Source organism: Cupressus sempervirens, chromosome 10 (genome assembly GCF_028749045.1).
Source record: "Cupressus sempervirens isolate cs-2001-9-10 chromosome 10, ASM2874904v1, whole genome shotgun sequence".
Lineage (NCBI taxonomy): Eukaryota > Viridiplantae > Streptophyta > Pinopsida > Cupressales > Cupressaceae > Cupressus > Cupressus sempervirens.
In genome coordinates, this window is record NC_143127.1 from 431,657,793 (window position 1) to 431,729,881 (window position 72,089).

The 72,089-nt window shown below is 36.1% G+C and overlaps 1 protein-coding gene across 1 annotated transcript; it reads left to right on the forward strand.

Annotated features, from left to right (window-relative positions):
- Positions 1–9,368: 9,368 nt before the first annotated feature.
- Positions 9,369–47,557, forward strand: LOC149534573 (transcription termination factor). The gene is made up of 2 exons (XM_089805621.1): positions 9,369–9,755; positions 47,172–47,557. Exons 1-2 carry the CDS (start codon positions 9,615–9,617, stop codon positions 47,322–47,324), a joined length of 294 nt encoding a protein of 97 aa, XP_089661747.1. The 5' UTR covers positions 9,369–9,614; the 3' UTR covers positions 47,325–47,557.
- The last annotated feature ends 24,532 nt before the right edge of the window (positions 47,558–72,089 follow it).

The following is a 72,089-nucleotide window of genomic DNA, read 5'->3' on the forward strand; positions in this document are numbered from 1 at the left end:
ACATATATGTATATGTGTGTATATATATATATACATATATACATATATACATATATACATATGTATATATATATATATACACATATGTATATATGTATATATGTATATATGTATATATATATATACACACATATACATATATGTATATATATATATATACATATGTACATATATATGTATATGTATGTATACATATACATATGTATATATATGTATACATATACATATATGTATATATATTTACTATATATATGTATATATATATACATATATACATATATATGTACATATATATGTATATATGTATATATATATATATGTACATATGTAGATATATATGTACATATATATATACATATGTACATATATATATACATATGTACATATATATGTATATATATATATATATATATATATATATATATACATACATATGTACATATATATATATATATACATGTAGATATATATATATATATATATGTGTGTGTGTGTGTGTGTGTGTGTGTGTGTGTGTGTGTGTGTGTGTGTGTGTGTGTAAAAGTTGCAAGAGCATTCTTTCAGCATTTAAGTGTTGGTTGAACCCTAAGAACAGAATGGTAGACATTTTATGTGTTTATAGTTGCAAGAGTATTCTTTCTGCAATACTATGATTGATTGTATCATAAGGAGAAAATGAACACATGGGATATGTTTTGATTTTTAGTCTTGAAACAACCTGTGTTCAAACCTCTTGTTGTAATCAACATATAAATGTGTAATTTCCTTCATGGCTGGGTGCAATGTAGCAATTTTGGGAAAAATAGAATGGATACCTCATGCTTAGTTTCTTCTATCTGTCAATTCTATAGAATGGATACATGTTGTTCTTGTTCCTTCTACCATTAAATTTGGCTTTATAAGTGCTTGGCCAAGCCACTTGATTTCCTAGATAATGCATATGTGTGTATGTGGCTATGCTTATTTGGTTTTACTACATATGTTTAGATGTGTAGTTTTATTTTTATTCCCTGCCACATTCCATGATTAGGCTACTAGGCACATGGTTGCATGTAGTGTGTTTCATAGCTACATCAGATCCATCTTGTTCTGAGAAGCTAGGCTTCTTGTGCTGGGGTTGGGGTATTCTTCATGTCAGAAAGAATCCCAGGGGAGTAATCACTCTGTGGTTGGCAAGGTAAAAGCGCCTAGGTCACACTCCTATCTCAGATAGTAGATGGAAGATGTCCTACGGCTTTGGAGATAGGATACACTAAAGAACACAACAGGAAAGGTTAACTCAATTTTGATTGTATTTGTTCATCATCGACATGTACTGATCTATGTGATTGTAATTTGAGAGCTATGCAAAAGCTAGAAACTAATGTAAATTAATGCATTATAAGTGGTGTATGTTGGATCAACAACCTGGTTTATATGTTATCGACAAAACATGAGATGTGTTAAGTGATTAGATATCACCATTATTAATGTAATTCTGAACTTCATTTTTAAACATGTTAAAGATGTGATATTGTAGATCAACATCTTGGTGTTTATGCTATGCTAATAAACAAATTGTTAATGGTTAATCAATTTGACTTTTCCATAATGTTTTGATTGGTTCTCTTCTACATTTTCTGCAATTTTATGATGTGGAAAAATTCAAATAGGACATGGTTCTTACAAAGGATCCCACAATCCTCTGCATAAAAAAATGATATCATTAAGGTGGTGGTTAGCACCCCGTCCACCTATGAGCATTGTTCATTTTTCATTGCCTGGCATTGATCACTCTGACTTCAATGTTTTGTCAAAGGAAGAGTCTATGTGTATTGAAGAATAGATTTAGCCTGATGAGGTTATTATGATCTTCATTCCTGCCACTGCCTGCATCTTTTCATGAGTTCCATAGGATAGTTATTTTGAAATAGAAGTTTGAGTTGGGGTTCTCAAAAAGTACTAGTTAGGACTAGGGTAAAATTTTTGGGGCAAAATCCAAATCCCAATTCAAATTTCTTAACCTTAACTTGTTTGAAAGTTGTGGTTTGGGGAGAGAGAATGAACGTTGTTTGAGAGTTATGGTTTAAGATTTTAAAATTTTGTGATCTAGGTGGAGTAAATACTAGGGCAACACACCCTTAATGCATTCTTTAGCAGGGATTGTGAACAATGTGCTCTAGCATTAGAGTCTTTTTGGGTGAAGAAATTACTTCTCCAAGCTTGAGACGTCTGTTATAGTCTATTTTCCTCTCAAATGCCATGGACCTCCTTCAATCTAACACTGAACTTTTGGTTCTTGCTAGTAAAGTCCTTAGAGATGGTTTACTTTCTGAAAATGTGCTAACTACTGCTATGGAGGGATATTATTTATGGCCTACTTTAGCCCTGGTTGGAGGGGGAATTCTTATTGACAAATTAGGGATTGGTCTACCAAATGACCCATTGTTTGCTACTATCAAATGTACCTTGGTAATGTTAAGACTTTAGGTTTTTGAACATGGTTATTTGCAAATATGGAGATGAGCTAGGGAGTTTCAAGTTACCAAAACGAAGGTTAATGCATTGTTCTCCCCATGGAACACAACCATGATGTCAGGGTTGCTCCTCCTATGGGTTGTGCTTGCCACTCTCGCCATTGTTGTCATGCCTCTTCCTCTCGGGTGCATGAACATGCTTCTACCAATGCGCTGTGAGATGACATGGATGAGTAAGTGGAGGTGGCCATCATGATTCCTCCTTTTTGGTTTATGGAAATGGTTATACTGACTTATTGTTGTTTCCAAATTTTTGGTGTGAAGATTGTTGTTCTACCATGTGTGACTGTTTATTGATTTTGTATTGATGATGGGGATCACTGTCAAATTCCAATTTTTGTATGGATATTCAATCATGTGGATAGTTTATCAGTTTGCTTAGGTGCTTGGTATTGACCTGTGTATATATTGTCGTACCATTTTCTTCTTATGTTTCTCATAGATCTTCTTCACTCTATTCCTGTAGCTAGGTTGTTTTTATATTTCCAACATGAAGTACATGGGTATTACGCCATTTTTTGGAAAAAGGGGTAAAAATTTATTCAATCATCAAATCTAGATTACAAAGCAAAGGCCAGAGGCAGACAACAACACCTACATATTCCTATCTTCCAATACCAGCTGGTCAACAATCTCATAATATTCCCAAGGTAACTCATCCCTTCCATTAATATCCCAACTATCCACATTCTTTGAAGCCCACTTTGCCAAACAATCTGCAACTCTATTCCATTTGCGAGGGATATGGTGAAAGGAGACTGAATCCAAGGAACTGCATAAACTTAGAATTTATCTAGCCAAAGAGGCTAATCTCCAATTAACGTTCTCCAAGCTCTGGTTATTTAGCATATCAACAACAATCTGAGTTAGACTCACATATGATCTTTTTCCAGCCTAAGGAGCATTCTCTCTCCACAACAATCTTAATAGCAAGGGCCTCCATCAGATTATTAGAGTGTTGACCCTTGTAAATAGAAAACATAAAAACTGCACCACCATCATTACCTCTACCTATAGCTCCAATACCAACATGACCAGGATTTCCTTAAGAAGACTCATTTGTATTAATCTTTAAGATCTCAGCTAGGGAGGGGTCCATCGCCCATCCCTACAAACACGTTGCTTGCCATGGCACGACTGTTTCCCAAGAGTGCATCCTTGATTATTGCCATCCAGGTTCAAATTCCTCACAATAGTTTGTTCCCCAGGATCTATACTTTCGGACATGTCACACTTAGCAAAAATAGTCTCCTGCAACCTACTAAGAATCTTCCTCCACAACTGAAGGTTATCTAACTCAGACTCACAAAAAATCCTGTGATTCCTCTCCAACCAAAGGTTCCAGAGAATAAAAATTGGCCCAACCATCCAGGCACTTTGCAAGAAAGAAGTCTTCACTGGAGGTCTACCCAAACTTTCCCAAAAGTTAATGAGAGAAGTGGCATGAATACAACCATGAATCCAAGCCTCCCACCATCTATGCCATATTTCCTTCGAAAAGGGGCAAAGAAAAAACAAGTGAGGGATATACTCCTCATTATGTGAACATAAGAAATAAACAGAAGGTCACTGAAAGCCTCTTTTGCGAAGATTCTCCGATGTAAGACATTTCTTTTGGGCCAGCAACCATAAGAAGAAATTACATTTGGTCCAAGAAAAGTTATTGCAAACCTTCTTCCACTAGTGCACTTCAGCTGGACCATGTAGGTTCCTGTCCAGCACAACATAGCCTTGAGCCACAAAGAATTTGCCTTTTGGACTAGGATTCCAATCTAGGACATCCCTCCCCTTGAGAGAGCTACAAAACCTATTCTCCAACACATGAGCAAGAAGAGCGCGAACCTCATCAGAGCCACCAACAAGCCACTCTTGAGAATCCTTCCAGTAAGTCACCTCCACCTATCCAAAATGCTTGACAGTCTTAAAATGCTCCACCCTAAACCAACCAACACTAGTGAAAGTGTGGCAGAGAGGCTGAAGTTGGGGAAAGCTAAAGATCATGGGCGGATGGCCATCCCAAGAGTCCTGCCAAAGCAGAGCATCTGAGCCTTCATTACAAATCCAAAAGAGGCCTTCCTTAATCAGTTGAGCGCCCTTCTTAAGGGTATTCCAAACACAAGAACCTTTACCCAACAAAGCAAGGCATGACACATCTGAACTATCAACACCAGGAAAATACTTGTGAGTAAGAATCTTGGCCCAATCTGAGTGTTGATTGTTGCACCACCTCCAATGCAACTTAGCAGCCAGAGCCACGACAACAAGTGCCATAGACCTAAGACCCAGGCCCCCAGCATACTTTGGCCTGTAGACACACTCCCACTTAACTAAACTCCTCTTCAATGAGAGAAGGGTACCAGACCAAAGAAATTTCCAAGAAAAGAGTATCAAAATCCCTTGCAAAGGTGGAAGGGAGAACTTGCACACAACACCTGTAAATAGGGAGAGACTGAACTACAGTCTTAAGAAGAATCACTCTGCCAGCAAAAGAAAGCCACCTATAAGTCCAATGACTGACTTTACTCTGAAATTTATCCCAAATGCTTGACAGTCTTAAAATGCTCCACCCTAAACCAGCCAACATTAATGAAAGTGTGGCAGAGAGGCTGAAGTTGGGGAAAGCTAGAGATCATGGGCAGATGGCCATCCCAAGAGTCCTGCCAAAGCAGAGCATCTAAGCCTTTGTTACAAATCCAAAAGAGGCCTTCCTTAATCAGTTGAGCACCCTTCTTAAGGGTATTCCAAACACAAGAACCTTTACCCAACAAAGCAAGGCACAACACATATGAACTATCAACACCAGGAAAATACTTGTGAGTGAGAATCTTGGCCCAATCCGAGTGTTGATAGTTGCACCACCTCCAACATAGCTTAGCAACTAGAGCTGTGACAACAAGTGCCATAGACCTAAGACCTAGGCCCCCAACATACTTTGGCCTGTAGACATACTCCCACTTAACTAAACTCCACTTTGATGAGAGAAGAGTACCAGGCCAAAGAAATTTCCAAGAAAGAGCATCAAAATCCCTTACAAAAGTGGAAGGGGGAACCTGTTCATAACACTTGTAAATAGGGAGAGACTGCACCACAATCTTAAGAAGAATCACTCTACTAGCAGAAGAAAGCCACCTATAAGTCCAATGACTGACTTTACTCTGGAATTTATCCAAAATCCTTTGCCAATACACTCTATACTAAGAACCCAAAACCAAGGGGACTCTAAGGTATAACAGGGGAAGAGAACCAATCTGAAATTTAAGAATCCTAGCAATCCTGTTTTGAATAGGCCGAGGGGTATTGAAGAAGAAAATGGAAGATTTGTAATCATTAATACACTGACCTAAAGCCTTCAAATAAATGTCTAAGGTTCTTTTGAAATTTATAGCTTTACTAACTCTGGCCATGCCCATCAATGCAATATCATCCACAAACTAATGGTGAGAATAGGAAGGAAGAGAGTCATTCCAACTCCAACCTTGAATAAGACCCCGCCCCATTTGAGATTTAATAAATCTTCCAAGAACCTCAGCCATGATAATGAATAAATAAGGAGATAAAGGATCCCCTTGCCGAAGTTCTCGAGAAGCACTAAACAAATTTGATGGTTCCCCATTTATAATGACAGAAAAGGAAGAGATCACACAACTCAGAATCTAATTAACCCATTCCTTAGCAAAGCCAAACACCAAGAGAACTTTTTGTAAGAATTCCCAACTCACCTGATCATAAGCTTAAGCCATGTCAAGCTTCATGAACATAGCCCTCTCCTTAGAATTAGCCATAGAATGAATAGCTTCAATTGCAACCACAACACCATCCAAAAATTTTCTTCCCTTAACAAAACCCCCTGCTCTGGAGAGATCAAAGTGTTGAGGAGTGACTTAAGTCTCTTCGAAATCAGCTTGGTGATGATCATATAGACAACATTACAAAGTGCAATAAGTTTAAAATGAGCCAACTGATTAGCCCCCTCCTGCTTAGGTATGAGAACCAAAAAAGTAGAATTCATGGACTTGAGCATTTGCTTATTCCTATGAGACTCTTGTACCACCTCAAGGAGATCTAACTTAATTATTTCCTAGAATTCTTGAAAAAACTCAATTAAAAATCCATCAGGGCCGAGAGCCTTACCTTTTTTCATGTTAAACACCACTTTCTCCAATTCAGATAGCAGAATAGGACGTAAGAGGGCCTCATTCATCTCCATAGAGACCAGGTGAGGAATGCAATCCAAGATTGCCCTCTCCTCAACCCTAGCATCAAGATCCTCCTTAGAAAAGAGATTTGAAAAATAGTTGACCACTGCCCTGGAAATATCAACATTGGAACAGAGATGAATCCCTTTAGGTGAGATCAAAGAGGATAAAGAATTCCCTTGTCTTCGAGCCTTGACCGAGTTAAGAATGCAGTGTTCTTGTCCCCCTCCTGAAGCCAGTCAATACGAGATTTTTGCTTCCAAAAGATCTCCTCCCGAAGCTCCCACTATTCTAATCCTTTAAGATCCAAGAACTCAACTTCACTTAGATCAAAGGTCCTCCCTTGATCCTGAATCAACTGAGTGATGTTGTCTAACTTAGCCTGAGTAGCTACCTTTTGAGCCTGTAGGTTTCCAAAACATTGTTTATTCCACTTCTTAAGCCTGTACTTAAAATGTTGAAGCCTCTTACAGAAAGTAAACATTGTCGTCCCATGGGCAGGCATCCCCTCATACCACCAATCCATCATAAGATCCTGCAAAGACTGATCTCTTAACCATATTAACTAAAATTTAAAAGAAGGGTCCTTGGTGACTCCATAAGCAACAATTGAGAGCTTGATAGGCCAATGATCAGAGCCTCTCCAATCAAGAATTTTTGAATTGGTGATCAACCTATTGTTCATCCAATAATAGGAAACCAAAAATCTATCGAGCCTTTTTGAGATAGCCTCAACATCGCACCTCCTATTATTCTATGTAAAGACACCATTAGTTGGCTTCACATCAATGAGATTCAAGGAATCTATCATATCCCTGAAAAGATTTGCAGAGGGGTCCAACCTAGCAACTCCTCCACGTTTTTCATCTAAGCTAGCATTAGAGTTAAAATCACTAGCCAAGATCCATGGGAGAAATGGGTCCAGGGCTCAAATGCAGCCAATATGAGCCCAAAGATTTGACTTGCCTGAGATATCAGTAGGAGCATAAATATTGGATAGAAGGCACCTTTCCCCAGCAACCAAACAGGATGCAACCAAAGAGATAGAGGATCGACTAGAAATCCACCATAAGGGAAGAACTTTTCTTGAGTTCCAGAAGTAAGCAACCCCTCCTGAACTATTTTGAGCTCCCACCCCTTGCCAATTGCCCTGGGGCCAGATACATGAAGCACAACTGGCCAAACCATCCACTCTAAGCTTAGTTTTCTGAATAAAAACCATAGGGTAATTGAGAATCAATTAATCTATGAACAACCTTTTGTTTAGGGATGTTGTTCAACCCTTGAACATTCCATGATAAAACAATCATTTATGGGGATGAGAGAAATGGGAATCAATGGGGTTCGCAGATCCAAACTCAACCAAAGTATCTCCCATAATCTTGACCTTCTCTTGATCAATCTTTCTGCCAATCCTTGACAGTTTCTCCAGAGATCCCTTTTTAAAGGATTTCTGTTGTAATCCTAAAGTAGGATGGGCTTTGTCGCCCTTGACCAAATCCGAGGCCCCCTTAGGAGCAGGGGGATCTGGAACCACCACAATTGAACTCATCAAAACGTGTGATCCCTAGGGCTCCTTGGTATTCTAAACCTAAGAAGGTAGATCCATATTAATCTGTACACTCAGAGGATCCTCTGGCGATAGTAACTGATCCTCCCCCTTTGCCTCTTCTTCTTGAACTTCATGCATACCCTTATCCCTAGAAGAAAGCTCAACCAGAATACCTTATTCCTGTACTAGGTCTTCAAGAACCTCAAATCTGTTAAAAGTACCATCATTGTGTCTCTCTAGCCAGGTTCTCTTCTTACCCTTGCCTTTGTTCTAGGTTTTAACCTGAGTAAAGCCCTCATTATCTGCAGGTTCAGTAGATGCAGGAGTCTTCCCCTTGTCCCCCTTAAGAGGTCCGAAGGCATCCAAGGTAGCAGGCTTAAATCTAGGGCATTTGCGAAGCAAGTGACCATATTCATGACAAATTCAACATCTAAAAGGGAGAGTCTCATAATCTAGCTATTGGATCCAGAAAGAGGATCCCAAGCGTATTTCCATAAAATCTGGTAATGGAATAGTTAAATCAACCTCAACACAAATACGAGCATAAGAAATTACCTTACGATCCTGAGTTTGTGTAGCCACTCCCATAGGTTTTCCAAGAAGTAATGAGATTGAATGAAGAATATCATCCCTCCAAAACTCCAATGGAAGTCTTGATAAACGAACCCACAAAAGGACTTGCGATGGAATCTCTTCGGTTGAATTGAAGCCCATGTGCCAAGGCTTGATGAAAAGCTCCACTTGGTTAAAGAAGTAAGGGCCTCCTTCAAATGCTCTATTCCTATTCGCCATGCAAGAGAAGATAACTAAGAATAATTATTCGCTGTCAAAATGATCTCCATATCAGCCCAGGAATGTACTCATAAGTGAACGAAATGTATCCCCTTAATCTAAAAAAACCAAGTCATATAAAGTCATACTAACACCCCTTAACACATGATTTAATGTACAACTACTAATCTAGCTTTTAAGAGGATCTTTTAGACTTCAATACTAATATTGTATCATATTATAGATAATGTAGCTCTAAAACTTCATTTAAAAAATTTGACAAAAATGATTTAAAATTGTGATATAAGATATTGAGAAACGCTCGAGTCTTCCCTCCTACCTTCTCATAAGAAAATGAACCATCTCATAGGCCTACCCTTTGAGGAGGAAATCCCATGACAAATATTTTCCCTCATTTGTTTGAATGAAAACTCATTCTTGGACAAGCAATATCTGGCGCTCAAGCCGTCATATTTCTATTTCTACTTGTAGACAGTGGAGAAAAAATATATTTCCATTTTTCGAGGTCCGGTGAAGGAGAGCTTGAAGAAGAGCGCGAGGTTTGACTCAAGCGTAAGCATGTTGCAGCTTCACACGTTTATTCAACAACAGCCCTCAACCATATTGGCGTCCTCTTCAGTGCTCCATCTCTCTGAATGGCCTTCCCCACACAACGATGATGCTTTTCTTGCCATGGAAGAGGCTGAACACGAAGAAAAGGTCACCCTCTCTTCCTCTCCGTCCTCACCTTTATTCTCTTTTGAATTTGTCAAATTAGATTTGAGCCCTTTAAACTAGCTATTGAAAAGGGATACTAATTTGTTCTACATCACTTGCATTTCATTTTCCATCTTTCGGTATTTCTAAGAACATCTCATTTTAGTATCCGATCAAAGCATATTCAGCTTTATTCATTACCCTATCTGATATGTAAAAAAAACGTGCAATGTAAGAGTCTGTGCTACCCTTAATCTAAGGGGTTCGTATCACAGTTGTGCTTGTGTTCGCTCTAGTGTCCTGTGGGTGGCATATGCAGAGTTTTATACTGTAATCAATCCCTTTTAACACTTAAGACGTGTTCCGGAGATTTTAATTTAGGTCTCTGCTGTTGGCGAATTCACACTGATGCTCGTCTTATTCGAGATAACCTCATATGAGAATTACCATGCGAAAATAAAATGGAATGTGGTGTCTGGTGAAAAAGAATGGCCGAATGCTTATTAACGAATGGGTATTCTTCGAATCCTGAAATTAATTTAATTCTTAATCGTTAAGCACCATCAGTTTCTAGTTTTTTATGGTCTGAGTGAGTTGGGGCGGGCGCACACTTTGTCTCTCCCGAAAAAGAGGGTTTCAACTTGGAGTTTAGGATGTGGCAGATTTTGCCATTCTTCGGGAATGAGTTCAAATTCCTAACCATTGTTCTGCCAAAAAAAAATACAACAAGGGCCTGTGGTTAAGGTGACTGTTCTTGAAAATAGGCTTTTCATGCTGTTGGTTGCGTAGAGGAGCTAGAAACTCAAAAACGGTTTTTTTCTTCCATTTTGAGGGTATATTGAAAAATTCATCTGGGACACTGCTATGGCGGTGGGCTAAATATATGTCCTCTAAATTGTTGAGGGACATATCTTATCTGCTACTTGTCAATAACGGGCTTACATTTGCGTTCCCTTAATCTGGATTCTATGCATAGTTGAACCGTTGTAAATATTCTATATGCATAGTTGAACTGTTGTGAATTACTATTATGTATATTAAGTTGTCAGTTTACTGAAATCTTAGTTTTGCGTTGGTTATTGGTTCTAGATGGATTGCGAAGGTGTGATTCACTTCCAAGCGAGGTCATGATTTTTGAAGCATGCCGGTACAAAATCTAAATAATATGCATATCAATTGGAAAAAAGCCTCTTAATGGCGCTCTACAAGGGAGAGCATATGTGCCAACTAGAAATTTGGCTTGCCTATGGCTTCCTTATTGGCAGAAAATTAAACAGTTTTCTTTAATTACTGCTGTTCGTGAATATGATCGTGCTGTTTTTTGACCTTTCTGGTGGCATTCTGTGGATAGCTGGCCCAATTGACTTTAACTGTTTTATGTCATCTATTGCAACGAGTTACAACCACAATAGTTGTAGGTGCCCATTACAATAGTAATGTTATAAAAATACCTAATGTTTGTTAAACTTCGCAGTATTCGTGAGTCAAAACAGAAGATGAGGAAATGGTCCATTAACTTGACTGGCTGAGTTTAAATGAGTTAATGAAATCAATTATTTTTATAATTTGTTGAGTATTGCCGAATTTGAACCAAGTTCTTTTCCATGTCATTTAGTCCGAGTGAAAATTATCTCTGCTGAGCTTTGCCGAGTCACAATTCTTTGAACAGTGAGAAAGACTACATAACATACACAAAGAAGCTGCATTCATCTCTGTCATCACTTCATGTACTGCTGTGCTATAGTGTTGATAACTTGATATGTATCATCTGTAACTTACTATATTAAATTGACATCAGCAACATTTACTTTTGTTTACAGGAAAATGCCATTTGGGCAGTGGGGGTGAATTTTGATCATCTGCTTATGATTTTAGAATTTGAAAAAAATTCATATGAGAAGGAAGTCGTTTTCAGCTCCCGTGAATTAGAAAAGCTTGAATCCAAAACCCCAAATACATGGAGCTAAATCCATAGGGTGGGTAATTGGGCAAGTTGATTTTAGAATAGGCACAAAAGTAAAGAAGGTTGATTTTAGGACAACAACAGCCTGTAACAGAAAGGAATGGTTGGAAGTCTTAGGGTAGATAGAATACAACTAGAAAGGATCCCATGAAGTAGGTAAATAGGCTGGAAGGGTACGTTTTAATTTCTTTTGAGTCTGGATGGAATTCCACAGCCTGAAATGATGCTTCAACACTGGCATTAGCTGGTAGACAGCTGGCAACAGTTAATGTATTTGGCTTTACTGTTCCAACTAGAGTTGCTTAAAATTTTGAAGGTTTGATTGTCAACCTCAGTTTGTGGTTGTCTAGATCACAATCCATTGATGCAATTTTTCAGAGGGGTTTGAAGCCTTGATGGAAATGCTATTACAAGTAAGCACTTGGGAGATCGCATATGATTCTGGAGAAGGTTTTAATATTTTAGTTACAGTTCAAATTTATTTGTATGCATCCCCTACGATTTTAGGCCTGTTTTTTATAGATCTATGTACCTTGGGGAGGCATCACTTATGGTTTTAGGCCCATTGGAGATGTGGGGGATCGGTTAGGAAGAAATATTTCCAAAATGCCTACATTCTTATCCATATATGATAGCAGACATGCTAAACACTGTCCAATCAACATAAAATGGAATTTGAGAAATAAAAACAGAAGCTGAAAAGGAAAGAGGGTGGGGGAGCTCAGAAGGACTCCCCCGCCTTTACACCAATTCTAAACCTAAAAAGGTCCACAAAGTGATGAACAAAGATTTTTGGCATTTTCCATATTGTGAAGAGTAAGACAAAGAAGGAGAGAAGTGGTGAGAAGAGAAGAGAAAATAAATTAGAGGCAGCAAGAGCACATAAAAAATACATCATCAGCGTATAACTTCATGGAGTCAATCAAGATGAATAAGCTTGCCTCTCATCAATTGGAGAAGTTGATGTTTGCGCATGGTGCCTTATGACTTCAAGGTTGGTTGACTAGCCAAATGTGGGGATATTGATCTTGAAAATGCCACACATGTTAACAAGGAGAGGACATAATTTGGGTTGGTTGGGGTTTTGTTGGATGAAGTAGTCTCTGCTTGTGAGAGTGACTCAAATTAGATTTGGACTTTGATGCACAGCAGATTGCGATTAGGAACAGTGGCATTTTTCTATTTTTTGCCATTTTGTAGTTGAAACTCGTAGCCTTTGAGCATGTTGTTTTGATTTTTTGTATAATATGTATTTGCAATGAAGATTTGTAATTTGCTTGCTAACTCTTAAATATAAAAATTTCCTAGCTTAATGTTATTTTTTTGCTTTGATCATGATGGGTCTAGCTTTTGCTATTGCATGGAAAATATTGGTTTCCACACGGGGATGATGGAAGTGGTATAAATAAGATTTTGTGCCCTCCAAAGATCTTTAGCAGATCATGTTTTGTGTTGAGTCTGTGTATCTCGTAATGGGTGATGCCAGTAGGTTTTGATGAGAAACATTTCACTTGTTGGGATGGAAGCAAACATGTTCATGCAAATCTACTACGAGATTATGAAATAGTAGATGGTTTGTTCTTGGCGAATGATGAATCGAAGTATGTGATCAGGCACAACCTGGTTGTGAATAGCAATACTAATTTTGTTGGCCACAACTATGTCTTCTACTAGTGAACAATTGTCTTGAGAAGTGGATACTCATTTCTCTCTGGTGCAATATCTATCTAGATATATTTTGTGGAGACCATCGATCATAGTGATGCAAACAAATAGTACTTAGCAATAAAGAAAGAGCATTTAACGCCACATCACCAAACTTAGGAATATTTGTGGAGCTTAAACCCTTTGAAGCCTGTATGAGTCGCTGGGTATAATATAATATGTATTTGAAGATGCCTAAGTTCCTTGAGATACATACCACACCTTGTTATATTTCAGATTATTGAAGACACATCTACATGGATGGTGGTATTTTGAAGAATATTGATAAATAAACCATTAGTTTTGACTATCTCATGTTCACATTGATTTTGGCTAATATTTGCAGGATTATATTCATGCTCCAATATTGCCGAGTGTCACGACTAATAAATAACATAGTAAGTGTTATTTGTGGACATATACATGAGTAGCCATGTTCATATCCTAAAATTCACAGTCAACCTCTTCCAAATCAAACAAACATTGAAGGTTTTGATTTTTTGACATTGTCAACAGTTATTTACCAAAATGATGTAAAGCTTCACGTCTTGTAGATATGGAAATGACCCGCTACAAAAGTCTACATAATCATACCATGAAGTTGTATGAAGACAAAGCAGTCTAAGGGATGTTGTGCCACATAGTTTAAGGGATGTTGTGTTGTATAAGAGTAGAAAGTTAGATGAATATTACCTAAGCAAAAGCACCATGTCATACTCAAAGTACATAGTCAACAAAGGCAGTTTTGAAAGCTATCAAGATATATTCGAAAAGAAGCAACAATGAACAAATACAATCTTATGTGGTAGTAATAGGGTTTTGTAAATTTTGAAAGCAAGTGTTAAGGCACAACAATAATAATTTCTAATATATGGTGGGTGTTGACATGTTACGATAGAGTGCTATGACAGATTTGGAGACGTGACTTGTTGAAAAGTCACATCTTCCCTTACTAATAAGATATATAAGATAAATAAATAATTTTAAAACTACCTCACACAATAATTTGCGATAATGTTTGGACATATGCCAATCTAAGTGCTATTGTAACCTCTATATTTTGTCAATCTTTAGACAACATAGATGTAAAAAATGAGTCATCTTACTTATTGGCACCACTTCAAAATTTCATTATGAAATTGAATTGGTATGTTAAGTGCATTGTGTTTAGGACCAAGATGATGTAACTTGAGTCCATTATCAATATTTGATATCTCAAGAAGAATCATGGCAATGTACTTATAGTGAGTTATCAGATCGCAATGGTGCTAGAAAATGCTGCAATGTTGCTCTCTATTGAACATCTAAAGGATTGAGTATCATCTAAAATGGTCTCAAAAGATGAATTTATAATTCTTTTTGAAGAGACTTTAATGCCACATCACCAAATTTAGGAATATTTGTGGAGCTTAAACCCTTTGAAGCCTGTATGAGTTGCTGGGTATAATATAATATGTATTTGGAGATGCCTAAGTTCCTTGAGATACATACCACACCTTGTTATATTTCAAATTATTGAAGACACATCTAGATGGATGGTGGTATTTTGAAGAATATTGATAAATAAACCATTAGTTTTGACTATCTCATGTTCACATTGATTTTGGCTAATATTTGCATGATTATATTCATGCTCCAATATTGCCAAGTGTCACGACTAATAAATAACATAGTAAGTGTTATTTGTGGACATATACATGAGTAGCCATGTTCATATCCTAAAATTCACAGTCAACCTCTTCCAAATCAAACAAACATTGAAGGTTTTGATTTTTTGACATTTTCAACAGGTATTTACCAAAATGATGTAAAGCTTCACGTCTTGTAGATATGGAAATGACCTGCTACAAAAGTCTACATAATTAGACCATGAAGTTGTATGAAGACAAAGCAGTCTAGAGACGTGTTTTGCCACATAGTTTAAGGGATGTCGTGTTGTATAAGAGTAGAAAGTTAGATGAATATTACCTAAGCAAAAGCACCATGTCATACTCAAAGTACATAGTCAACAAAGGCAGTTTTGAAAGCTATCAAGATATATTCGAAAAGAAGCGACAATGAACAAATACAATCTTATGTGGCAGTAATGGGGTTTTGTAAATTTTGAAAGCAAGTGTTAAGGCACAATGATAATAATTTGTAATATATGGTGGGTGTTGACATGTTACGATAGAGTGCTATGATAGATTTGGAGACGTGACTTGTTGAAAAGTCACTTCTTCCCTTACTAATAAGATATATAAGATAAATAAGTAATTTTAAAACTACCTCACACAATGATTTGCAATAATGTTTGGACATATGCCAATCTAAGTGCTATTGTAACCTCTACATTTCGTCAATCTGTAGACAACATAGATGTAAAAAATGAGTCATCTTACTCATTGGCACCACTTCAAAATTTCGTTATGAAATTGAATTGGTATGTGAAGTGCATTGTGTTTAGGACCAAGATGATGTAACTTGAGTCCATTATCAATATTTGATATCTCAAGAAAAATCATGGCAATGTACTTATAGCGAGTTATTAGATCACAATGGTGCTAGAAAATGCTGCAATGTTGCTCTCTATTGAACATCTAAAGGATTGAGTATCATCTAAAGTGGTCTCAAAAGATGTATTTGTAATTCTTTTTGAAGAGACTGAGCTAAGGTCAAAATCCTAAAGAATTTGTGAAAACATTTGAATTTGATTGTTATACTTTTCTTGAAGAAGCTTGTCTTCAAACCATGTGAGATCTATCCTTGAGATTTTGAAGCAAGGTGACACATTTAACAAAGGGTAGAAATACCAAGTGGTGCTTCAAACAAGGAGTACTTGGATTGCTTGGACAAAGAAGAAGATTGCATTAGGAAGGATATTAATAATCATCTTGAGGGATAATTCTTTGCAAAGAGGAAGGATATAAAGTTGTTTGACGATATAAGAGTGGGAATTTTACATTGTGGGGGAATAATAACCAATGTTCCATTCCCATTTTCAGATTTAATGCATATGGACTTTAATTGGAGTAACTTGTATCGAGGATGTTGATGTGCAAATAAGTGTTTTTCATCCTTAAGTATTACATTTGTCTACTCACTGTAATCACTCTCTTACTTATATTTTTATATGTACCATAAGAGTTATTTGCCTTTACCTTTTCCCTTATCTCTGAGGATGTTCTTGTAGAAAAAATGGTCCATTAGGCATGCTAACTAATATGAGTACCCTTCTATAACAAGAGGGAGTTTGGTGCATCTATCAGAGAGGGAGTAGATAGATGATATGTTTTAGTTTGCTTCCAAGAATCGTGGTCATATTGGTTCAAAAGGAGTAGACTATGCTGAGATGGTTTCTCTACTAATCAAAAAATTATAGCAGTTAAAGGGACTATGATTCATGGGATGATGTTCCATGTGAACCAAGTATGTCTAGACTATAGTATTCATAGATAAATGGATACTTGTTGAACCAGGGAACATGACAGTTCATTAGAGGCAACTTTGGACAAAGAGAGGGAGCAATTAGAGGATATGTTTCAGATTCGGAGGGAATCTTGACACCTTATTGGAAATAACCTTGACAAGGAGGTCAAAAGGTTAGTGTTTCTTCATGAAGAAGAAGTAGCAAGTGAAATCCCTCATAATACATTCTTCTCTATGTGAGATAAGTTTGAGGCGAAAACCTTATTCTTTGATATGTTTTATGGTGGATGTCATGACAACACCACATGACAACATCCATGGTGACTTCATGTGAACTTTTGATGTCATGCATGTATGAGCCTGCCCCCTATGTACATCATGACGAAGTGACGACCTCCAAATGATTATCACTTGTATTTGCAAAAGTTATTGGAAGATGACGATCTTACAATAACTTAAATCATGATATACGATTTATGTGAATATTGAAATAGATCATGAAAGGCTTTATCTTGTAGATCAACAACTAAGAATTAGATGTCATTAATTAACGGTCTATAAGTTGTTTGTATAGATATTTGATAGTTATTTGGTGAATATCTTGCCTTGATATTCTGATAGGTCATTATCGTATTGAGTACTTGGTGGATATCAATTATTGATGTTTTGATAGGCCATTACTTAGTCATTGGTGAATATCATGCGTTGATATTCTGATAGGCCAATACCCATGTTACTTAATATGATATAAAAATAGTATTTGGTGAATATCATGTGTTGATATTTTGATAGGCTAATACTCATGATATCATATAATGGTAGTTTTTTGATCAAAGTTTTCCTCGATGTGTCATTCCTAAATATTGCCAATGGTGTAATATTTGCTTGTATGTTTATCCTTCCAAACTAAGAGGGAGTGTTAATGTTAGTAGTTTCAATCAGATAAAATGCATCGAAGATATTTAATATATATGCAAATATATTAAATACTTTGTATGTATATGAAATGTATACTTAATTCATTTAATTTATACATATATTATATACTTGATACATCCATACATACGTACATATATAAGTCAATATCTTACTCTTTATCGTGACAATAAGCAAATGTTATTAATAACTAATGAGAGTTAAAGAGGCATGTCTCTACGGAGACATGCCTCTTAAAATCATATGCATATGCTTTGAGAAGGTAACTTGAAACCACATAAAATCTATCAGTGCTATTACAAGTTACAATGGTGATAAATCTATGAAATTTTAAAACGTATCTTTCAATGCCTTAAACAAGACATTTGTTTATTGTGAAATCCTGGTTGAATAAATTTTAGGTTGTCAACCTCTCTTTCTTAATTGAAACCAATAGATTTTTCCTCACTTGTTCCCTTACTTGCCCTTTAGACCTATAGATTTTTCCTCCTCTTGTTGTCTTAATTGCCCTTGACACTATTGAATTGCTTAATTTTTTCTTTTTTTCTTTTTTGGTTGTCTACAATGCAAACATCCTTGTGTTACACTATCATTTAGTGAAGTCTATCTACTAAGAATCTTGAAGAAACCAATTACTATGAGTTTGTCCATATTGTCTACACAAGTGCCAAACTACAATACTGAAAGTATCATATGACATGAGGAGAGGAGATGAAGCATGGGGCCATAGAATCAACCAATTACATTAACTGGAACTTAAAGTTATACGAAAATAATGAAAATAAATATTCATTACTAACAATCTTGATGATAACAATGTTCCATTGCACAAAATACTCTCATCACAACATGAGCATGCATTCACTTTGTCATATATCGTAATGCATGAGAATATACAAAGATTGTCATAATTTCAAGGTTATGTTAGCATATCATTGGAACTGACCAACTCTTTTACTTTGGTCCCCAACGACGGTTGGCCAGGCCACACGACCTAGAGGAACCCTTAGGCCCTCTCTCGGTGTGCTCTTAAGATGACCATATGACCCAAACACATTTACAACCAAGCATGTTATAAGGCTACTCACACACACAACACACCAATATATAATGAATTGCAAGGGATGCACAATATAGTCTGTAATGTCCCCTTTCCAGCATTCATAGCATGATGTTGTCGTTAGCCTATTTCCCCACAGTCCCGTAGGCTAACTAGGACATTAAAGGGGCTTAGAGGCCATTTGGCCTAGACAGTTTCAGTTGCAGGTCTTTTTGAGGGGTTCTGAGGCAACTTTGGGCATACTTACTATTTATAGTAAGTCATCTTGGACATGGCCGGACATTCAGTCACAGTGGTATGTCGATGGTAATTGTTTAAAATCGACAGGAAGACTTATTTATCATTGATAAGATTTGTTATGCATTGATAAAGCCATTTTATAAAGTTAAATTTAAATATTTAACTTTATTAATGCATAGACTATAGTTTGTGGGAAATATTTAAATTAAAAGAGTTCCCTTTATTTTTATAACACATTGGAGACATAAGGTACATAAAGGGAGTTATGTTTTATCCCACATTGAGAAAACGAATGATTGAGCTCTTGTGAGAACACTATAAAAGAAATGGAAGAGCTTTTTTTTTGTATGCTTGGATGAAGATTAATGTTATGTTGCTGGATATTTGATTATCGGGCTTGGAAGACGGAATCCCTCTTTGCTAGCATTCTCTTCGCTGTTGGAAGACACAGTTAGGAGGATCAAGGGTGTTTTCACTTCAGGAAACACACTGGGTTTCATTTGGGGCGTTTGCATAAAGAAATTTACAAGGGTTTGAGGTGCAGATCTGAAGTTAGTTTTTGCTACAGTCGGCATGAACAGTATTTTGCTACAGTACGGCGTGAACAGTGCTGGTATCAAGTTTACTTGTTTTTCCGGCTGATTAGAAGTTTGGAGGGCTGGCCGACTACATCTACAAAATACTACGGCCACTAATTTCAGGTTTCTTCTGTCAAATTTTGATATTTTGCATAATAATTGTTGAATACAAGTCTGAATAGTTGTTGCAGCCTTTAAGGCAGCTGTAAGTGCACATCTACATTTAAAAACCACCCTTTATTAGCAGATTGAAAGAGTTTCCAGATTTTTCATATACTATTGAATGTGTACCAAGTGTTTGTGAAAATGTTATGATGTGTATTATGCATTTTAATGTCACTTCATAGTTGTTCGTAAATCTACTCATTGGAAAGCAATTTATTGAGGAAATCAGCTTTATGAGTTTGCATACAAAGTGTTTGACAATATTTCTTAAGTTAAATTTCTGCAAGTCAAAGTTCAAATCAGGGGAGGATATTACAGTGGTATCAGAGCTATAAGTCCTGCCATCCTGTGGAGGTCTTATAGGAAATTTGGAACTGGCAAATAGAGGGGAAAGTGTTTGATGAAATGTCAAAACACTAAAATCAGAGCATTTATGTTTGAGCATGCGACAGGGGCCTTATAATTTCCGCAATACCAGAGCAAGACAAAGTAGGAGTTCAGACCTGCAAAGCAAACAGTCTAGTTCATCCGTACAGGGGGGTATAGAATCCAGTCATACAGACACAGCGAAGGTATTCTTTGATCAAGACAGCAATATGGGTGACCGAGATGACAGGAATACAAGATTAGGTAGAGGCGGGAATGCCTGTCCAGAGCCTGGAGAGGAAAGATTCTTACAGTTATTAGAGACCTTGGTACAGGGTCAGCGAGTAGCAGAACAAAGGGAATAGGAACAGAATCAGAGATTGGATCTTATGATGCAGATGATGGCTCGTCAAATGGGGTTGAATGCTAACATGGGTGGAGGAAATAATCAGAATGGTAACAATCAGAATGGAAATGATCAGGATGGGACACATAATGGAGATGAACAAGTTGGGAACAATTTTGGTCATGCACCCCAGCGAGCTAGGACAGTGAGTTCAAGGCCCATGATTCCTACATTTCCTCCTAGAGCTCCAGAGCAGCTCGTACCAGAGCCCCAGATTACTGATATACAGGACCAGTTGAGGAGAGATTGGGAAGCCGGAGGGCCAGATTTTACTGCTGCAATTACCTTTAGGGAGTATATGGATGTGCGGATGAAACATATGCCACGTGGACATGACAGGAACTAGAGCTATGAGCTACGGAAGAAAGTAGGGAGACTTGAGTTACCATATTATGATGGCTCAGGAAAGTCTACAGCAAGAGCTTGGGTTCAAAAGCTTGACACATACTTTCAATTGAACCCTATGCCCGAGGAAGAAGCTATTAAGTATGCAGCAATTCATCTGGATGGGTTAGCACACGAGTGGTGGCATCATGGTATGGTCACTATGGGACATGCACACATTACCTCATATGTGGAGTTTACAGAGAGGCTGATTGAACGTTTTGATAGGAAGGATCCAGGACTCCATTTCAAGGAGTTAGCTCAGCTTAAACAGTGGGGATCATTGGAAACATACATTTCAGAGTTTCAGAAACTTGCAGTGTTAGTAACAGATGTATCTGAACGGAGGATACTAGTTCTATTTATGGATGGGTTAGCTGATCCGTTGAGAGGGTGGATTAAAGCTCTCAACCCTCCCACTTTGCAGGAAGCCATTAAGAAAGCTCGTGACATGGATTCCTCTTCATCTTCAAAAAATAAATTCCAGGCAAAGAGTTTCCCTTCAAGGAAAGATAAGGACAGGAAACCTTTTCATAAAGAGGTTTAGCCAACTAAGGAGGAAAGTAAGAGGTTGGACAATGAGACACTTAATGATCTCAGGAAGAAGAAGCTTTGTTTTCATTGCAGGGAGCCTTGGGATTTGTCACATAAGTGTCCATTGAAAGCAAAAGCTAAGCAGATGGAGTACTTTTCAGCCGAAGAGTCAGTAGATGGAGATTCAAAGCAGTCATCCGAATCAGATGGAGATGATGATAGTTCTTCACAGGAGGAAGCACGCGGTGATAGCACGATAGCTCAGTTGTCAAGTATACAGGAGGCCGTCACTTTCAGAGTTAGGGGAACCTTGGATGGACAGAGAGTTGTGGCACTCATTGATACAGGGGCGACACATAACTTCATTGATGAGAAGTTTGTGACACGCAGAGGGCTACATACAGAGGAGCATAGGGGATTTAAGGTGATGGTTGCCGATGGCTTCAAAATTGAATGTACCAAGAAAATCTCCAACTTGCAGCTTCGTTTGGGAGATTATGACATGACAGGAGATTTCTTTGTGGTCAACATTGGTGATCAGGATATGGTGCTTGGGATGAACTGGATGAAGTCTCTGGTAGAGTTTACATTTAACCTTGAGAAAATGGAAATGAGGTTTGAGGCAAATGGTAAGAAGATAGTGCTCAGAGGTTTGTCAGATGGGAGACTTCGAGTGGTGTCACTCAAGCGGATGCAGAGTTTCTTTAGACATGATCAGGTGCAGTGGGCAGCAGAGTTTAGAGTAATGCCTGAGATGACAGAGCAACATAAACTAGAGTATCCACCTGATGTACAAAAAATAATAACCAAACATACTAAGGTGTTTGGTGAGATACCTCCAGGGAGACCCCCGGATAGGGGAATCGAGCATGTTATTGAATTAGAGGAAGGGGCTAAGCCAGTTATCATCACACCTTACCGCCATCCGAAGAGATATAAGGATGAAATAGAAAAGGCAATTAAGGAGTTGATTGACATGGGGCACATACGGCCAAGCAAAAGTCCTTTCACTTCTTCAGTAGTATTGGTTAAGAAGAAGGATGGTACAATGAGGATGTGCATTGATTATAGGGAGCTAAACAAGAAGACAATCAAGAACCGATACCCTATCCCGCGCATCGACGAGCTTATTGATGAATTGCATGGTGCATGCTACTTCTCCAAGATTGATTTGAGATCCGGCTACCATCAGATACGGGTTAGAGAGGTGGATGTGGAGAAGACAGCTTTTAGATGCCACTATGGACATTTTGAGTTCTTAGTCATGCCCTTTGGGTTGACAAATGCCCCTGCCACTTTCCAGTCCTGTATGAATAGAGTGTTCAGAGATCAGTTGAGGAAGTTTGTGTTGATATTTTTTGATGATATACTGATATACAGCCGTACTTGGGAGGAACATTTGAAGCATATTGATACAGTGCTCAGTATTCTAGAGAGGCAGTCATTATATGCCAAGATGAGTAAATGTGAGTTTGGGATGACAAAGTTGCTCTATCTAGGGCATATTATTAGTGCAGGAAGTGTTCGGGTTGACCCAGACAAGATCAGGGCCATTTTGGATTGGCCACCACCGAGGAACACTTCATAACTCAAGGGATTTCTCGGGCTTTGTGGGTTCTACCACAGATTTGTGAAGGGATTTTCACAGATAGCAGCACCACTTACAGATTTGACACGGAAAGATAGTTTCAAGTGGTCAGAGAGGGCTCAGGATTGTTTTGACAGGTTTAAGGAGCTGATGAGTACATGTCTTGTTTTAGCCATTCCAGATTTCACCAGGCCTTTTGAGCTGCAGTGTGATGCCTCGGGAGAGGGCATAGGAGCTGTTCTCATGCAAGACAAACATCCCATCGCATATGAGAGTAGAAAATTACGAGGTGTGGAGAGAACCTACAACATCTACGACAAAGAGATGCTAGCAATCATGCACGCGCTAGCTAAGTTCAGGCAGTACTTAGTGGGAAGCCGATTCACAGTAAAAACAGATCATAATAGCTTGAAACATTTCCTTGGACAGAAGGACCTTAATGACAGGCAACAAAAACGGGTGAGTAAATTACAGGCCTATGATTTCGACATAGCCTATGTCAAAGGAAAGAAAAATATTGTTGCAGATGCTTTATCTAGAAGGCCTCATTTGCTTGCTGTTGGGATAGTCATGGATGATTGGAGAGAGATGATCTTGGCAGAATATGCTAAGGATAGTTGGGCATCTAGCATTATTGAGGGAGCTATTCAAGATAGTCGATACACTGTCATAAATGATCTGATCATCTACAAGGAAAGGATTTATTTAGTACCCGGGTCTGCTATGAAGCAGAAGATTTTGAGGGCATTTCATGATTCACCAATGGCAGGACATCTCAGATTCTTTAAGACATATCGGCAGGTGAGAGAGTGCTTCATTGGAAAGGACTCAAATCAGAGGTGCTTCAGTTTTTTAGGGAATGCCCTGTGTGTCAGCAGAACAAACAGGAACATTCTTTTCCGGGTGGTTTACTACAGCCCCTACCCATACCAGAGAAGAAGTGGGATAGCATTTCCATGGATTTTATCACAGGCCTCCCCAAGGCACAGGGTCGGGATTGTATCTTTGTTGTGGTAGACAGATTGACGAAATTTGCATATTTCTTTGCAATTTCGTCTACATATTCAGCTGCACAAACAGCAGAACTATTTTTTCAAGAAGTATTCAGACTACATGGGATACCACGGAGCATAGTCAGTGACAGAGACAGCAGATTTATGAGCCACTTTTGGCAGGAGTTGTTTAGGTTATGTGGAACAGAGCTCACTCCGAGTACCAGCTACCACCCCCAAACTGATGGGCAGACAGAGATAGTGAACAAATGGGTTGAGGGGTACCTTCGAAACTACATTGCAGGAGAGCAGAAGGCTTGGGTGAAGTGGCTACATTTAGGGGAGTACTGCTATAATACCTCTTTCCATATGTCTATTCAAATGTCCCCTTTTATGGCACTGTACGGGTATGATGCTCCTAATTTTTTGGATTTGTTATTTGGGGACAGTAGGGTGCCTAAGGCCAAGGATACTTTGCAGGAGTGTCAGTACATTATGCGATCCTTGAAGGAAAATTTGCAAAAGGCACAAAATCAGCAGAAGCAATATGTTGATCAGCATAGGGTTGGGAGGTCTTTTGAGTTGGGAGATTGGTGTACCTCATGTTATAGCCGTATAGACAGTCCTCTCTCAAGAAGAGTGGAGCAGAGAAATTGAAACCACGCTACTATGGACCGTTCAAAGTAATCAGGAGAGTGGGCAAAGTAGCTTATGAGTTGGAGTTCCCTGCAGACAGTAAAGTGCATAATGTGTTCCATGTGTCACGCCTTAAGAAGGCATTGGGTCACAATGTGGTGCCTTCAGTAGTATTGCCACCTCTTGATGATGAGGGAAAGCTTATCTTGGTTCCCGAGGCCATACTTGACTCCAGGGAGAGGGTGCTTCGCAGGAGGACTATCGGGGAGTATCTAGTGAAGTGGAGGAACCTACCTATCGAGGATGCTACTTGGGAAAATGAGCAGATATTGCAGCATCCAGAGCTGAAATTGCTTGAGGACAAGCAATTTTGGGAAGGGCGGACTGTAATGTCCCCTTTCCAGCATTCATAGCATGATGTTGTCGTTAGCCTATTTCCCCACAGTCCCGTAGGCTAACTAGGACATTAAAGGGGCTTAGAGGCCATTTGGCCTAGACAGTTTCAGTTGCAGGTCTTTCTGAGGGGTTCTGAGGCAACTTTGGGCATACTTACTATTTATAGTAAGTCATCTTGGACATGGCCGGACATTCAGTCACAGTGGTATGTCGATGGTAATTGTTTAAAATCGACAGGAAGACTTATTTATCATTGATAAGATTTGTTATGCATTGATAAAGCCATTTTATAAAGTTAAATTTAAATATTTAACTTTATTAATGCATAGACTATAGTTTGTGGGAAATATTTAAATTAAAAGAGTTCTCTTTATTTTTATAACACATTGGAGACATAAGGTACATAAAGGGAGTTATGTTTTATCCCACATTGAGAAAACGAATGATTGAGCTCTTGTGAGAACACTATAAAAGAAATGGAAGAGCTTTTTTTTGTATGCTTGGATGAAGATTAATGTTATGTTGCTGGATATTTGATTATCGGGCTTGGAGGACGGAATCCCTCTTTGCTAGCATTCTCTTCGCTGTTGGAAGACACAGTTAGGAGGATCAAGGGTGTTTTCACTTCAGGAAACACACTGGGTTTCATTTGGGGCGTTTGCATAAAGAAATTTACAAGGGTTTGAGGTGCAGATCTGAAGTTAGTTTTTGCTACAGTTGGCATGAACAGTATTTTGCTACAGTACGGCGTGTACAGTGTTGGTATCAAGTTTACTTGTTTTTCCGGCTGATTAGAAGTTTGGAGGGCTGGCCGACTACATCTACAAAATACTACGGCCACTAATTCCAGGTTTCTTCTGTCAAATTTTGATATTTTGCATAATAATTGTTGAATACAAGTCTGAATAGTTGTTGCAGCCTTTAAGGCAGCTGTAAGTGCACATCTACATTTAAAAATCACCCTTTATTAGCAGATTGAAAGAGTTTCCAGGTTTTTTATATACTATTGAATGTGTACCAAGTGTTTGTGAAAATGTTATGATGTGTATTATGCATTTTAATGTCACTTCATAGTTGTTCGTAAATCTACTCATTGGAAAGCAATTTATTGAGGAAATCAGCTTTATGAGTTTGCATACAAAGTGTTTGACAATATTCCTTAAGTTAAATTTCTGCAAGTCAAAGTTCAAATCAGGGGAGGATATTACATAGTCAAGAGCTATCCACAAGGAGACAACAAGGCACATTATAACATGCTCAACATCGCATTAACATCCATATTACAAGGCACATTGACAACACTACTCACGACATACACTCCATTGGCCTACAAAACCAAGGATGTGGATTCATTTGTATTCTTCATAATTCTCATGTGCCATCTTAGGATTATTACAAGGGCACCAATGATACACATAACACGATACATATACACGGTACACACACCTATTAAATTATACAATACAATTGCATATCCAAGACCATACCACGTTATACACCTTTTGGAAATTGCTTCTGGCATGATTACCATTGCAACCAAAACAAGAGCAAGAATATCAAGGAGACCACGAAACATCCCATTGTCATACCAACTATATAATCACATAAGTTACATCAAAACGTCCATAATTTTTCATACAAGATTTACAACAACACATTCTAATTTACGAATGGATGCATATCAGAACCATTTGCATCCAAGCCACAAAGCAAAAACCATGTCATGATCCCAAACAACTCAAATGGAAATACCCAAGAAGAATGATTAACAAAGTCCATAAGGGCTCGTTTGGTTGCTGGAATATGATGGGAATGGTCATTGAGAATTATAATATATTTTTGAATTCTTTGTTTGGTGCGTGGAATGGGAATGGGGAATAGGAATACGTATTCCCATTTTAGCCCAAAATGAGCATAAGTCCATTCCCAAAAATATCAGTTATTGGAATGGAGAATAGGATTACTTATTTTTTGGCTAGAGGATTCTTCATCACTTTCAGAAACACAAAATGGATGGAACAAAAAAATAAGAATAAGAATAATGACATGATTTGCGAGAGGTTGACCCTGATACTCTGCAATGAGAACCGATTTTTGTTAAGGCCCATTATTCGTTGACAGAACAGTTTGAGGGCAATACGCTCTGAGTCTATCTTGTCTTCGATGAAATCTCCCAACATATTCAGACAGTAGTTAGAATTCTGTTTGGCTTTAAGAAATTCTTCGACAACATATGTACTTCCACATTTAGCAGCTTCATGCAGCGGCGTGTTTCCATCCTCATTTTGAGCTTTAGCCAAAGAGGGTTTCTCAATGAGAATCCATTGAACAAGCTGTAGATGGCCTTTCCTTGCAACGACATGCAGAGGAGTATCTCCTTGGAAAGTATGACCAAGCAGAACATCATCCAAATTAGAGGGATTCGGATGGCCTCTCGTTATAGCAAGATCCACAGCAGAATCAACAGGGATAGTAACACTTTGCAGATCATGCTTGTTCTGGCCGTGTACTAATCTTTGAATTGCAACAACATCACTAGCTTCGGAAGCGAGAAAGAGATCCCTATTCATCCTCTTTCTGGGTAAAGTTCGCCAAGATAATGATAAACAACAAAGCAAAGTTCACCGCAGGATTGATGGGTCTGACTCAATTATTCTAGAGGAAAGAAACTCGTACAAATAACAAGTGGGCAGTTGAAAACGAGAGGCAGAAATATTTCGGGACAGCCCTCCCCAGGGCACACTTTACCGGGTATCGCTGTACACTCTACAATGGGAATCCTCTTCCTCCTTCACCAACATCCTTAGCTCTCCTTTGCCCTTCCCCACTCTCTCCCTCCTCCCGCAACATCCCCTCTTCTCCTTTGCTCTCGGGGGATCAAACTCGTATAGGGAAATCTGTCTGAACATTCATCTCGTTCCCACATAAACAGGCCCTTGCAATCCATCCAGAGCCCTCATGTTCACATTGAAAAATACAATGTTATGGTTGGCATAAATTTGATGGATTTTATACATGCGTGAAAGAATTAGTAAAGCCCTTTAAAATTTGAAACAAATTTCATACAAGTACAATTTTTTTAGAAAAGCCCTAAAAATATTGATTGCAAGAAGTGGTAAAGAGAAGCCATAGATCTAGAGGAGCTGTTGCTCATTGATTTGTTGAGTAGGAAAGAAGAAATTTGTGTAACATTGCAGCAAAGAGAAGTCAAAGAAGCCATTGCTTGCCTGACAGATTTACAGAATAAACAGAAGGATTGTCAAACAAATTCTCAAATAGATTTTAGGTGAACCAAACAGGAATGGGATTATCATTTTCCATTCCCATTCCCTACTTTGACTCCCATTCCTATTTCCTATTCTAATTTTCTATTCCTATGCTTGTCACCAAACAGGCCCTAAAGGGTCTCATGATGCGGATTGCAACACGAATCTAATTTCTATATTCTCACGAGATCAAATTAAGTTGAAACAAGAATGGATGCATAGAGCTAACCAAGCCAAAATCACTAAAATTTTAAACTCATCCAACTAAAAATATGTATGCACAAGCCCATTTGTTCTTACACTTTTCACATCAGAAATATGTAATCAAAACTTCAAAGTACTTAACCAATCAAAGTTTGTTCTCACACTTCTTACATCACAAATATTCAATCAAAACATCAAAATACTTAACCAATTGAATCTGGCAGCATAAGAACATAAAAAACCTCATTTCTCCTAAACGAGAAGGAAAACATCAAATCTTCGTTAAAATCCATCAAACTAATTTGCAATGGAATGGAGTTCACAATTTCATGCATATTCAACCAAATTCCAACCCATTAAATTGAAAACCAAACAAGGTTTGGAAAGAAATTAGGAAAGTCAACTCATTTTGAAGAAAACTAAGAAATATCAATAAGTGAAGAAACTCCTCACCAAATGCCACAAAAACTTGAGGGAAGGGATCTTTCAACACGAGGAATCCATAGGAAAAATGATCTTCCCTTTGAAATTCTCCATGAGCAACATTCAAATTTCACGAGGGTTCTCTCAACAATTCCCCATAATTGAAAGAGAATGCAAGGCATAAAAACATAAAAGAGAAAGGCTTTTTTCTCCTATTGTAAAGGCTCTTTTCAAAGACTATAAGATAAATAAAGTCCAACAATAAACTTCTAAAATTAAAACTAAAGCTCATAATAACATATTTGAATAATATAATTCCATAATAGTTGCTAACAATTAAAAATATAATAACATAATAAGCGGTGACACCATCCCACATGCAACTACACATTAAATAATTCATACACTGACCGACAACCAACACGGACAGCACAAAATAAACTGCACAGCCAAAACACATATCTCAGCATACTAAACAAGGCAGCTGGTTGTTACCACCCTGTAATCGGGTAGACAAAATAAGCAATATGGCAATTGCTGATTGTTGCCCAATCCTGGAACGACAATTGTGGCCAGGGGAATCAGTTGGCCTTATGATTAATTCTGTATTTTAACCATTGTCAGGGATAATTATATATTTGGGCACACTCATCCCTGGCAAATTAGGGGAAGTCTATGCCCTGTATATGCCCACTTTAATTCATTAGCTGAAGCACATGTGCATTTATAATATCAAATGTCAAAGTTGATTGATATATCGTGTAGGGCTTATTTTGCAGACTACTTTAGGAGCACAAAATAGTCCCTTTGGTGCTACGAGCTTAGAGAAATCAAAATTTTGAAGTCATGATATCTGAAATTTTTTGAGAACACATTCTGAAGACATGGTCTGCAAATCGGTACAATCAGATTGTTATGACATTAAAACATGATTAAATCGACATATTTAGACTTTAAAATTCATGTATCAGACCTCTTCATTAATTCATAAACTCTGATTATTCTGAGGACAGTCCTGCAACATGTCCAAAAACATGGAAATCAATACGCTACTTGACTAAATATTACACCAAACATGCATTGTGAGGCCTGATAACAGGGAACGCGTCTTAGGATCAGACTGGTTTTTTAGACAAATTTTGAGAACAAGTCTGGACATCCCTCCATTCTTAGAACTAGTGACTTCAGCAAATGATCCCATTAAATGACTAGAGCTCATTGCAATTAAGGTTTTAAGGATTAGAAATGAAATAACAAACCATCTAACAAAAAGATGTAAATCTGATTTCTGAAGACAAGTCTGAAACTTACCCCTCTTTAAGTTTGATGATTTTTGCACAAGGACAACACCTTGACACTCAGCAGTAGTCCTTGAAGTGATTGGGCAAGTTAGGAATTTATTGTTATTTATTCAAAAATTGCCCCTGTTCAGGTAGTTTTCAGATTTAGTCTGAGGACAAATGCCTTATCTGCCCCCTGATGATCTTGTAACTTGGACTTAACCTCGAAAAAGGTCTGCAAATAATGTAGATCAGATTTGATGATCATAAACAACCTGGGAATTTTTCAATAAAAATTGAGCTTTTGTCAAAAAAATTCTTTCAGCCCTTTGGATACCTCAACTTGATCTTTAAATTATAGTTTTGCTTCCCAAAGAACCTGCAACTATACCTGGATGTATTTAATTGACTTTTCTATGATTTTACAAAAAAAATTGTGCCGTATAGGGTATTTTCAATTTTCAGGCTTTGCTCTGCAGAACTCTTACCTACAACCCTTTCTTGCCTCCAAATTGGTCAGCAACAATCTGAATTTGCCTCTCATATAGCCTGCAATCAGCCTTGAACAATTTGGTGGTTGAGAAAATTTGTACTTTGGTCTGCAGAACTATTACCTACAACCCTTTCTTGACTCCAAATTGGTCACTGACAATCAGAATTTGCCTCTTGTATAGCCTGCAATCAGCCTTGAACAGATTTGGTGGTTGAAGAAATTTGTAAAACTTCTTCTCAAAATTGACCTCCTTTGGGAAAAACTCAGATTTAAATCAGAACATGCTTGGATTTCTATCTTACCTCAGGGATTCCATCTTTGGAAGGTAAAAAAAGACTACAGCAGCAACCACACCATATCTGATTTTTGGTCAAGGTTGGTATTCAACTTCCAAGGTTTGATTTTCAGCCCTGTTGGCTTTGGGCGATTTCTTTACCAGCTCTTTGGCTTTTCTCCTTAGCTCCTGTTGGTCTTCAAAGCCAATCCTTCATTGTTTTTGCATTCTCATATTGCTGCTAAGTTTTAGACTGGAGTTTCACTCACCCAACCAATGTGGAATTAAAAACCCACCTTGAAAATTGTGCAACATATATTTAATTTATTTCCCTTTTTATTTATTAATTTTCACCAACTTCTATAAGGATTATAATCAAGTTGCATTCTTTTTTGAGTCCATTTATTACCAAAAGGGGAATCTTAATATTTGTTTGGATCCTGTTGATGTGAGTTTTGTTCCACTACAACATTCAGAATCGGATGCTTATTGTTTTGAGGAGAAACATCAAATAACCAATCCTCTCTTGATAGAAGGTCATCTCTCATGCTAAGCTTGCAAATTAATATCATGAAATGACTTCAAGGTTCCTTCTTAATCATGGACTTCTCTTCGTTTTATGATGTGATATGTTGCTTATCTCAAAGGGACTTACACTATTCATTCAATGGATTTCAACTCTTTTTCTTATAGATTTGGCTTTACAACGTGCAATGAAAATATAGTTTTGATCTTCAAACCTTTCCACTTCAGCCCAAACTTAAATAGGCTAACTTCTATTCCTAACTGCAAATGCAAGGAATCATATAGACTCTACTAGATGTAATCTTGCTGGTGACTCCACTTGCCTAGTGCAAGCTTTTAAGGAACACTCGAATGGTTTTCAAATCAATATCACCTCTCTAATACCATCAAATGGATGCAAACTAAATATTCAACATCAGTTGAAGTTAAGTGCATTCAATCATTGGCTTACCATACAAGGCACTACTGCCATCAACAAGAGGCTAGTGGCCCGGATTTATTTGAGTCAAGCAAATTAACATCTATAATAACTTCCATTCATCTAAGCTACTCCAACATGAAAAGGAATCTACTCCAAGTGAAAGATTGAGGAAACCATGCAATAGTACAAAGCAATATTAAGTAATCCACCATGAAAAACCAACAATGAATTATCAATTTCTCTAACAAGCATTATGACAACAACTTCATCAAGTCTCTCCCTTAGCTAGAGTACTCTAATCTCCTAGTTCTCTACTTATATCATGAAGGTACCAATTTATGGGTCAATGAGAATATTACAATGAATATTCCAACCAATGAGAAAATAATACACTTGGCATGATTTGATTGACTATGTTTGGAAATGGAATTTTCTTATTGGAGGAGACAAACAATGGCCACATCATCATCTTTATCCCGTGCTTGGAGCATTAGCTTGTAGGTGTTTGTTAAAAATGCAAAAGTATCTCTTAACATCTGAGATGTTGTCCATCCTTTGAATTTTCCTCATTGAATTGGCTTGAATCACTTGCATCTTCGTGAACCAATGAACTTGATCTTGCTTGATTCTCCTTGAACATGTTCTCATGTAGTTGGATCTTCTATGCTTTCCTAGATTTCCTCTTGATTCCAATTTGAATTTGTGAGTTGATAGCTTGAACATGAATCTTTCCTTCTCACTCGAGTCCTTGAGCTTGAGCCATCTCCTTGTAGTATCCGCTTGAAGTTTTGAGGCCTTGATCATCACCTTGCCCTCTAACGTTTCCTTCTTGAATTCACCTTGCAAACCAAAGGAGAAAAGCATTAAGTCTGTGAAAAAAATCTGAAAATAAAATCATATCAATAATAAACAAAATAGATTTCTCTTATTTAAGATTATGGTTTTCTATCTTCTTGCAATGACCAATGTCTCAGGTATTTCTAAATGTTTTGAAGAAAACGTTCTCAAGTTGAAATCCTAATGCAAGAGGATTTCCATAGTGGGAATCCTCTGGAGAGAGGACTTCCACCAAGCACGATAAAAATTCATAACAATTTTAGTCTCTTAGCATTAAAATTCATTCCTCTCCCAACTCTCCAATCTGCCCATTTGATTTGTCTTTCATTTACACAAGGAAAATAAGGCTAAAGGGAAAGGGGGAAATACTAAGTCAGGAGGATTCCCACCAAAAATGATTTTGCCCTTTTCTACAATAATTTCAAACAATTATCTCGTTATCATTAAATCTCTCCCTAAGTAGCATCCCTCATCTTCAACTCTTGTTTGGAATTAAAAAGTTGGAGTGATGGAATTCTCGACGTCGGAGGATTCCATTGGTGGAAGTCCTAAGCTTAGAGGATTTCCACGGTGGGAATTCTCTTGTTAGACTATTTCCACCAAATATACTTTGCGCTTCATTTCCTTCCATCCTTCTAAAACATCATCTTTTCTCATTAATTCACTTCAACTCGCCTTCCTATACCCAAACACTTGCATGGAATCAATCTCGACACAGAGTTTAAAAAGGAGGGGGGGGGGATTTTGGTTAGAGAGGATTAAGGCTGTGGGAATCCTATAAATAGAGGATTTCCACAATCGAAATCCTCTGGTCAAAGGATTTCCACCAGACATGAGCTATGTAATATCCCTTTCTGGATATTATACCAAAAACCCGAGATATATGTACTTGCAGATTTAAATCCAAACAGTAAACCAATATCCAATATAAATTCCAGAATTTATAACGATTTCAAATCAGCAGATTTCATACAATTAAACTCAGAAAAACTTTGTTAATTCCTCCAATGTTTAGAAAATGCATATATAAACCAGGAGTTAACTCAGATAACCATCTAAAGCGTTATTGTATTTTACAACAGCAATACAATAACGTGCAATAATCCAAAAAATCCAATCTTATAAACAGAAATAACAATCAGATTGGAAATGTAGATTAACCTGTGAGAAGGCTAGGTTTGCGTCCAACCTTGAAATAATTCTTCAAGGGTTTGCGTCCTAGAAGAAATAACCAGCAACTGTTTCCAGCTCCCAGATTTAATATTTGTTTAGAATATTATATTCTTCATATATATCCTCACGTGTGGAGCTTTTTGTACCTTTATTACTTTTCCCAATGTAATGCACGCTCTTTTAAGCAATGTGGGATAAAGCACATTTTTTGTCCTTTAGTCACTTAAGTGAACATAGTAACTTTTAAAAATAAAGTGACAAGTTAAATGACTTTAATAGTCACTTAGTGAGGAAACCATATAATCATTAGGCATTAAAATAGCTGACCAAATGAACTCAAATAATCACATGCAATAGCTCGTTGGGAAGCTTTCGGCGAGACGCTTCCAAAGCAACACTAAGGTACTGAATATATTGTGCTCTGTTTACTTACTAAAAATAGTAAGTATCCGAACAACTTGCCAAAACTGCTCCGATGGGTCTGGAACTGGAAATGTCTATGCCAAATCTCGAACTAAACCTTGTAAAGAACCTTTTCACCCTCGAAACCTAGGTGAAGTGAGTTGGCCACACAGAATTATAATGTCCCAGAAAAAGGGGACATTACAAAGCCTCCCCTCTCAAAGATTGCTGGCCCTCAAGCAATCCGCTCATACTTGTAGAAATCAAATGCCAGGATCCCATACGCGCCTTGAGAATGAGATTCTACTCCTAAGCCGATGTAACCTGGCATGCATCATCCCAAATCCCGAATGGTGAAACAGTACAAGCAGAATCGATGTGCCAAATAACTGAATGCCAAGATCCCAAGGTTCACCATTAAGGGACACCATCTGCCCTATGCTGTTGCTTTGTGTACCAATACCCTCAGTCAGGATGAATGTCTCACTCCATAAGTGACCTTGCAAGTCTCTACGGTCAAGTGAAGATGGGAGCTCGGCAATATACCAATATCCACCACAAGATGATAACACCCAAACTCTCCTCCTAGCTCCCCGATAAAAGACAATACCTAAGGATGCTCCCCCTGGATCCCAAGTGAGAACTTGTGCGTTGTCTGAGATACCACTAACCCACTCTCCTAATATCTGCACCACTGTACCACTTCGGCAATATATGTACCAATGACAATGGCAGATCCGGCCAATCTAACTCCACCACTATATCACCCTGATGGAAACAGAGTAATCCTAATCTCTGGAACTCTGATGTGTCAGAAGGTTGAAACACACAGATCATAGTCCTGTAATTGTGTAACAACACAACATAATCCACCAGATGTAAGACACTATTAACACGTGGATCCTCGATCAACCAATACATCATGTCAAACCTATCGCCACTTGGATCCCAAAACAATCGAACCCCACATCCATTCACCATATAGAGATAAAAATACCTAGTAGCGTCTATAACACAACATCTCTCTACAGCTCTCGCTAAACTCCTATGGATGTGATAACTAACCAAACCATCATGCCAACTGACACCATAGTCGTCCTGTAACCATGTACCCATAAGAGAACTTTGTGACATAGAAGAAGCAAACCATGTTGGATACATATCAACATGATGTTTAATTGATAGTTTTCCCTGCAAGTAATCCCCTACAAACAATCGAGTTGGATGCTTGCATCCACTTATCCCATCTTCCGAAAATGGTGAATACCCATCCCACAAAGGTAGATATAATTTTGGAACCAATCCACACCGATGCATCATCAAGTCCTCCATGTGTGGGTCAAAAGAAAAATGATGAGCACTCCTCACCGTGTATTCGCAGTAAAATGCTCCAACCTTTGTCAAGGGCTCATCACTAAAAACACTTGAATCAAGCAGCTGATCCCTTTGACTCTGAAAATCAACAAGTCAACATCCAAAATCAGCTGCATGGAATGAAGTGACAGATTTGCTTCCAGGAGATGGAAACAAATCAACATGAGAGCTATACTCCCGACCAGATGACACTCTGCGAATGGCTTGCGTAGATGACGTAGAAGCATCGTGTACTACCACACAACTCTTAGGAGAATCCACCATTGTGACACAAGAGCTACCAGTAAATTGTCCTGTATCAATTGTCACGACACTAACCTCAGGAGAACTTGATACAACTAGTGGTTCTCTACTGTTCTACACCAAGGTACTCATCCCAGCTGAAATATTTGTGATAGATGTAACCACATCCTTACTACAACCCATGGATATAAAATTCTTATCAATTGCCTCTGTATGTAGCCTCTATATGTAACTGTACTATATCTGCAGTTGGTGGAGACTGTGCCAAACTCAACTCCTTTGTAAGCTTCTCAATCTGTAATTGTGACTCTTGAAGGGCCAACTAAGCACTCTGCAAAGAGTCCATAGTCACCTCAAGCTCATAAGTGAGTTTATCAACCTTCTCCTCGTTTCGCTGCAATGCAACATAACAAATGCAATCCCACTCGAGAAGAAAATCTCTATCTGCAAGTAGTTGTATGTAATTTTGTTTCATTATTCCAATCACTTCTCGGAGTGCATGTATCTTTGCAAGGGAAAAAACCTAAGTCACAGGGTTTGCCGAATTTTCAACTTCAAATTCGGAATTCGGTGAACCCATAACCAATGTTAAAAATTCGTTCATGTTCGTCATTAATTCGTACGGAATTGCTTTGTAGGGTTTTCTAGAAAAAATTTGTGAAACCATGCCATTCGTCTGCTAAAAGTGCAACCGTTTGAAGCTTGGCTGGACAAAAACGATTGTATTTGCTATCGCAGCTACGACAAAACGGTTCTACATTTTCGACTGTGCCTGCGTCTTCGTTTTGCTGTGTCGAGCATGGGCGACAGTGGGGTTGCGTCTGCGTCCAGCATGGTCGACAGTTGGTTTGCGTTGGCTCCAGCGGGATTGAGGTCGTCGGAACTCCATTTTTCATGTATCGGTTTAGTTTTGTAATAATTGATAACAATATTACTATTATAATAACAAAATATGATTTGTAAACGAAAGTATAAGAATAAATATAGTTTATATTATTTTAATAGTTTATGATAAGGTTATACTTTTTTTCTTTTTTTTTTATGATTTGTATAAACTATATTATAAGGGGCTGAGTTGGTGATTCATATAATAATAGAGTTTATAATAAGATTGTTTTTATTATTTTTTAAGCAAACGGAAATTTTAATAATAAATAACATTATAATAATAAATAAATTAGACATATAAAAATACTAATAAATAAATTCATAAATATATTATTATAATAATAATAAATATATAATAATAATAATAATAATAATAATAATAATAAATAAACCCATAAACATGTAATTATTCTTTGCATGAAACTCATAAATATATAATAATAATAAATAGCTTTTATATATATATATATTTTAAAGTTCTATAAGGCGAATTTTATGTCGAATTTTTTTTTTATTTTTTTAACTTGTCGAACTTCATTCGAACTTCATAGTTGTCGAACTCGAACTCGAACTCAAACCTTGTGACTTAGGAAAAAACATGATCACCATGCTCATTTGTCAAGGGAGTACCCCAACCATAGGTGGCCAACATTTGACGAGCAACATCAAAATGCTTAATGGTTGTGGCAACCATCCTGTCATTAACCTTCAATTGACTTGCTAAATGATGATCTCCTTGTGACAAAACCTTCCCACACAAATCTTCCAATTTGTCATCTGCACTATGATATGAGGCTGAATCAATGTCACTCACCATATGATAAGCAACATCGTGTATGCTATCATCTAGGCACACCTCAGTCTCTAAGGTTCTGTTGCTATGCACCTCATAGGATGGCTCAACTGGTGGGGTAGAAGCTGCTGATATAACAGTATCTTCTCGCTCTTCCACTTCCAAGGTGATTACGTGTCCATCCACATCATGATTTTGGGATTCATTGTCATCAAATGAATTCTCTAATTCGTTGTCTAAGGTCTGATTTTTGCTCTCCATAAGGTCAGCTGTATGATGGTCACTAACTGCTGGGAATTCATCATAGAGGCTTCTAGATACTATAAGGACCTCTTGTTCCTCTTTCCGTTTAGTACTGTTATCAAGTTGATCAATGGCTTCCTTATGTAAATTTTTGTACTTGTCCTCTGCAAGGAGATCTCGAGCCAATTCATAATATTTGTTTCTCATTATATCCACCTTGTTTTGCAGTTCTAGCTGAAAGTCCACATAATTAAGAAGGGTAATTCTTCTTGAAGCTTGGACGGAAATTTGTTATAAACATTGTACAGTCTTCTCACTTTAGTTTTACGTTCATCAGGATCTTTGACTTGCCCATCACGAGAGTACCTTGAATTGTTATTTTTTTTGAAGGTTTGTTGTAGCCATGTTCTCGAGTTTTGCATCTTCAAACCTTCCTGTCTTTCTATGCTTGTATTGAAAGACTGATCAAGATCTGTTGTACTGCTGCATATTAAATAGCTACTAAACTATCACCTGGGGATGACCTGCACTGGGATATGCCCCTGCGAAATATAGATGACACCGTCCAGCTTCCTGAATCTGCTTGCGACTCAATGCCAATCACAGTAATTAAACTTCACAAATTCTGACCCCTTATTGATCTCACCTAAACTGATCAGAAATTCCATCACTCGCTGCATTTTATGATGTCCATTGTGCAATTTTTGCTGTCAATTTGTTTTGACTTTAACTTAATATTCAGACCCGAACCTTGCTGTCGTGACTTGAAGAAATAGTCAGATTTGGTTTGATGATAATGGAATCACTTCTTGCTGAATGGAAAACGTGATGTAGTTTCCAGAATAAATATTGTTTTCTGATTCTGTATGATAACTGGAATTTGGTCAAACAGTTCTCAGACCTCTTGAAGCAGTCCTGTTACCCACTGTATGTAGGTTCTACCAAATTCTGATGTACTAAAAATTCAAACCACTTGCAGACTTTTGAAAACAATGGTTATGGAGGAAAACTCAGAACAATTACACCAGTTAAATTAATGTTTGCAATGTCTGGTACTACCAATGTTTGAAATCTCAGAATAATACACAGGAAACTTAGATAAATGACAGCAGAGGTAAATCCGGACGTTGCTTATAAAATGATTTCAGTCCAATACAATATAACTTTTGGCAAATAAAGATACCTACAGTTGTTTGCAGACCTGTTTGGCACTCCCTTGATATCTGCAGACTCGTATGGCACTTCAGTTGCACTTTCATACCTGTATAGGACTCAGTTCCGGAATAATCCTTTGAACAGCAATATGCAGACTCCTTCCTTGTAACTATTCTCCTTCCTACACAAGCAAGGTGATAGTAACTGGGCATTTGAATGTCACGTGCAGGGTGATGGCTATACGTTACCAGCTCAGCCCATCAGTATGGAAAGGAAACGAATTTGTGGACAAACCCGTGAGCCGCAGCCGAGACTATTAGCACCAATGTTGGCTTCTGTACACTGATTTTCCAGTGGCCTGATTCCTATTCACTGACGTTTGTTCTCTCCACGGCCCGCGATGATAGTAATGTAACCCTGTCTGCCGTGGTAGCTGCCGTTTGGTAATGTGCGCAGACCCAAACTCGCGCAGAATAACACCTGTCTCGACAACTTAATCACCTCGACCCTCCTTCAACACGAACTACCTGTTCCAATAGGTGTGTCTGCAGCACAAGGAGAATATAATGTTTTTCGGGACACTGCTCGCGTATTACCTGCGACTAGAGTAGTTCAATGCTCTTAGAGTTTTTAGTGCCCAGCTAACTACTTGCATTGTCCATTCCCATACGCCTACGAGCAACTTGACCACTTCCTGATTGTATACTAGCGATGACTTCAAATAACACTACACTTATTTGTTTTTGCCGATTAATGCCCAACACCATTCACTCAAGACAATATCTGCTCCTGGATACTATTTCACAGGCTGGCAGGAAGACCAGCTCTGATACCACTGAAATATCTCTTTTCGGATATTATACCAAAAACTCGAGATATATGTATTTGCAGATTTAAATCCAAACAGTAAACCAATATCCAATATAAATTTCAGAATTTATAACGATTTCAAATCAGCAGATTTCATACAATTAAACTCAGAAAAACTTTGTTAATTCCTCCAATGTTCAAAAAATGCATATATAAACCAGGAGTTAACTCAGATAACCATCTAAAGCGTTTCTGTATTTTACAACAGCAATACAATAACGTGCAACAATCCATAAAATCCAATCTTATAAACAGAAATAACAATCAGATTGGAAATGTAGATTAACCTGTGAGAAGGCTAGGTTTGCGTCCAACTTTGAAATACTTATTCAAGGGTTTGCGTCTTAGAAGAAATAACTAGCAACTGTTTCCAGCTCCCAGATTTAATATTTGTTTAGAATATTATATTCTTCATATATATCCTCACGTGTGGAGCTTGTTGTACCTTTATTACTTTTCCCAATGTGATGCACGCTCTTTTAAGCAATGTGGGATAAAGCACATTTTTTGTCTTTTAGTCACTTAAGTGAACATAGTAACTTTTAAAAATAAAGTGACGAGTTAAATGACTTTAATAGTCACTTAGTCAGGGAACCATATAATCATCAGGCATTAAAATAGCTGACCAAATGAACTCAGATAATCACATGCAATAGCTCGTTGGAAAGCTCTCGGCGAGATGCTTCCAAAGCAACACTGAGGTACCGAATATATTGTACTTTGTTTACTTACTAAAAATAGTAAGTATCCGGACAACTTGCCAAAACTACTCCGATGGGTCTAAAATTGGAAATGTCTATGCCAAATCTCAAATTGAACCCTGTAAAGAACCTTTTCGCCCTCGAAACCTAGGCAAAGTGAGCTGGGCACACAAAATTATAATGTCCCAGAAAAAGGGGACATTACAAGCTAGCCCTTCTTTGCCTTAAAACTTTCCAAACCTTCATTGTTGTCAATCAATTTCATCTCAACTCAACATCTTTTACCTATAACACTTTTTTGAAATTCATTTTGGTGTGAAGTGGAAAGTGGGAAATTTTGGTTTGAGAGGATTAAGGTGGTGGGAATCCTCTAGAGAGGGGATTTCCACAGTGGGAATCCTTTGGTTAGAGGATTTCCACCAAATGTGAAAATCCTCAAAACTTATGTCATTTCAACATTCCTTAACAATTTCGTGCTTTATTTTTACTCATGATGTTGAGTTCAAGCCTTAGACCAGATTTTGAATGGCTTAGAGGGTGGTGGAATTTTGGGCTTGGGAGGATTAATGTGGTGGGAGTCCTTTGGAGAGAGGATTCAATTGGTGGAAATCCTGAGCTTAGAGTATTTCCATGGTGGGAATCCTCTGGTTAGAGGATTTCCACCAAATATACTTTACGCTTCATTTCCTTCCATCCTTCCAAAACTTCATTGTTTCTTATTAATTCTGCTTCAACTCGCCTTCCTATACCCAAACACTTGCATGGAATCAATCTCAATATCAAATCTGATCAGGCATCTAATACCCAAATACTTGGATGTAATTCCATCTAAATCAGATTTGCATGGACATCAGAATCTCAGTTCATTTCTCAAAGGTTGTTTCAAAATGTTTTACTACGTGACTTGAGATATAATCTGATTCTCATGTGTTGTAACTGGGTTGGGGTTCATTTTGGTTGAGTGGGTGCTCATATTTAGAAAGAGTTGTTGCTCTAAGAATTGGGGTTGATGCTCCTAAGGGTTGGAGCCCTTAAAGTTGTAATCATTTTGAAGATTAGTGAGGCTGGATTAGGACAGTAGATCCTAGCACCGTGGTTTTCTCCTGCATTGGGTTTCTATGTCCTATTCTTGTGCATCACTTCTTGTGTCTTCTTGATTCTTCTGATGACTTTTTATGTTTTTATTTGATGCCTAACTGCAAACAAATAAACTGAAGTAATCAGTTGCAGTTGGGTTGAATCTTAAAAGTCAGTCTAAATTTAATTACTATTAATTCATCCCCCTCGTAGTAGTGATTCTGTGTTCTATATTTGGGAGTTTCTATGTTCATCTGGACAAGGGAAATTCATATTCCATAGGGACTTTCCTGATGTCGGAGCTCATAAATTTTCCAAGTTTTGGAGGCAAGAAAAGTCATCTCCATGGGGACAAATGAAAAAACACACATCCATATGGACAAGGTAATGGCCTTACAAGTTTCTAAGTCCAAGGGGAAAACTGATCTGCATCTGGACTCTTCACTTTTTTTCTTTTTTTATTTTTTAAATTTATTTATCACAAATATCTCTTTAAGTGAGGAAATTCTTCATCCATCTGGATTTCATGATTTTAATCGAGGAATTTCAAATTCCATACTGATTTTTATCCTTTTAAGTGAGGAAATTCTATTTCAACTGGATTTTATGCATTTTTATAAGGAAAAATTAATTTTCATTAGTTTTTTTCACATTTTAAGTATGGAAGGTCAATTTTTACAAGGGCCTTAAAGCCATCATGCATAAAACATGCCTTTATAATATATTTTGGAATATTTGACTGGCCAAAATATTAGTCCACTTAGGATTTTTATCTCAACCCACTGCAACTTGATCCAGAAGAAGCTTAATTTTCAACATTCTAATTTTCACTCGTAACTCAACAACTGGATTACTCAACCCTTTCTCAAGCTTCTGAGCTTTGAATTGCTACCTTAATTGCCAAAAACTAATGACTACAAGCAAAAAGAAGGGTCCCCATTTGCAATGGAGTGATGGTGTGAAAACCTCGCAGCCAGACGGTTTTTGCACCATTTTTCAAAAATAGACTCTGTAAAATTGTTCTCTAACCCCCAAACCCTTTAACATAATTTTGAAATAAAATAATTCCTTTTCACTTGATTCAGCCTTGGACCCAAAACAAACATTTTAAACATTTTCTCTAGCACACAACTTTATTTTATTTTTGTTTTATCGGTAAGAGGTCGAAGCCAAGATTAATTATTATGTAATATTATTAATTATTATTTTATTAAGCATGAGTAGATTCGAACCCAAGACCTCTTCGATAAGAGGCTCACAATTTACCATTTTGTTATAGGCTCTTGCCTACTAGCACACAACTTATAATCCTTCATTGAAGACTGTACAAGCCCGTTCTAGCATTTATTTACAAAAAATACAGATACTGTTTGACCATAAAACTCATTATTGCACATTAATTCATGAAAAATGCAAATTAGCAGTAATACACTCTCTACTGGTTGTCTACATAGGGATCAGGGCTTCCAGAATGCTAGCAATCACGATATTGACGTAATTACTAAACAAAAGAAAAGTGAAGTTTTACTCTACCAAGTACTACGATGTAGGGTCCAATGCGACATGTTGCATATAACAACCATTGGGTTATAACAGACTTGTGGAGGCAAGTGAGTGAATGGCTTTACCTCTAATAACTCCACAAATGTCAAATGTATTTGTGACTCCTCATAATAGCTGAAGCATAGCAAATTCAGCCAATGGGTTTCAACAACATATATAAATTCATCTGATTTAACTGATCTAAATCACATTATCATTTTGTTTCAAATGAAAATTAATATCTCAAAACATCACAAGGTCATATAATCACATTTAATCCACATTTAATGGTTATGTCACACACTACACATGAACTCTTATTACGAAAGAGTCCATCCTCGCTTGAGACTTGCACAAACAGGCACACATCTCAATGCAATGATACCAGAAGTCTACATGATGGGGAACATCATCTCGGACATGTGAGTGGTCCATACACCCTATAAATCATCAAGACACTAGAAGAACACTGAAATAGCAAACTGCACATGGAAAGAGCATTACATATTCTTACTTGCAATTATCAAATATCCACGATGATGAAAATTCACTGCAACTCTTGGAGTTTCAGAATCACCTCCGTGTGGCAACTGATAATTATGATTTCAGATTTTAGTAGTCTTTGTTTTCCTTTGTCAATAAAATTCAGACTTCCAGTTTTATAATATGTTTGTATGAAACTAGAAAAAGAGAATTAAGTTTTAGTACTATTGAAAAATGTTCAAATTTGTGTCATATCAAACATTTTGAGTTTGACAACTCATATAGTTTGAAGGTGGTTTGTAAAGGGTGCACTAAATATAAGAAACTTATTGTTTTTACTTTTATCATTATGACATAAACTTAATATATTATTGCACGAATAATCTGATAAAAGTAAAATAGGTTGTAGATTTTTTTATGCACATATATAGGTGTGATATAGGTGTGTACCTATTATAGAAAACGGGAGTTAAAAGATAAGAAAAACTTCAACAGTACAGGTGCATGCTTGTAAGTGGTGAAAGATGCATTCTTGTGAGTTTGTTTTTTGTTGTAAATTATGAATTTATGAGTTTACATGTGGATTCAGTTTGGGTTTGCATTGCAGTGGATTTTTTTTCTCTAGATTCACTTGTCTGGAGGCATATAATGTGTGTGTGTAGGTATGGGCATGCCCAGAAGTACTGAACCTGGGGAAAAAATATTTAGGGCCATACCTAACAAAATTAGCCATATGGTAAACCCATACCTGAACTGGCAACTTAGACTATAATCATGCAGATAATGAGGTTAACTAATATAACTTTCCAACCCATGGAAAATAACTTCCTTAATCAAGATGTAATAATATATTATATATATACATGTGGTCACCAAAAAATTTAAAATTATAGGTACAGCCTACAGCAATGGGAATGTGGGAAATAGCTTCCTTAATCAGGCTCAATCAGGATCTAATAATACATTATATACATACATGCAGTCACCAGAAATTATAGGTATGGCCTACAGGAATGAGAATGTAGATGTAGTGCATGTTGCTATAATGGAGTTTAATGGTAATTATGAACAATAACCAGCTCAGATATATTTAAATAATTGTTAAAATGCTGAAAGACATTAACCTTAAGGTGCCCATCTTTTTTTTCTCACCATAATTAATAATTTTATCATTCTACCTTTATATAGCTATGTACATCGTATATATTCACATTTTCTGCATGCAAGTGGAAAGACTCTTCAAAGTAGTTTCTTATGTTTGTTATGGTAATAATTTTAAGTTATTTTTTGACAATTTGGTATAAATGAAACTTTCACAGGCTCCACTTCCATTGAAAATGGGTCTAAAAAGTGCAGTCTCCAGTGTATGATAAATTTTTATTCACCTAAGTGAATATCTGTTACAGCCTTCAACCTCACACCAAGTCCCATAATAGATTGCCCCTTGGCATGACAGTAATATTTGACTCGTAGTCAATTATATATAACCCAAAACTTAGAACTGTATAAAAATTAAAAAAGTGATAGGAATGGGTGGTGGTGAATGCAACTGGCAAAGTGGTTTTGATGGCATTTACTATATAACTAAAGCTGCCATAATTTTAGTAACCAGTGAAATAGTCTTTTTATCATTCATATTCCAAGCATATGGAAGCCCATGAGCTAAGGGGAAGATAAAATTAGACATTTATTATACTGTGCTTCAAGGTCAATAAGTAGGTAGCTTCACAAATCATGTGTGAAAGCATGGTCTGCCTTAAATTGAAAATGAAATGTTGGATATCCAATGTATTGACATGAATGGAGGACTCAGCAGTCAACCATCCTGTACCCATTGCTCTTTCATTCTTCTGTTGTTTCCCTTTGATTTTCCTTAGTTTATGTGTATATTTGGCTCCTGTACTTTCTAGATTGCAGAAGTTGAGTTATTTGTTAAACCTTTCAGAGATTTAACATCACAACCTCAATGAGTTCAGCCTTGATCTCTTGATCCCTACTTAATATTAGCACAGATAAAGGTAATGCTACTTTGTGAATTTCATACATTTGTACCATCTCTTGAAAGATTATTTATATTTTTATTGGTTTCTCAAATGTGGAGGAAAAATATATTAGCTTATATATATATAAAATAAGCCAGTATCCTTCTCGAGGCATCTATTTTCATAATCCCATAATTTTCATCATTGCATATTTATGTAAGCCCAAGAGGCATGAGGAAATGATTCGAGACTCTTGATCTGCCTCATTTTTACTTCCATTTCCTCTCTGCAATTTTCGCAATTTTAATTATAATTATATTTAGTCTATTTCTATTTTGTTTTTCTGACATTTAAATGAACGTCAAATTTTTTTAAAATGAAAAATGTTTACATTGAAGATTGCTGCCACTGTAGAAAGCCTCTCGGCTTAATAACTGGGGCTCAGACTTGGTTCTTTCACAATGCTTTGCTGTGTGCTTGGGATTGTTATTGTCGTGCATATACTAGTCTTTGAAATCTTGCTCTGCTTCACTAGGTGCCAATTTTATGCTACTTTGCCCATTCATCGCCTTTGTATCTGAAATCAGTCTTCTGTTTTTTGCATGCTGGGACAGTTTATTGGTAGAATGCTTTGTAGCTTCTCATTTCCTTTTTCCCTTTACCCCTGCAAACTTTTGAAGTGAGATACATTTGTTTTGCATGTTTTAAATATTCCCTTTGCCTATGCACAGGTTTACAAATTATTGAAAGGCAGGCTTAATTGTAATTGGACAAAGCCTTGAAAGGCACACAATTCTTGGACTGCGTGTGTGGACATTGTCAAATCAGATCTGACAAGTCTTCATTTCCTTTGTTGCCTTATCGATTGTTATTAAGCTGTGAAATTAGAGATGGCAATTTTCCGTTTCCTTTGTTGCCTTATCTGTTTATTAAGCTGTGAAATTAGAGATGGCAATTTTCTGTTTCCTTTGTTGACCTAGACATTAAGCAGTGTTAGGACATAATTTCGGGCTCAACTACACAAATGTTTCGTTGAGGTCATTGCTTTATCCTGTGGTGGTGTGTTTAGAGAGAATATTGTAACATATGGTTACAAGTTGCGCAAGCTCTTAGAATTGCTTCTCGTGAGGAAAAACATTGGGATCTTTTTACAGAAACAAATTCTATTATATTTCCTTTTGCAACTGGATAATTCATTTACAACAAGATAGATTTAGCTGTTCTTTTTCACAACGAACACTGAGTTCACCTTGAGATTAGGTTTGAACTGGTTTTAGATGTGCCTGTTTTTGCTATGCAACTGAATCACGATGATTTTAGTTAGTACCTTCTTATATCATGCCATGCAGTATACTTAGTTCTACAGTTTAGACATACCAGTTTATTTCCCTTATAGTGTTTCTGCTGCTTACAGTTGGCGGAAATAAGAAATGCAAATAGTAATCTGCCTATCCTTGGAAGGATTATGGACAACGATCAAGAAGAATATGAAGGTGAACCTGATGATGAAGAAGCTGACAATGCAGACGAGAGTGAAGGAGATGAATTTGAGCAAGAAACTGGTTGAATGCTTGCCTCTCATCATGTCATGCCAGTGTACAGTACCCCATTTTGGCAGATCTTTGAATTAAAAAATACTAAGAGACAATCTTTCATAATCACATTTTAAGAAACTTGCAGGATAAATAGATTCACAGGTGGTGCACGGAAACAAATTTTTATCAACTAAACCGTTTTAAGTACAGATAAGTTGTAGAACAATAAAGATGCATATTATGTGATGTGTTGTTGTTCTATTGAGATTGAGTCTGACTTTAAGTGCATTTTCAAATAATCTTTTAACCTAATCTCGTACATCTTGTCTCAAATCTATTTATTATATTGTAGCTCTATTAGAAGTAATACATTGTGTTGTGTTCATATTCAAAATATCCGAACCTATAGTAAATATGGCTCTATCAAATAATCCAATTTTTTTTCGTTATTGGCTATTTTAGCTACAACTTGTTTTATATTGGTGTCAGATTGGGGTAAGGCTTATGAAGGAAAATATATGTAGAATTGGTAGGGTCAGACTTCTCGAGGGCATAATTTACTATTCCTTCAAGTTTATGTTAAAAATTACAAACTAGAGTAGAGTAAAACAAATAACAAATAAATCAAAACACCAGAGATACTCTAAGGAAAACCCTCCCTAAAGGGAAAACCCAACCACTCCTAAAAACACTCGTATTAATATCATAGTTACATTGCTTTGGGGACGGGAAACAAGTTTCCGAGTAGGGGGGTTAGAGGGGCTTCAAATTGGGGATGATGGGGAGATGGTGGGGGATAAGAGGGGGATGGGGAGGTGTATATACTATACATGTGGTATTTAAAACGCTAGTTATGAAAAGATGTATAACAATATAAGACAAAGATGTAAAATTAAAGATAACCAATTTTCTAAAATTTAAACACATGAACATTGCATTGCAATATATTAAATACTCGAATCAGCAATAATAATAGCCATAGATATCAAATTCTCAAAAGTATGAGTATCTTATCAATAATCATAAAGATGATTACATTGAGCAACATAATATCAATATGATATTCAATGTTCATATATCAAAACATGTACAAACTACATAATCAAAATGCTAAGGCCCAAAATGTAGTGAAGGAGGCCTCTAATCATCCCTTGGGAGACACTAAAAAAATATTTTTTATTTACATCAAAAACCAACTTAAATTTTTTAAGTGGATGGAAGACGTCCAACCATCCTCTAGAGGGGTTGAGGGATGCGTTCTTGTCCCCTTGTCCTCTCAAGTGATGTTGAGACGTTCCAGCAGATGGGTGGTGCCACCGCGACATTTGAACAATGTTCTCCTGTCCTTGGTTCATCTTTGTCTCGAAGATGTGGGTTTTTTTTTGGGGGGTACGGGCCCGTGTTAATATGATTAATATTAATGATTATCTTAGTACGAAGCTGACAATTGTTTAGCCTTCACATACAATAAGATTACACTATGGCCTTGGTAAATGTAGGTTAAATTTCTTCCTGATTAGAGTAAGGGATGTGTTTTCTATGTTAGAAGTGGATGATTATTAATCTCAGATTTGATGTGTAGATTTAAATCAAAAAATATGGACCTTGATCTTTATGCCAAGTATTGATGTAATGCAAGTTTACTACTAATAAATATTGAATATTCTCAAAGTCTGATTGTATTTCTGGTAATATTGAATTTGCACTAGATAGAAAATTAATTGATTTCAATGTTCTCTAGGTAGATCGAATCATATATAGTATCTTGAATGGTTATGTCCGTGAATGGACATGTCTCCATACAATGGATACAAGTCCATTCAAGACATGTCTCATTATATGCATCAGTTCAAAGCAAATGAGAGACCCAATCACTTAATCGGTATTAGTTATGGCTCTATTCCTAACCAAATTATATATATATATATATATGAGATAGTCAATTATGGAGAGATAATCAGACTTAATCTGATTCAATATTATTTGCATTCAAAGACAGAACATGAAATAATCATAGTTAATTTGTATGACTAGATTTGATATTACAATAGGCCCATCTATTGTGAAAAGAGATATCACCTAACTTGTGATATCCAAGGATATAATACGCTCAAAAATATCAAGTCACATGACATTCTTCGTATATATCCATGTTATGATATGTGCACCAACATCATGTCTCATGATGTCTACTGCAACAAATCATGGCATATCCTCAGAAACACTAATCCAACATGATTTATCTCATAAAGAACATAATGATCCACAACAAATGTTAAGTCTTGTGATATCTATCAAAATGCCCAAGAGATACTATCATGACATGCCCACGAATATCAAGTCACATAATATTCATCATGATAGAGAAATTATCATCGTGAACTTGTACCCTTACAATGTTAAATACAAGTGTTCATTAGCTAAAAGGTTGTAACCTTTCAATAATGTACACAAGGACCCCATAAATTCATAGAGTAACACATATGACAAAAAGAGTTTACCCACACACACACGCAAACACACACATACATAAACAATTTTGAGACTTAATCTCAGTAACTTACATTTCAATCATACCAAGTTTCTTCTTGAAGTGCTCAACTTTAACTTTGGAGAGATGCTTGGTGAGAATTTTTGTTGTTTGGTTGTTTGTACTAACTCCAACTAGATCATATTCCTTTCAACCATGTCTCTCACATAGTGGTAAGTAATCTCCTTATGCTTTGATTGATCGTGGAATACTGGATTTGCTAAAAAATTCATACAACTTTGATTATAATAGTGGATAGTAGTGGGTTTCAGGGGCTTACCAAGTAATCCCACAAACAATTTTTGAAGCCACATTGCTTCTCTTTCTCACAAAAGGTTGCAATTTATTTGGCTTATGTTGAACTTCGTGCCCCTAATCACTATTTTCTCCTTATCCAAGAGATCATAGCTGATCCCAAACTATAGTGACATCTTGATGTGCTTTTTATATCAGTTATACTTCCAACCTAATTTGAACCAGTATCCATGTAGATCTAGGTCAACATTCCATATTTAAGACCATATCCAATAGTACATTGAAGGTACCTCAATATATGCTTTACAACAAAAAGGTGCATCTCTCATGGTTCGCCCATAAAATGGGTTAAATCATTAACTACATAGCAAATATCCAGTCTAGTGTTAACTAGGTGCATCATTGATCCAATTATCTTTCTATAAACAGATAGGATATGCAAGTCTAGATCCAACTACTACTTCTTTCTACTTATGTAAGTTAGTTTCCATGGGTGTAGACATCGGTCTATAATTTAACATCCCAAATCTCTTCAGAATATTAATAGTATCTTTTTTTTGATTCAAGAGAATACCATCATATTTCTAGTAGACTTCTAATCCAAGGAAGTAATGTAAAATGCCCAAGTCATTCATGTTGAATTCTAAGGCTAGGTCCTTCTTACATTGGGCAATAAGGTGATCTTCCGCTGTAATTAACGGGTCATCAACATATATGATTAGTATTAACATATCACCTTTAATAACTTTAAAGTAGATTTGGGTTCGCATCATTCTTTGAAAACCCTAGTTCCACAAGATAGTTGTTGATCCTTTCATACCAGTCTTGGGGAGCTTGTTTAAGTCCATATAGGATTTTCTTCAATTTGCACACGTGAGGTTGTATTATGAATTAGAAAACCTTCGGGTTATTCTAGATAGACTTCTTCTTTAATAGTTCCATTTAAAAATGCAAATTTCACATCCATTTGGTGGATCTTTCAGCCTTTAGCTCTTGTAATAACTATGATTGCTTCAACAAAAGTATCCGATCAATAGGTGCAAATGTCTCTTCATAATCAATACCTTCCTTTTGTGAGAATCCTCTAGCAACAAAATGTGCTTTGTGTTTCTCTATACTGCCATTTGCAGCATGTTTGATTTTGAAGAGCCATTTGGAGAAGGCAACAAATTTCTCTTTAGGTCTAGGTACTATATCCTGCACATCATTTTTCAAAATAGATTGATATTCCTTTGTCATAGCATCTTTTCATGCTTGATAGTTAAGAGTTTCAATTACACTAGTAGGTGTTGAGTTAATGAGTTTACTCATTAAGGCAATGTAACTCGAGAATCTGTTGGGTCTCTTACTTTCTCTGAAGGTTCCTTTGGTTGTTGTATAACTTTCAATTTCCTCAATCATCCTTCTAGCCCTAAGTGGTCTCCTTTTGTTGTTATTATTAGGATTTTCTTTCGAAGCAACTTGGTTTTCATTTATGGTTTCTTTTGGGTACTCCCTTCGAATCTCAGGAGGAGGATCCTTCTGCATATCTATAGGCGAATCCTGAATTTCTATCTCATTAGAGCTCTTTTCTCTCTTGAAGGCAATGTCTTCTTCAAAGATGACATCTCTGCTTAGTTCTATTTGTCTCTGTCTAGGTAAGTATATTTTGTAGGCTTTTGAGGTTTACCTACAACTTGCAAATATTTGTTTCTTTCTAGTAGTTTCTTTAGACCTCTCTTTAGGCACATGGATGTAGATGGGGCAACCAAATATTCTTAAATGACTTATGTCAGCTTTTACACCAATAGAAGCTTCTTCAAGAGTTTTGTCATCTAGGTGTGAATGGGAACATTTGTTTTGAATATAGATAGATGTTCTAGATGCAATTGCCAAACTTGAATTTGAAAGATTTGGTGTTTGTGTCCAAAATAGCAAAATGGAATTAGAATTTTGAAATTCTAATTTTTCCTCAAATTCAAGTTTCTACACTTCCTCAAAATACGTGGAATTGGACCAATTCCACTTTTTGAGAATTGAAAAAAAACTACAATCTATTCATTTTTCAACTCCAACATATGAAAAAGCCAAGTGTGAATTTGGGGGAGATTCCCATGATTCGATCCCGTGACGCATGTGTGGGTTCGTAGAACTACTCTCATGGTGGGAGCTCTAGTACTAGTGCAGTAGAGAAAGTGGGTGATGATGAAGAGCAAACTTGTTGCAAGATTATGATTACATCTAGTTTTCCAATGTTGTTGGGCATTGTCTGATAAGTGAGTATGGATATTTGGGCAAATTGGGTCCTAAGACGAAGGACATTGAGCTTAGATTGGGCTTATCCATGGAGGCAGATAGAAATGATGGTGGGTCGGACATCTTGGGTTCAAGACGCGGACCTTCCATACATGATGCTCGTTTTGTGTATAAAGATACCAACTTAGAAGATTTTCGTGGGTCTATTGTGTGTAAAGGAGGAAACTTGTGTCATAATCTTCATGGCCAGGAAGAACCGAGGTAGCAGATGGGCTTTTAGGAATTCTTAGGCCTTTTGTTTGATATTCAATTTTCTTAGCAAGAAAGATGGGTGAAGCCCATGATGGTTATTCCACCATTGAATATCAATGAAGCATGTTGTATAGGGAAATTGAGGAGTGTCATGAATATAATTCATTTTCCAATGTTTGTTATGTTTTGGTTTCTTCGAAGCAATCAGATTTGAAACCAAAACCAACATTTTCAGAGATGTGAGTATGGAGGTTTGGGAAAATTGGGTATCCTCCAACTCATCTTCTAGATGAACCCAATAGGTCCAAGTATTTTCCCAAAACCTAATTTCAAATAAAAAATTCAGATTCAAACAAATTTGGGATATGAAACAAAATCCAGTGTTGCTAATTCCATGAACCAAATGGACCCTAAAAGTTTTTGAGGTGTATTCCTTCTCACTATCTATTTTCAATACTTTAATTTTCTTCTCGAAAGAGTTTTCTCTTAGTGCTTTGTACTCCTTGAACCTATTAAGGATTTCTTCTAACTCTTTACACTTAGAGAAATATATCTAGGTCTTTCTTTAGAAGTCATCCACAAAGATTATATAATATAAGGATCCTCCCATAGAAGGTACATACATGGGTCCACATAAGTCAGAGTGGATTAATTCTAAACACATTTTTGGTTCTACTCAAACTAGTATGGAAAGTGCTCTTAGTGTTTTCCCCCAAGTTACACCTTTGCAAGCCCTTGTATGAGTTTATCTTAATTTGGGTAGTCCTATTAGCAATTTTCCCATTGAATTTAAGGCACAAAAATGAATATGTCATAGCCTTCGATGCCAAATGATATTTGAGTCAGAAGTCTCATGAATAACGGCTTGGTTTGTCTCCATATGAAGTTTGTTTGTATATCCTTGTCTTGTGCCTATAGTTTGAACAACTTTTTTTGGTGGAGTACTTTGGCCACACCTGAACTATCCCTTCCATAAAGGTATCCCTATACTCGTTAAAGGGCATATATGGATACTAAGTCCCTTTAATTCCTGGTACATATAACACCCTAATGACTTGAAGAGAGATGCTAGATTTCAATTTAATGGTGCAAGTTCCAACCCCTTTAATTACATGTGCAGAATCATCTCCAATTGTTATTTCTTCATTAGTTTCTTCTACCATAGTATTGAAGTGTTTTTTGAATCTTGTGATGTGCCTTGATGAGCCATTGTCAATCATCTAGGTGTTAAGTTTGTTTGATACTTGACTTGATAATGCTGAATAGAAAACAAATTTTTCTAAGTCATATTCTATATTTGTCTTTCCAACCCTAGCAAATGATGCTTGTTTCATTTTCTCAAGACATGTGGTTGCATAGTGTCCATATTGATCACATCTAAAACATTGAATTTGGGAAACATCTTTCCTCTGCTTGGATTAACTCTTTCCATGAAAATTACTCTTCTTCTAAAATTCTTCTTCTTACCTTTCTTATGAGAATTTGTGTTTAAAACATGAAATATCCACACTGTTTTTTTCCTTTTCTCATCTTTCTTGTTTCTTCTTGTAGACAATCAAATCTTAATTGATCAAATTTTGGGAATTTTGATTTTGTAGTTTTTCCTTGAACAAATGACTCCCATGAATTTGGTAGGCCACCTAAACCTATTAGTGTTAACTCCTAGCTATCAATTTCATATCCAACTATTGACAATTGATCCCTTAGCTCATTGATTCTCATGAAGTATGCATTGATGGGCTCTCCCTTGTCCATCCTTGTCTGATTAATTTGCCTCTTTAGAGCAAGGGTTATGTCAGTGCTATTTATTTCAAATGTGCTTTCAAGGGATGTAAACATAAGGTATACAATCTCCTATTTTGCCAATGTAGGTACTATATGATCCCTAACTGCATCTACTATGAGTTTCATGGATTTTTCATTGTTCCTAATCCATTGAGTTTTATCTAGGTCATTTAAGGTTCTAACTTCTTTTCTTTCACATATCAGTCTAATGCTTCTCTTTTAGTATCATCATAATTTTTAGCTTTCATGATGTGAAGTTGTTTGCACTTTCAAGGAAATCCTCAAATTTGATCCAACTTCACATTACGAAGAATGAGATGTGACTACAATAACAAGAGAGAGTAATCTAATACCTCAAATTTAATCAATTCTTCCTTAACAAGGCTCTAATACCATGTAAATGTAGATTATTTTTCTTTCAGATTAGAGTAAGGGATGCCTTTTCTATTACAAAATTGGATGATTACTTATCTCAGATTTTTTATGTATAGATTTAAATCTAAAATATGGAGCTTGATCTCTATACCATGTATGGATGTAATGCAAGTTCAATATTAATAAATGTCAAATATTCTCAAGTCTTGTTTTATTTCTGGTAATACCCAATCTTCACTAGATAGAACATTAATTGATTTTGATGTTCGTTAGGCAGATTGAATTGAGTATATTTATTATCTTTAATGGTTATGTCCATGAATGGACATGTCTCCACATGATAGAGACAAGTCCATCTAGGACATGCCCCATTATATGCACTAGTTCAAAGCAAAGCAGAGACCTGGTCACTAAATTGGGATTAATTATGACTTTTTTCTCAATCTATATGTGTGTGTGCATGCGCGTGTGCATACACACCAATTATGGAGAGATAATTAGACTTAATCTAATTTAATATTATTTATATTCAAATATGGAACATGAAATAATCATAGTTAATATGTACGAATAGATTTGACAATATACTTGGAATTCTTATTATGATCTAGTATGTGAATGGTGAATAACTTTCTATATATATAGACACAATAGCTATCATACTTAAACAACCTCTTTACAAAATTAGACTATCTGCAACTCCTAGAACAATAGTCCTCAATAACACTACTTAAGTATGCTTTAATAACAATTATTGAAGCTATTCATGCCATATAATAATCTCTGATAAAGACCACATATTAAACAATAAACTTATGAGAATATTACACATCTACGGAAGGAACAACCAAAAATTTCTTGCTTCTAAATCGACAAAAAAATATCTCATAATGAAAACGCTACACCCAATTAACATTCCAAAGACATCTGTTTAAGCGATCACATAGCCTTGGCAAATGAAATGACGACAATTATACGATCCAAGAGACAAGGATCAAATGAATGCACCATACAAAGAAAACCATATATATCTTCCATTAGAAGATGATGATGTTGCATAAGAATGATTAACTCAACAATCATGTCATCTGTATTTTTGTGATGATAGGCAGATATGTAATCCATGATGTATGAAAGAAGACTTCTAAAATGCGTGAATGACTACAATAAAAAATTACCTGTTCTATCTTTACATTCACGTGGCACAATAATCACCTGCAGTTATGGTAATGAAGCTGATACACATACATAGAGAGAAGTTGATCATCATGAATGCGTACATCAATCACGATGATGTAAGATTTCTTTAGTTTTACAATTTCAATTAAATAAGTTTCTTCAGTAGACTTCGGACATAACCACACATGAGCATGTGAAGGATCAACACTGATGTGGATAACGATTTTAAATAGGAGCAATTATACAAGTATGCAAATATTTGTTTGCAGCTACAAACTTCAACAATTTAAATATTTTAGGTTTATTGAGAGGAACAATTCCGCAAGGTTATTGAATTTTTCTATTACATACAAAGAAATCTTGAATTTGTTTTTTTCTATTACATACAAAGAAATCTTGAATTTCTTTGTTACATACAAAGAAACCTTGATAATGATTAACGTTGGAACTGTGTTGTTTGTAGCATTTGTCATTGGAATGGGTTTGATGTCAACCATCTGTTTAAGGTGAACCCACAATAGTTGGTTATACTTTTTGGATATACAAAAACCTAGAATTAGGTTTTTTTAGTTAGGGGGTTTTGCTAGAAACCTTCTTGAGACATCTAATCTAAAGTCTTTTACTTTCAATCAGTGGTCTTTTCTCACTTAGTTTCGATTGGAAGTAATAAGAAAATTACTTTTGATCAAAAGTGCCTAGTTACTTTGGATCAAGGGTAACTAGGTACTTTTGATCAAAAGTATCTAGGTTTCTTTTGGGGTTAAAAACCCTCCAAAATGCCCGTCATTTTCATTATGACAAGTTTCGACCAAAAGTGTGAGTAGCTAGGCATTTGACTCATTTAACGTTGAAACATGTCAACTTTTTTTTATACTCTTTAGTACATTTTATATGTTTCTTTAGTATTTTTAATACATAGATGTGTATATACACATATATGGTTTGTTAATATATGTGTGTATAAATGCACATATTTTGTGTATACATGCACATATTGTGTCTATATACACATGTATATATTTCCAATAATGTGTATATATCCATATATGTATATACATTTTTGTTTTTTTAATATGTATATGTTTGAATTTATGTATGCATGTATATACATTTTTAACACACACACACACACACACACACACACACACTCTCTCTCTCTCTCTCCCCCTCCCTCCCTCACCCTTAACTCTTGATCACTATCTCTCTCTAGACTAGCTCCTAAAGTCCCTATCCTTTCTCTAACCCCTAGGTTCCCCTAAGTCTTATTGAGCTCTCTACCTCCTAACCCCTAAGGTCCCTATCACTCTAACTCCAATCCTGTTGAGATAATGGGTGTTGCACACATTGCATAATATTGTTATATTGTATTATTTTATTTTATTATGTAATGTTGCACCTAGATGGACGTGCAACATGTAAAGATTTTCATGGGATATACTTGATAAGTTGTATTGTAACATTGTGATAATATTTCATGTAATTATTTAATATTGAAAAAAATAATTAAAATTTTAATATTAAATGTGGGGTCAAGGGGTTAGGTAGCACATGATTTTTAGCACATGGTTTATTTAATACCACTTGGTGGTTTTGTGGGACTTGCTACTATATAAGCAACCACAAAGGTAGTTGTTGTATGTGAGAAAACAAAAGTGAAAAAGCAAGAGTTGAGCAGGACAAGGCTTGACAGGTTAGCCAAGAGAGCATTTGTGAAGGTCAGAAGCATGACATGGGATGTGTGGATTCATGCTTGTTCACATGGATTACTTGGTTGTGGCTATGACTTTGAAGGCTTTCATAGTTATATTGCAATGGTGTTTTTTGTTAATTAATATATGGTGATGGATTTTTTTGGAGGTTGGGTTTTTTCCCTCAATGAGGGTTTCCCAGGTTATATCTTATGTCACATTTTTGTGGGTATGTTATCTACTCTCGTGCATGTGGATTTTAATTGCATATTTGTTTTAGATCTATTATGGGTTGTGTGGAAACGGTTATATTCTTTGTTACAAGTTTCCTTACAAGTGGTATCAAAATTATGGTTGTATTATTGTAATCTTAGATTGAATCCAAAATGCATGAGAGGATAAAATAAAGGGCAAGATATATGCATTGTTTATTGCAGATTTGAGGGTTTTGGGTTTGCTATTATGATGAAATATTGGTATATTTTGGGCATGTGGAATTTTTGGACAAAAGAGTTTTTCGAATGTTTCATTTAAATGAGGGTTTTAGGGGGAGCTTTTAGAAATGACCTCTTGGGTAAAAACAAACCTCACCATTGGATCTAGGTCAACGTTTCCATAAATTTTGATATATAATATGCCCTAGTTTGGCCATGTTCAGAGGAAATGAAAGAGTTTTTCAGTTTCAGCTCGTGATGCCCATCAAATTTAATCCTATCAGAATTTTCATCACCAAAAAAAGAGTCGTAGTGAAAATGGTAAAAAAATTGTCTTAGTAAAACGACCATAACTTTCTCTTAGGATATTGGATTTCAGACTTCTTACAGCTGTTGGAAAGCTAATTCAGAGCACTAAAACTTGGTGTAGGTTTGGTTATGTGATTTTGACATTTTTTCAAGTTTTAAGAGCCCAAAAGTTAGATGTTATTTATTTTGAGCACAAATTAGGGCATAACTTGGGCATATGTAGTTAAATTTTGAACTTCGAGTAGTCAATGGAAAGCTCTTGGAAAACTTTACACATTGGTTTAGATTTGGTGCAAGTTTGACATGATTTATTTGGTTATACATTGATCTGAACAATTTATGATATATATATTGACTATGGTAACACTGTGAGTTTATGACATTGTATATTTTGAAGATTTCAGTTTGATGTCATTTTATACTCAGCTTATATTTTAGATTGGTCTCATAATATGATTATCAGTGTTTGATTTGGATATGTATGATGACTTGTTGAGTCTACAAGTTGCAGTGTTGTAAGTTGTCTATACTTATAGGTTGCATTAATAGCTTGGTTATGAGTTGTCTTTGCTTATTGATATTTCATTATTGATGCATATTCAGATTGGTGGCTTGAATTTTGGGTTGTCTATGCCCAAAGTCACATGATTTGCCAATTTTTCTTCATGTAGAAGGGATGAGATCTTATCAGGTATAGTCATGGTGGAGGATTGTGGTTGACTATTTTATGTTGACAGGTTGGACATATTGAGAATTAGTTGCTCAATTCATGGATGTGATCATGGTGCCATGGATTTTGACATGACATGATTAGATATACAAGTACATCCTTGATGTTCATTGGTTTTGGATTTCTGATTTGGTTATGGTGGTATATCTTCTTGGTTGAGGATCATGGTTATATGGTTTCTTTTGAGGAGCTCATGATGTGCACTTTGAGTTCTTTGATAGTTTGATGCCTTGGTTGATTCTCATGGTTAAAGGATGGTTTTTTTCATCATGATGTCATGGATAGATTGGATACACAATTTAGTGAGAGCTTGTGACAGTGATGAGGTGATAGTGCATGATTAGTTCCTAGTTTGGTTTGTATCCTCTTGGTTGGAGATCTTGGTTTCAGTTGGTACTAACACTTTGGTTGTGTGAGTGTAGACCCAGAGGATCTTAATGTAGGAGATGGATTTTATGATACCATGGGTGACTCGGTACCACGGTTGAGTGGGAGTTTTTGGCATTTATATATTTTTTGAGTGTTTGTAGATGTTGGAGGTTTGTCTTAGATCTTGTTGCTACAGAAGCATCTTTGACATTTGCACGGTGCACTTGTTATCTTCATAGTGTGTGAAGATGGTTAAATTTTAAAGACTCATGGGGTTATTGGTTATCTTCATGGTGTGTGGAGATGGTTTCATCTTAAGGACTAATGGGGTTCTTGGTAAAGGTGTGGTTTATGCTTTCATTTGACATGTTATCTTTGGTGTTAGGATAGTTTCATTTTTATTTCATTGTATACTCTTGATACACGTTTAGAGTTTGACATGTTATACTATGTTTATATGGAGCATTTTATCTCTTTGGTTGAGATGGTTAGATCATGTTGTCATGTTTATGTTCCTCAGGCCATGGTTGGAACTTTGACATTGATCTTGGTTTAGTTTCTTAGTATTGAGTACATTGATTATAAGCTGGATACTTCATGATATTGCTTTGTTGCATTTGGAGTTGGCATAGATTGATTGATTATAGGTGCTCATGGATACTTAGAGATGGTGGTGATGTTGATTTCTCTTAGATTAGAGAATTATTTGTTGGGACGGTTGTTTGGTTTCAGCAGGAAGTTCGAGGGGCATTCACCTAATATGGACTTGAGAAGAGTTTTTTTTAGATGAGTCTTGGTTGGAGACTTGGATATCTTGATGAACATTCTCATTCCCCACTCTTGGTTTACTTGGCGGTTTGCTACTTGAGAGGTATAGTCCATTATTTCTTTTAGGTGCATTATGTTTATGCTTGTCTTTCATGGTTATGGATCTTTAGCTATGATATGAGTTAGTTCTAGAGGGTTCATTTGAGAGATGGTTTAGCATTGATTATCTCCATTTGCATCTGTTGTTATGTTGATTGAGTTTGGGAGACGGTTTTATATTGGGCATATTCCTTGGATTAGGAATGGTTTATGAGTTTGATCTTCTTGTGAGAGGCTTACATCCATGATTGCTCATATGGTTTGGGTGTTGTTATGGCTTTTTGGTTGAAGTTTTATGGAGGAGATCATACTTTCAAAATTTACATCTAGAGGTGTGTGTAGAAGGACACGATACAAGTTATGATTTGCATAGTTTCTCTTTGGTTTTGGTTATCTTCCTGGTTGTTCAATGTTTCTTACATTGGATTTGAGATTGGTTAGAGATTGTGATCACTAGCTTATGCTCATGTATGTCATATGAGAGATGACATGGCTATTCCTTTATCTCTTTCCTCTATTGGTTGTGAAGAGCTTAGGAGACTATAGGATATTTTTTATGAGAGTTGTTCTTGTAGGTTATTAGTTCATGTGTTGTGGATGTCCTTAAGACTACATGGACTCACTTCTTTGAGATGTTGTGAGTGAAATGGTTATAGATTTGACATTATCTTTTGCAATGTGAGCTTCTTGGTATATATGTGGTAGGTATTGCTTTTGAGGCTTGTGATTGCAAGTTATAGATTGGATATGTTGATGTTGTGAGATTCACATGGTATACCTTTGGGTTTGACACTTGCTATGGGTGTTATTTCAGCTATGGATATTTTACAACTATGGATACACATGATTACCTTTGGATAAGGTTTTTTGTGCTTGGCATTCTAGTTGGTACAAGATTTAATGATCTTTTAATGCGACAAGTTGGGTGGCTTTCTCTTTGGATGGCTTCTATGTATGTTCGGTGGCAGTGGCATAATAGGAGGTGAGATCATTCATGTTTGAGATATTGGATACTTTGATTTTTGTTGTGGGTACTAGGATGGAGCACTTAATGTACTTTGGTCCATGATGGTGGATGTGCTAGGAGGGATTGTTCCCTTGTTCATTTATGTGGTTACAGATTGACCCTATGCAATGCATACAAGAAGTGAGAGATTGTTGAGATAATGAGTGTTGCACACATTGCATAATATTGTTATATTGTATTCTTTTATTATGTTATGTAATATTGCACCTAGATGGATGTGCAACATATAAAGATTCCCATGGGATATACTTGATGAGTTGTATTGTAACATTGTGATAATATTTTATGTAATTATTTACTATAGGAGAAAAGAATTAAAATTCTAATATTAAATGTGAGGTCAAGGAGTTATGTAGCACATGGTTTATGTAGTTTTGTGGGACTTGCTACTATATAAGCAACCACAAGGGTGGTAGTTGTATGTGAGAAGACAAAAGAGAAAAAACAAGAGTCGAGCGGGACAAGGCTTGACATGTTAGTCAAGAGAACATTTGTGAAGGTTGGAAGCATGGCATGGGATGTATGGATTTATGCTTGTTCACATGGATTGCTTGGTTGTGACTATGGCTTTGAAGACTTCAATAATTGTATTGCAATGATGTTTTTTGTTGAATAATACATAGTGATGGATGCTTTTGGAGGTTGAGTTTTTTCCCTTAATGAGGGTTTCCCAGGGTATATCTTGTGTCACATTTTTTTGGGTATGTTGTCTACTCTCTTGCATGTGGATTTCAATTGCATATTTATTTTATATCTATTATGAGTTATGTGAAAATGGTTATATTCATTGTTGCAATTTTCCTTACATATCTCTAGCTGCTAATGCCTGCCTCCCCACCCACCCTCCCCTTCCTTCCTTGCTCCCTCAATTATCTAAGATTTTTTTATTATCTTAAAACAAGAAAAATAAAAATTTCCAAAGATTCATACCAACACAGTACAATGAACTTGCACCATCAATCTTAGCATTTGCATTGTCAATATTGATATAGAATTAATCACTACAAAAGATTACATATTGACCTATCTATGTTGCTTCTTTTTACCTTAATAACCCTATCAATCAAGAAAAAATAGACGTTTAAAAAAAATTCATAAACTTAATTATAGTGAAATAATAATCTTCACTATTCATACCAATATTAAAACAATTGTACAACCAAACAAGAAAAGCAGTGCAAATAATAATAAAAAAATGGCCTAGAGTCCAATACACGGCTTATGGTCCAATACCAAAAACATGTCTCTCAGTCTAATACCATCAACATGTTTTGAAGTGATTGCAACACTAACAACTACTAAAAACATAAATGATAAAGAATTTTAAGCTAGTATTTGCAAGATAAAATTGATTTGTTGAAAAGCTTTTATGTTTGTAAGGTGTAGTTTATTTCATCTTTCCATTAATGTTATCAATTGGGTAATGCTTTTTTATTTTACCCCTCTCTCTCTCTCTCTAACCCTTAACTCATATCGCTTTCTAGATCTTGCTCCTAACAACCCTTCCACCCCCCCCCTCCCTCTCTCCAGACACCTCATTTTGATTCCTCTACATCTCTAGATTAGATACACAAGTATTATATACATATATACATGTGCATATTAATTGGTTTTCAGATTTACAAAAAATCTATACATGTAGTTTCATTTAAAAAAAAAAAAATTAGGTACACATACGTGCATACTATACTAGAGTCATACTACTCATCATGGAAAATTGACCTATTCCACCCCAGTAGCTTTATGATTGCACTAATTGGGAAATCCAAAGACTAAGACTGGTGGATTCCCAAGTAGTGGCACCTACTTTAGTGTATACGGTAGTACATGCCAAATTATTCTAGATAGCTTGGTTAGCATTAGGGATGAGATTCATGGTGCTACTCCATATGTTTCTCACACTATACAAGCAAAACTTGAGAATAAGAGACAAGAGGTCTCTTTGTGTATTTCTTTGACTGAGGTATAAGGCTTAATGCCCAAAGAGACCTTGAAGAGGGAATGTCTCCCTTGTTACTAAGGGTCATAAGTTTGTGAAGGGGTATCAAGTTATGAAGTGTGTAGATCCACATATGTCGGCACTAATATACCCACACTTCCTTGCTTCTCATGGTCATTATCCAAATAGTGACCATATTCCACTCTATTTCGCACAACTTTTGATGAAGTTCACTTAGGCAAGGTGGTGAAGTACACTGATTTCCATAAAATTTAGGGAAAGGGTGTGGTAGACTGGTTGATAGGGATTTTTCTTTGTCAAGTTGATCATTTGACACTAGCACACAAGGTTATTATCGGAGAGAGGGTACCTACTATTGCACCCCTACATTAAGTTCCTTAACAAATGAGGTTATGTGTAGCATCCACTTGCGTGTTGGGGGGGTGGGGTGATTAAGGGAGTTGGGGACATTGCAGTGGGTGTTAGATCCGTATGTAAGTGACTAGGTTGGTTAGTACTTGATGTATCATCGATGTTCTAAATTATCAGCTACTTTATCCTCAACAAATATGTATAGTGCAATATGGATCCCTTCACTTGCCATCTTAGAGGGTCTTAGTGGAGAGGTGACACAAGTCATATTGGATGGTTTACCTGAGGATGCATACACATTCATAATAACAAATCATACTGTGCCTATATCAAATGTTAGAGCTTGTGTGGGTAGTATTAGGTCTCATCCCCAACCACATTCTTCTCATCACTTAGGTAATGGTCATAGTGGTAGTGCATGTCACGATTCACCTACTTACCACTTTATTGTTGCAGAGGGAGAGACATATCCTACAAACCCTTCTACCATTACAGGGCACCAGAGTTCACATGTTAACCTTAATGATGTCGATTTCAGTTTGTCAACCATAGGTTGGATGGATTTGTTGACAAGTGATGATTCTACTTTCACGCTATCTTATCTATTCAATCCACTAAGTTTGTCTTTATTAGGATGTGTGTTGACCAATCATCTCACACATTAAGGGGTGGGTTTGGATCGGGCCAAGCAAAATCTTGATATATTGATGGACATGATTGAGGCTAGGGAGTCTGAGTATTATCAGATGCCAACATCTACACAAGTGAATCTTAACTTTTGTGAAAATTAAATTTTCAATTTTTTTAATAATTTATGTTTACCATGTAAGTTTACATTTTTAAAAAAAAATTGTTATATGATATCAAGTATACATGCATATATAATATAGGGGGGTATGCCTCTTATCACTCCATCTTTGATGCTTGATCATTTGTGTCGTCGAGACTCACTGGATGATATCACTAGTGGACAGGTGAGTTATAAATGTTTGATTACACACACATACATGTATAATATGCATAACTTGTACAAATTTCTTTTATTTATGATTAGACATTGATGTCACTTTCTCTTTAATATATAGGGGTCAACACATCATTTTCAACTTAATAGTTAGTCTTCAGACCGTGCAGTGAGGAGTCATCATGATGAGGCTCATGGTGTCGATCCATAGTTTTTTTTCTATCCACAGATACTTTTTTGTCACATGTTAGATGATTGACATATTATAGAATTGAGAATGATGTTTGACACGTGTGATTATGTTCTAGTTCATATAAAATTTGATGATTGACCTACATATGCATTCTAGACATTTATTTTGTTCTATGTCTTTTGATTTTAAACTTGAAACATGTTTGATTATGTTCTAGTAGATACACATTTGATGATTGATGTATACATTCTAGCTTAATTTTGTCTTATGTGAGTGATATATAGATATGATTAAATGGCTTTTGATCTAATTTATAATACATGTACATGTGTATGCATGATGGTGTATGCTTGATAAGTGAAACATGTTTGTTGATCTTTAAAACTTATATACATTTGATTTGATTAAAATTAAATACATGTTTGATGATCTTTATTACTAAAATATGTTTGATAAGTGAAACATATTTGTTGATCTTTAAAATTTAAATATGTTTGATTTGATTAAAATTAAATACATATTTGATGATCTTTATTTCTAAAATATGTTTGACTTAATTACATTAAATACATGTTTGATGATGTAATTTATGTCCTAATTTGAACATGTAGTTAAATGTAATAGTGTTTGACTTGTATTGTAATATAACACACCCTTAAGATAAATGTCCTAATTTTATCCACTTAAGACACGTCCTAATTAGTTACATATCTTAATTTGAATAAGTAGTTACATATCGCAATTTGAACTTGAGTAGTTTAATGAATGAGTAAAATTTGTATTACAATATAACATCCCCTTAAGACACATGTCCTAATTAGTTACATATCCTAATTTGAATGAGCAATTACATACCCCAATTTGAATTTGAGTAGTTAAATGAAAGAGTAAAACTTGTATTTCAATATAACATCTACACGTAAAAGTAAAAAGTAATTGTATAAATGTATATGTCAAATTGTTCAACCAAATTATATGATCAAGTGGGTTAGCTCACTATTGGATAACATGTAGAATTCTCTCATGACCATCAATATCAAGCCTCTACTTACACATGCCACGTCCTATGACTGAATGAAGAGATAGAGCAATACAAATGCATGGTTGCTATAGTGATAAACCTTGTTGTTGAATTCATAATCAATGAAATGAATCCCATGCTTAGTTACTTTGATTTGCTTCAAATATGTTGCTTGTACAATAACATGACTTGCATAGACATTTCAAAAATCATAGATTAATTACTTACTGAATGTATGTACACATTTGTACATCAAACAAATAAGTCTTGAATACATAGAAAACCTAGATACACTAAACTAACTTGTGGAAAACATCAATCCACTTATTTCAGTTTTTGTTAGCTTCACTCTTTCCATGGTGTAACACAATGAATAATAACTAAAACTTCTATGTTCTTGAGTTTTACCTGTATAGAGAGAGAGAGAGAGAGAGAGAGAGAGAGAGAGAGAGTCTATATATATATATATATATATATATATATATATATATATATATATATATATATATATATATATATATATATATATATATATATATATATATATATATATATATATATATATATATATATATATATATATATATATATATATATATGAGTAAATGTACATGATCACTATTTTCTAGAAATTAAACAAAATTGTGAAGTATAGATAAGATAAGATAAGATAAGATAAAATTATTAATGTCCACGAAAAACCAAAATGGTTTATCGGACTGAGCATACAAACAGAAGAGCTAGCCAAGCAAAAGCACCAAACGGTGACTGCAAAGGAACAAAGCAACAAGAAGAAAGAAAGACAAGGTAAGGACTAAGGGTCCTTCATTGTCACAAATAAATCCGTAATAGAGAGGTACATTTGTGGACAATCCATAGTCTTTGGATGCCGTGAAGAACCCCTATAGGACTGATGCTACCTGTAGAGACTGGTACAATGTCTGACAGATTTGGAATGTGAAGTAGTGGAAGGCGTTTTCAAACCTCGTAGAGGAGACAAGGGAGAGAAAAAGGTGGTAATGAGCTGATCAGAAGACCATCTCTGAGAAAAGGATTGCAGGGTATTCTCTCGAAGATGGGTGGCCTCCTGAGTGCTAAACACCGCTGATCAATATAAGTGAAGAATATCGAGAGAGAAGAACAGTCTCTGAAAAGGCAATAGAATCTCCCTCTGATCTCATACATACCAACTTCGATCAATCTTGAAATATGGTGATAATTGGTATAAATCAATGATATATCATCAAATTTTTCATTCTCAGGTACAACATTGGTACCGGTAACATTTTGTGGCACCAAAGTCCATTCACCCACATATCAACATTGTTGATTAATGCAATCACCATAGTTTTCAACAATGCAATCGTAACAAAGGCATGATTAATCTCAAGGGCACAATGATGACACATTAATATCTGTACTCATAACTGAATGCAAAGATTGTGTCTTGTCTATCCTCTTATATCCACGTGTTGATCTTCTATCAATGCCTTCAAGCTCCACATGTAAAAAATACTTGAGTTAAAAAGTATACAATATATATGGATGTTCAAATTAATTTATTCACACAACATATAAAAATTTGATTCAATTTACTATGAATTTAACATGTGTTAGATCCATACCTTCCCAAAACACTCTAAGTGAATCGATCCGCTTGTGATGAATGGTACCCTTAAAGTGGATTTTGCACCACTTAGCTACATCATGAGTATTATCAATATGATATTCCTAATAGTCTATTTAATACTTTCTTAAAGCACATTTGATACATGCTCCTATACCATTATGCTCACCCTTTCCATGTCCACTCTAAAAAACTCCAAATGTGTAGTATATTTTGGTATCAATGATATCTACACAATGCATAAAATGGTCTAGCTATTTTAATCCATCTAGCCATACAAAATGTTTTTCTATTTTTATGGCTTTGTTTTACAAATATTCAAACAAATGTCTTAAAACAATGTTCCACAAAATGTGTGTCGTGTTCTTTATCACCACTAATGTAAAAGTGATATTCTTTCTTAATGAATTGTGCTTGATCTATAGTTTCAACACCATCCAAATCGAATTGTGCATGTAGATAAGACACTTGGACCATAATAGGCACCTTTTCCAGTATAGTATTCCATTTGAACTTGTTTTTGAGAAAGAAAAGAGTAATTCTCTACAAAGTTAACAACTGATAAAAATCTTTCTAGTAGGAAAGTTTCTCATAGTGTTTGGAATTGTTTTGCCTTCCATTTAGAAAAAGAAGCATGTTGTATATCTTGTTGAATTAGTTTACAAAAAATGACATGAATTATCCAACAAGTATCTTGCCCACTACATATTCCAAACTTGTTGATTCTTTCCCAATTTTTTTTTTCATACTCTATGTATTTATATCTCTTACATTTTAACATCCTCGCCATATCATTATCTTTATCTCTCAAAGTAAATATAATCATACTACCACACATTTCATGAGACCCTCTTCTGCAATCTATTTCACCTATTGCACTATTTGTCACATATGATCAATGTTATGAATTGGCTTGGTTGTTTAGGAAAATAATTTTGAGAACCACCACTTTCTTCTATCATCTTTATGAACCCTTGAGAGAAAAGATCAAATTGAACATGATATCGACAACAAGTTTCAATAGATTTATTTACCTTCCCAATATGGGTCTTTAATCTTTTAAACATTGTTTGTCCAATCTTTAAGTCGGGAGTTAAATTACAAAATGAGAGATACAATTCATGTTGTTTAAATTCCAACTAATGTTTTGTGTGATGCAAATAATCCTTAGGCCCAATTGTCTACTTGATAATATCTGTTCTATTTGGTTAAGGATGAGTATTATCAATTAAAAAATGTAGTAAACAAGTTCCTAACTATTTTTCTAATCCTATCAGGTCAAGGAGCTCAACACATTGGTGCTCATTTGTCTTCTAATGTACTATCATCCAAATTGATTCTCTTTCAGATAATGTGATATTTTCTTTCGACTATACCCAATATGAGATGAAAGTGAAGATATTTATCTTTTTTGGGATATTTGTTTATTTAAAATAGATGTCAGTATCACTCTCCGTGAAATGGAACTATCTACAGATCTAATTGTTTTCCCAATAGAATGCAATCATTACTTAACACTTTTAACAATATATTTTTGTAGGTTAGAAGACCTCTTATTTTTCATACTTGTATCTATACCCAACCATTTTAGTGGCCCTGTAAATTCGTCTTTAAGAAGTGAAATTGATAATAGTTGGGTTTTATCTATTGTATCAAGATTGCCAAATTGTATAATTATTTCCTTAGGCTTTTGTTTTTTAAGGCTTTTTATTCAATTATTTCCTTAAGCTCTCAGTCCCATAGAACCAATTGTGGTCTTTTGTTGGACATTAATATATTTAGCTTATCTTATCTTATCTTCATAGTATGTGTAGGTTGTTTAGCATAATACCTAAATTTTTCCACATCCATATCAATTAAATGATCTATGTTTTTATGATTAATATTTATCTTCAAGCTTTGAGATAGATTAACATTCTCATGTGTTATTTGATTAACCTTCTTCAATATCTATTGCTTCAACTTCAATTTCCCCCTATCCAATATTTCATCATCAAATACTGCACATAATTAAAAATATATTAAGCAAGGAGAAATTTATCTAAAATGTATTTTAACTAAAAATATTTCCTAAATAGAGAAAGATTATTTGATATATAACTAGATGTGTGTACATGTTTGAGCTTGGGATGACCCTTCTCCAACCTTAAAAAAAAATTCTTGTTGAGTACATTCTAGACAAACATATACTACTTTAGTCAAGTCCATGGTCAAAACCTTTTTTTATTTTATAAAAAATACAGTTTTAACCTTGAATTCAACCTAAATCTCCTCCAACCCTAAATCCTAAATGCAATTTACCTTATTCCCGATCCTACCCTAAAATATTAAATCCTAAGTGGTAAACCCTAATAAAATATGTAAATCTCATCTATCCCAACCCTAGTAATTCAATCATAATGTTGATCCTAAATGCCCTATATACTCCTTGAAGTCATAATTGTAAATTGTACAATGTCATAATAGTAAATGCTAAAACTGAATAAAAAATGTTAAATCCTAGTTATAATGCTTTAAGAAGTTAAATCACATATAAAAACAACAAAAAGTCATGAAAATCTCATTTATTGTTTAAGATATGTAAATAAGTGTTATATAGCCATGTTGATCCCTTCTAAATATGGTTAGGGGATAGGGGAGAAGTGCAAGAAGGGGGCATTAAGATATGGTATACGGTGAGGGAAGGCAACATAGTTAGAGGTGGATACACTTGAATAGATGTGAAGTGGAGAGGGAAAGAGAGAAGGGTATGAGATAAGAGTGGAATAGAGGGAGACATCAAAATATATATAGAGGGAGCCCAATATAGTATATAGAAATAGAAAGAGACAAAGGGAGAAGTGGGACCTAGATAAGAAGACATAAGTAGAGATGGAAATATAGAGTAGGAGAAATGGAGGGAGATATAGTTTGGATGGTAGATAACATAAGATAAATTTATTAATGTCCAACAAAAGACCACAACTTGGGTCTATGGGACTGGAAGCTTACAACTAAGAAGATAGCGAAAAAATGGAGGACCAAACCATGTGTACAAAAGAACAAGTACAAAAAATGAAGAAGAAAGCAGGAGACATCACATAATAGATTAGGTATCTATCTTCAAAGGGGAAAAAAATCCAACAGCGACTAATATGGTCGGTGGCTACCAGGGACCCTATGGTGTAGCTGAGTGCTATGAGAGGAGTGTCGCTAGCAAAGAAGTCCACTACGAGGTCTCACTAGTCTAGAATGGCCCATGTTAGGGAAACTGCATGGTCACTTCACACCCCGAGTCAGAGCTAAGGGCAAGAAGAAGGTCATGATAAGTTGTGCCTAGGTCTAACTCGTGGGGAACGATAGTTGTAAAGTATGGTCGCAAAGCTGTAAGTACTCATGGAGATAGAGTGCAATGTAACATTGATCTATGTACCTAAAGAAATCTAAGAGGGATCTGCAATCTCTAAATAGACAATTAAATATCCCTCTAATCTCGTAGTATATGGGGCATCTGAAAAACAAAAGGGTCTTAGATTTTGCCTCTACTAAGGTACAAAGTCTACAAACCCGATCCTCTCTAGCAATATGGTGATCAACTTGGATTCAGAGTTGGTGCAAGCCCACCCTACAAGAACCAAGGGAGATACATAGAGCATGTGTCCAATCTATTAGGGCGTACGATAATCCCATCCTAAATATCTAAGAAATGCTTGGCGTAGAATGCTATCCTTAGACATAGACCCCCTAGAGGATCAACCCAGGTTTGTATAATATACTGCCTATAGATGTCAAGTCTAACATGCCTGTTCAAATCTTGCTGAGAGGGGAGGAAATGATTAGGAGCGTCCAATGAGAACTGGTAGGGAGGGAGACGATGGATGTCGATCCCAACCAATCTCAGCAGGATAGTAGCCTGAGCATACCAACAACAACCTCTAATGGCTAGATTTGAGTCTGCAATAGAAAATAAAGAGCAGTAGGCTAAGTGAGGGTATTTGTGTTGTCCTTCAGCCGAGTTTGCAAATCCACAAAGATGGTGGAGAAACTAGATCAGGTCAAAAATGGCAGCAAGCCTAAATGGGTGGGCTCCAAACTCAGCCAAAATAACATTGTGGGGGTGGATCTATGACATTTGATAATTCGACAAAGGAGCAGAGTCTGGATGTGCTCGATCATGGCCTAGTTCAAGTCCAAAAGGGAAGGTCCCCATATCGCCAAACCATAGAGCACTATGGCTCTTACTAAGGAATCTAGGAGAGATAGCTTAGACGATGTGTCTTGAAAGTGTTGTTTGAAGCGCTGTCTCTCAAGCATGGCAAGGGAACCCAACCCTTTGTTGATTCGAGGTAGAATGGATGATCTCAAGCTAAAACAGGATCCAAAAAACTTAACCCCAAGGTATGTCTAAGATGATGTAATCTCAATTTCTCGACCCTGAAAGTGAAAATGAAGATGTGAGGTGTTTAGACTATTGAAAACCATAACACAAGTCTTCTCGAAGTTCACGACCAACTGTCTCATGTCACAAAAAGATGCAAGTCTATCCAAAGCCTTTGAAGATGCTAAGGAGAAGAAGAAAGAAGAACCACATTGTCAATAAAGAGAAGGATGGAGATCAATACCTGGTGTAGATGAAAGTCAACACTTGAAAGTGAGGAGTCACTGAG

What these genes read in the sequence shown, in the direction of transcription:
- LOC149534573 (XM_089805621.1), top strand. Translation starts at nt 9,615, where the DNA reads ATGTTGCAGCTTCACACGTTTATTCAACAACAGCCCTCAACCATATTG. An exon ending in AGGCTGAACACGAAGAAAAG is followed by an intron (nt 9,756 to 47,171) that starts GTCACCCTCTCT and finishes TGCTGCTTACAG; the next exon opens with TTGGCGGAAATAAGAAATGC.